Here is a 72,089-nt window from a genome sequence, read left to right as displayed (position 1 = left end):
TGGCTTGCTTCCGAGAGGGCAGTGGGCTGGATTTTAGCCCAAGGGCAAAAGTCTCAGCTGCCAAGCTCTGTTTGCACAGGTCAAAGGAAAGTGGCTCATCTGGCCCTAGGCATTGAATCTAGTTCTTTAATGAGGCCACTTACAATAGCCCCACAGCCCATCAGCCTATTGTTGACTGAGTGTGAGCTCCCATCTGGGGCCCCCTTAGGAAAACACATGCTCATTTCTTGTGCCCTGGCCTGAAGTTTTCCATACACTTTCTCTCAGTCCATCCATCTGCTTTCTGTCTTTCAGAAATTTCTCAAAACTTCTCATCTGCTGATGACACTATTTCTTGTTTCCTATTCCTGTTATTATCTCATTCTCTTTAAAGACTTTTTCTGTCATTTTCATGGGAATATGGGAGGTAGTAAAGATAAATGCATGTGCATCATCCACCATTTTGTGTGTGTGTGTGTATTAAAACGTGTTTGAAAAGCAAATGCAGTAGCACATTCAGTTAATCCTTTGGGGGAAGATGGAGTCCCATAAATTAACAGATGAATTAATCTCTGAATTCCTTAGTTTATTCAAATGTTTTGCCCAGTTTATGCTTATTGAAAAATGTAATGCTGAACAATGTGCCAGAAATTACAGTTATAAAGTCTGAAAGTTAAACAAAAAAATTAAAGTGATATTTTAGAATTATTTCACAAAATTAGTTTTACCCCAAAAGGAATATTTGGTCATTGTTGCTTTTCCAGTCCCCTTACCTTTGGACTTAGACTTGAGTACCCCAACTCCATAGTAAATTTGTGGGACTACTTGCCAAGGTATTGTTTTAGGCACAATTTGGTAAGGATTGCTGTTCAACTCATATCCTCTAGCCTATCAATATCATTTGGATTCTCCTGATTCAGATTTCTTTCCTTAGAAATTTCTTAAGTGTTTAAGGACATAGTGTTAAGACTAAGAAAATCAAAAAACTTTTTATTATAAAAAGCAGAAACCAAACTCTGAAAAGAGCAATATGCTTAACAGTAATAAATCTGTCAAATCTGGGCTCTACCAGGTACTAACCCTGCACCCTGGGCAAATGATTTAAAGTTTCTAAGCCTCACTTTTCTGAACTAGAAAATGACCATAATAAAAAGTATTTACCTCATAGGCTACCTCATATGTTTTGAGAATTAAGATAATGTACATAGATCCCTTAAACAGTTCCTGACTCATTAGATGTTAGCAAACATTATTAACATTCACAAATAATTCAAGTCTATATTACAGAACAGTTCTGGAATAAACATCCAACTTCTTCTTGTTAAGATATTGGTAAAATATAGGAAAATACTTCTTACTTCCTCATTCCATATATAGGCATTTTTGGCAATAAAATATATATAACATTTACCATTTCATCCATTTTTGAGTGTACAGTTCAGTGGCTTTAAGTATATTCACATTATTGTGTAACCATCAACACCATCCACCTCCAGAACTCTTTTTGTCTGGAAAAATTGAAACTCTGTACCCATTAAACAATAATTCCCCATTTCTCCCTCCACCCCAGTCCCTAGCAAACATCATTCTACATTCTGTCCCTATGAATTTGACTACTCTAGATGCCTTGGATAAGTGGAATCATACCATATCTGTCCTTCTGTGACTGGCTTATTTCACTTAGTATAATGTCCTCAAGTTTCAATGTAGCATGTGTTAGAACTTCATTCCCGTTAAAGACTGAATAGTATTCCACTGTATGTATATACATTTTGTTTATCTGTTCGTCTGTTGTTGGACACAGGTTGCTTTCACTTTTTGGCTATTGTGAGTAATGCTGCTATGAACATGGGTGTACAACTATCTGTTCAAATCCCTGCTGTCATTCCTTATGGTTGTATACCCAGAAATGGAAGTGCTGGGTCATATGGCACCTGACCTTTTTATTCTCACTCTTCTCCTTTGGTGTCCCATGCCAGTTTGCATTCCTGTATTTGAGGGATTTATAAATCACACACCAGATTTGTTTTCTGCTTCACAGATAAATATGCTGATGCATCTTTTCAAAGAGTGGAGATGGGGTCCTTTTCCCGAGCCAGCACAGAGTCCACCTGCACTGTCCCACTGCAATGACTCACCTGGCAGATCTACTCACCATCCCACAGGCTTCTCTGGGACCAGGAGTCATGCTGTGGCCCTGTTTATTTGAGATGGGAGAACGCTTTCTGCTAGCCATCAGAAATAGCTCTACAAGGACTACCCCTCACTACTCCAGGAATAAGGAATTGGTTAGGAAGCTTTTTACCTTCCCCTGAAAACTCACTGCAATTTAACAGTGCTACAAATGGTCTTTGAATACCTGAAATGCGCCAGATGTGTGCTAGGCAACAGGGGTGCAAATATTTGTGAGGCTTGGCCTCCCAGTTTAGTGGGGAGCTTATAGGTATCCTTGCCACATCCCCTCAGAATTGATTATAACTAGAATGTCTCACTCACAATTAAGAAATTAAAGAGCTCAGTGATATTGGAAATGTTTGGATGCCAGAGGACACTTAAGCCCATCAGGCTTGGAGGATAAACAAGGTTTTTAAAAATACCATATTCATTGTAGAAAATTTGGAAAGGCTCAAAGAGAAAAACAAATTCTCCTGTTAATTGTTCTACTACCCAGAGATAATCACCATCAACATTTTGAGGAATATCTTCCCAGTCGGTTTTACATTTCCACAAATTTGTAACATGCTTTTAAACTTATTATTATTATTTTGCATAACAATACTCAGGCACATTTCCAGACCATGCATTTCATCAATATATACTTAAACATTTTAAGAAATTTTTCTTATGAAAAGGGAAAATAAGAAATCCAAACACTACTGTTGAACTGATCCTCAAGGCTAGACAGATAGACAGTATAAAAAAAATGCAGTTGCTGCCACCTAAAGGAAAAATGCTAAAAATACAGAAATGACATTTTAAGATGATGTTTGATGTATTAAGCTGAGATATTAAGGAGGGCTAATTATGTTGTTCCTGTTTTTTTTCTTCCTTTTGCCAGTTTGGTTTTTCCCTCCCTTTAAAAAATTATTCATTTGAATAGGTAACACATTTACTAGCATAAATTTTTAAATAACAAAATGGTGTATAGTGAAAAGCAGGTCCTATCCCTGCTTGTCTGATCAAAGTTCCCCTCCACGGAAGCAGTTGATCCTAGCAGTTCTTTGTGTATCTTTCCAGAAATTGTAGATACACAAGATTCAGTGTTTGTGCATGTGAATATATTGATACATATATTTATTTTCCCCCCAAAGTGGTAGTGTATTAGACCCACTTCTCCCCACTGGTTCTGTTTTGTTTTCACCGTCTGGTTGTTCATGTCATCGTTTATTGTTTGGCTTTTTTTAAAGCTTGCACTGTACTTCATTTAACCACGATCTGTTTAACCAGCCTCCAACTGACAGATACTTAAGTTGTCTCTGTTTTGCTATTTCTTTTTCAGTGATGTGGTGAACTTCTTTATACATAAATCTTTGTACATGTGTCAAAAATATGTACAGATTAGAATCCTAGAAAGGAAATTGTTGAGGCTTTTGACTTCTTACCCAACTCTAACTCTCCCTGCTTTCCTCCCTCCTCTTTTCCCAAAACAATTATATTGAAATGTCTAGTTAGGTCAGAAGTCAGTGTTTATATAATTATGACTATCAAATATTATTCACCACTGAACCAGATAGTATATCATCATCATATCTTCTTCTTGTATAACCTTGTTTTTCCTGCCATTCATAATTGCTAACCCCCTTACTCCTGGCTAAATTGCTTAGTTTTCTACGTATCATCACTTTTTTCCCCCAGATGATCTAACAGACTTGGCAAACTCTTAGTAATAATTTTTCCCCCAATTCTCAAACGCATTAAATAATCTATCAGTTCCATTTTGTCCTTAAATGACTCCCCTTCACACTTGCACAGCCCTCTGTTCTAGGGATGGTTGCTTGCCAGGTGTGATAAACATCCATCATCCTAGGACTTCCCCTTTGCCACTCTCCTGGGCGCATCCTCTGTTTTTTTTTTTTGTTTGTTTGTTTGTTTTTTTTTTTTTTTTTTTTGCGGTACGCGGGCCTCTCACTGTTGTGGCCTCTCCCATTGTGGAGCACAGGCTCTGGATGCGCAGGCTCAGCGGCCATGGCTCACTGGCCCAGCCACTCCGCGGCATGTGGGATCTTCCCGGACCGGGGCACGAACCCGTGTCCCCTGCATCGGCAGGCGGACTCTCAACCACTGCGCCACCAGGGAAGCCCCTCATCCTCTGTTTTTTTTTTTTGTTTGTTTGTTCGTTTTTCTGGAGTCCGTGTCTTCCGCGGTCTTGTTCACTCCACATTGTGTTGAATTACGCTCTTTGGTAACTTCCTCCTAAATGATGTGTTGTGGGCAAATTATTCAAAACTTGCATGTCTGAAAATGTCTTTATTTTCCCCTTACATTTGGTGGTAGTTTGTCTGGATAGAAACTTTTCAGTTATAAGCGATTTTATCTCAGAATTTTGAGGGTGTTGCCTTATTGTCTTCTAGTTTTTTTTTTTGTTTGTTTGTTTGTTTTTTTGCGGTACGCGGACCTCTCACTGTTGTGGCCTCTCCCATTGCGGAGCACAGGCTCCGGACGCGCAGGCTCAGTGGCCATGGCTCACGGGCCTAGCCGCTCCGCGGCATGTGGGATCTTCCCGGACCGGGGCACGAACCCGTGTCCCCTGAATCGTCAGGCAGACTCTCAACCACTGCGCCACCAGGGAAGCCTTGTCTTCAAGTATCTTGTATTGCTGTTTTAAAATCTTATGCCAGTCAGATTGCTGATCTTTCGTACATGAAGTGACTAGGTTTTTTTCATTTGGGAAGCTTTTAGAATCTTCTCTTTATTCCCAGTGTTCTGAAATTTTAGGATAATGTGGCAGACGTTGCTATTGGGCCATCAAAAAGCATGCCTTCCTTCTCGGCACAGAAGGGTGGTGGGAAGCCCAGGCAGCCCTGCGTGGCATCTCCCAGCCCCCCGGCTTCTAGGAAGAACCTTGAGACCAGTTCTCTCCAACAGAAGGAATGTGAGTGGTAGTGATGTGGTGGTGAGATTAGGGGAATGGACTGAGGTTGGGGAGGCCAGAAACAGGGATGCACCTCACTCTTGGCTGACCAGTATCAAGCAGGGGGTGGGGCAAGCGACCCAAAGTCGCATCATTACTGCCAGTCTTCTCCAGTTTCAGCCCCACGCCCTGCTCCCGCCCCTGTGGGGTGCTTGGTGACCCTGAGCTGACAGCTCTGGGAGAAATGACTCCCGGCTTGTTCACCGCCCTTTCTCCTAACTCTTAGGGTTGAAGTTTTCTCTACTCTGATAGGTAATTTGCCTCTCATTCATTTTTCCATCTTCAAAAAATTTATGGAAATTCTTTTCTGCTGCTCTCTTTATCTTCATGAGTTGTATCATTTTCCCTCCCTTAACTGTTATTTTGGTGGAGTTTGGATGGATCCAGAAGTGTATTCATTTTCTAGGGATGCTATGCAAATTACCACTAAACTCGTGACTTAAAACAACAGAAATTTATTCTCTCACATTTCTGGAGGCCAGAAATTTGAAATCAGTTTCACCGGACTGAAATCAAGGCGTTGGCAGGGCCACATTCTTCCTGGAGGCTCCAGGGGAAAATCTGTTCCTAGTCCTTCCAGCTTTTGGTGGCTGCTAGCATTCCTCGGCTTGTTGGCTGCATCACCTCAGTCTCTGCCACTGGGATCACATTGCCTTCTCTAATGTGTGTGTCACACCTGTCTCTTCTCTCTCCTATAAAGATGCCTGTTGTTGCATTTAGGGCCCACTCAGATAATCCAGGATAATCTCCCTATTTCAAGGGCTTTAGCTTAATCATATCGTAACATCTTTGTCATTTAAAGTAACATTCATAGGTTCTGGGGATTAGGACATGGACATATCTTTGGGAGTCGTTATTTATCCTACTACAGGGGGAAAAGATAAAGCATATGGTCAGTCCACTGCATGTAATGCGGATCCTTTCTATGCTTTCTTTTAGTACCTTTAGATTTTCTTTTATACATTTACATCTTTGATCCAGTTGGAATTTGTTTCAGAATGGAGCTTCCCTGTTATCCCAAACACTAATTATTAAATATTTTTTCTTTCCCCCTTAGAGAGGAAACAAATGTGAGTAGCTCTTAAGAGAAAAAAAAATAAAACACTCACATTTATTTTTCTGTATTAAAAACAAAAGTATTTTTTAAAAAGTAAAAAAAAAAAAAAAAAAGATATAGTTTTGGAGAAATTACAGTTCTCCTTTGGATTGTGAAGACTGTGAGTGACATGCCCGTCTGTGCATGGAGAACAGAAAGCCCCATCTCCTGTATCACTCATCTGATGGGAACACCCCAGCCTCAAGCAGCAGGATACAGTATCATAGGCATTAGCATTACTCCTATAGACAAACAACAGTGGGAGAATGGTGTGGGGTAGGAAATGATACCCTTAGCTTCCTTCTGGCTTCCCAGCCTCACAAGGAACAATAACAATACCCTTTGAGGCCTGCAAGCCTGTCCCTGGAAAACATGTAGTGGGTGGTAAGAAGACAAAGTAAACCAGGTCCCTAGTCAGACTTCCCAGGAACCACAGGCTTGGCCGCTCCCCAACCTGAACCTGAACAAGTGCAAAATGTTCACATTTTCATCCCATTTCTGACACATCCTGGGGCAAAAAGCCAATTGCCTCCATAGGGGTTTTTGTGTAGGCTCTGAATAAGGATTTTTTTTATCTCTGCCTTCTTTTAACTTATTTAAGGAAAGTTTAGAGTATGCCAGGAATAACTGTTTTCTTTTAAAACACTGTAATTTAGTTCCTTTCTGGACTTTGTATGTATGAGTCTCATTTTGCAACAGTGCCAGGAGATGCAAATAGAAGAATATTATTTCTGAAAACTTGAGATTTTAAGCTGGGTCTTTTATTTCTATTTGTTAGTTTTAGTCTTAATTGTGACATTCATATTATTAAAAGAATAACAGATTCAAATCACATTTTTGTTCCAAGTACTAATGCAACAAGTTGCTTCTCAATTTCACACTTTTTCTTTTATATGTGGGTCATATGAAAGAAATAAGGAGGTTGCCCTCCCCATCAGGGCAAGGCTCCTCTCTCTCTCACTCACACATACACACATATTTCTGGGATCCCAGATCTTTCTCTATAGGTGATACAGATATTTGTGCATTCTAATTTTTTTTTTCATACCTTCTTAGTATCCCTCTTTGTCTAAGTTTGACTATTTTTTACATGTCCTACACCCGATCTTCCTTCTTGTAATAGTACAGCAACTCAGTCTAATTCTGTATCTTTGTTTTGAGTGTGCCCAGAGTGAAGAAGGGATGTGGTGAGTTGAAAGGAAGCATGAGCTACAGACAAAGAAAGAAGAGGGAGGTACGGTGAGAAGAGATAGTGGCCCTTAAAGAAGATCTTGGATCTTCTCCTTTGAAATTTGAACCCAATATCAGAAAGCACATTTGATTTTGAAATGTATGGAATGTATGGGATGCCTAGCACATGAGCAAATAATAAAAGTTAGGGCCACAGCCACTTTTCTTGCATCTCCTATTTTTTTCCTTAGCTCTTTGTGAAAACCTTGGCATAATGCACTATTGTTTAGTTTACAAACTATTTATTTATTTATGAAAGTTGCTAAGGTGAGAGCAGAGGTTTTAGACTCAGAAAGACTTAGTTATAATTCTCAGCTTTGCTATGTGCCCTTGGTCAAATTATGAACCTATTAAAGCTTTAGCTTTTTCATAGTGAATGTTTATCTCATGAGAGATAAAGGAGAAAATGTATGTAAAAACCTTAGTATAGTGCTTGGCACTTGAACCAGTCCCGAGTATCAGTTAATTCATTCAACAAATATTTATAGAAGGTTTCCTGTGTGCTGGACTGTCTGCTGGATGCTAAGGATGCTGTGGGAAATGGAACAGATGAGGGCCCTGCCCTCATGGAGCTTATATTCTAACAGAAGAGGCAGAACATAAACACGCAAACAAATAAATGAAATAATTACTGGTGTGTGACTGGGAACAGCAGAGAGGACCTGTGTTAGCTGAGGAAGTCACAGAAGGCTTCACCATAGCCTGAAGGATGAGAATGAACCAGTGGACCCAAGAGTTGTTTAAGGCAGAGGAAACTGAATCACTGGTTAGAGATTGGGTTCTACTTGCTGTCAGAGGCCATCAGGGCAAGGTTCCTCCTTGCTTTCTTATGGCCTTTGTCCTGCTATAACCCTGGACACTGAGAATAGGCTCAGACTGTGCCTGTGACTTTCCTTCCTCATTGATCTTCTTATCCAACTGAAATTCAGTAGCCAATCATTATAATCACCTCCTTGAATATACCCTAACCTCCCTTTTCCATCTCATGGTACTTTACTCCCTTGGCCCACCCCAACCTTGTTAAATCCAGGTATCAACCCTATGCCCTTGTCTGCACCCATTGAGTGTAGCAGAAGAACAGCATGCAGCTTCATTGACTGGTCTCACTTTACACCCTGGAGGCCCTTATGCAGCCCAGCAATCTTATGAGATTTCCCTGGTTCTTCTCTCCCCTGCTCTCCTCACAGGTTGATGAAGAGAGAGGATGGGGCATTATGATCCCTGCCCTCCCCCACCAGCTGGATAAGAGCGGGACAGGCCTATGATTCCAAGCTCATTTAGCCCCAGGTCCCCTTCCTGACACTCTTTCTTCACCGACACCATGTCATCTCACTCCCCAAAGCACAGCTCCCCTCTCTTCAGAAATGTATTCTTATTCAGTCACACCCACAAAATCTGTTCAAAGAATCAAGGGGGCAGGTGACTCTTGGGGGTTGACAGGAGCTTACAGCAAAGGAGACAGGGTCATTTTTTTACTAATTGCGCCGTTAATCTTGGACTAATGATCAATTTCTGCCTCTGAGGTTTGCTGTCAGGAAGATCTATGGGAGACCATCTTAAAAGTGGTAGAGTACTAAGTGCATCCACGAACTATAATCCAATATTTGTAATTCAATAGATTTTATTAGCAGCACAATGTTCAAATTTTGAATAAACTTTACGTATCTGGTTATTAATCAGTCACTAATGGGAATCACAAATCTTCTTTTACACTTTTTTTCTTTCTTTCCTTCTAGTACACATGTGTTTATCATAAAACCACAGCCCTATGGCTTTAATTTTATTACAAGGACTAGCCCTATAATTTTAATATAAGTACTAATTTTTTATTTCTAATCCAAAGAGTGTCACAAATCCACCTCCATCCCATCTCGGTTCCTAAAGTTCAAAGTTTTGCACACTTACAAAAACAAACCCTTGGTGTTCAAATTAAAATCAGATTTGTTTTCTTTCTACTGCACCTTGCTTTTCCCTGCTATATACTCTATGAGTTCATTGAGTTCATTTCAGGCTCCTTCCCCTCCCCCCACACCAACCGACTGAAGAGAGCCCTGGCTGGATGCCTAATGGGCTCTTACGGGCTGGAATCCACAGTAGGTTCCCAATTCCAATCTCCCTGTGAGATATCACAATCTGCCAAAAATTGCGTCCTTTCTACTCTGGCTCCATCTATTGGATGAAAATGACCAATGCTGCCTAAATTTCCCCAATATGGCTTTGTTTGCAGTCTTCAAATTAAGCAGAACTCTACTACATCTTCCCTTAACATTAAACTTAAATGTGACTCTGTGAAGCTCTGTTCCTGGACAGAAGGAGTTTAAATGGTTTTTGATCGTAGCTCCTGGACACATTTTCTTCTTTGGAGGAAAGTTCCAGTGTTCCTTAAGAGTAAATACTTACTTTGGTTAGTGGGAGCTTAGGGAGGCTGGAAACTTCCACTCATTTTCAGTGATCCTCTGTTACTATTTTCAATATGCAAAGGTTCCCTTTCTGGGATATCTTCTGCTGATAATTGCTACCTCTATTAGAATCACAGGAACTGACCTGGGACTTGAGTTCTAAGTGAACACATTGCTTATATAGCTTTCCAGTCCCTTTGCCTTCCTTATCTCAGGGAAATCTGGTCCACCATGTTATCTGTGTATTTCTAACCTTGGAATTGCATTTCTGGCGGTTTCACTTTACTTCTACTCTCAAGGCCAAGGATAAATATCTTTAGTTCATTAATTCTTTCAGCTAATATTTATTGACTGCCTACTATGAAAAAACATTGATTTATTTAAATAAGAGTATTTAATATACTCGTTGGGAGTATATTAAAACTGCTACTCTCTTGGTTGGGAGAAAAAGGAACACTTCTACACTACCAGTGGGAATGCAAATTGGTACACCCACCAACTATGGAGAACAGTATGCAGGTTCCTTTAAAAACTAAAAATAGAGCTACCATATGATCCTGCAATCCCACTCCTGGGCATATATCCAGAGAAAACCATAATTCAAAAAGATACATGCACCCCTATGTTCATAGCACTATTTACAATAGCCAGGACATGGAAGCAATCTAAATGTCCATCAGCAGATGAATAGATAAAGATGTCGTATATATATGAATATTACTCAGCCATGAAATAGAATGAAATAATGACATTTGCAGCAACATGGATGGACCTAGAGATTATCACACTAAGTGAAGTAAGCCAGACAGAGAAAGACAAATATCATATGATATCGCTTATATGTGGAATCTAAAAAGTGATACAAAATGAACTTATTTCCAAAACAGAAAGAGACTCACAGACATAGAAAACAAATTTATGGTTACCAAAGGGGAAAGAGGGGTGGGGGAAGGGATAAATTAGGAGGTTGGGATCAACATATACACATACCACATATATAATAGATAACCAAAATGGACCTGCTATATAGCACAAGGAACTAGCCTCAATATTTCATAATAACCTATAAGAGAAATGAATCTGAAAAGGAATATATATATATATATATATATATATATATATATATATATATATATCACTGTGCAGTACACCTGAAACTAACATGATATTGTAAATTAACTATACTTCAATTAAAAAATTAAATTAAATTAAAAAAATTAAGTTGCTACCCTCCTGAAGAGTATATTCTACGAGATGGGGAAGGGTGGATATGGAGACCGACAGTAAATAAGCAAGTAAACATAAAGAATGTGAGATAGCAAATAAGTGCTGTACAAAACAGTAAAACAAGGGAGAGGAGATAAGGAGTGCAGGGTGGTGGGCCGTTGCTATTCTGTGATTTTCAAAGACCTCACTAAAAATGTAATATTTGAAAAGGTACCTAAAGAAAGTGAGTGAGTGAGGCATGTAGTTATCTGCGGGAAAACATTTTAGGCAGAAGGAACAGCAAGTGAAAGGCCCTGAGGTAGAAGGCCTGAGTGGCTGGAACAGAACAGGTGAGGGGTAGGAAATGAGATCAGGAGGGAGCAGACCAGGTGGGGTCTTATAAGCCACTGTAAGGCTCTTACTTCTGCACTCAATGAAATGGGAATCCATTTGAGTATTTTGAGCAGAGGAATGACATGATCCGACTTAAATTTTTAATAGAACGTGTGTTGAGAAGAAACTACAGGGATAGCAAATGTATAAGGAGAGATACAATAGGGGGATATTACAATAATCCAGGCAAGAAAGGATGGTGGTTTGCTACCAGGGTGGTAGAAGCTGAAGCATAAGAAGTGGGCTAATTTTAAAACGTCCTAAGGACAGAGCTGACAGGATTTGCTGATGGATTGATTGGATGAGGGATGAAGGGGTAAGGCCTCAAGGATGACAACAAGGTATTTAGCCTGAGAAAAGCAGAGGACAGAGTTTCCATTAGTTGAGACAGAGAAGACTAGGAAGAGGAAATTTTTCTCATGGAGATGATTCAGAAGTCAGTAATGTGATTTAGCATATGTTAATTTGAGAGGCCTTTTAGACATTCAAGTAGAGATGCCAAGTAAGTAATTAGAAAATCAGATTTGGAATCCAGACAAGAGGCCTGAGCTGGAGGTATACATTTAAGCTTCTGTGTGTGTGTGTGTGTGTGTGTGTGTGTGTGTGTGTGTGTACTTATTTATTTATTTATTTTGCTCACGCAGCTTGCAGTATCTTAGTTCCCTGACCAAGGGCTGAACTGGGGCCCTGGCAGTGAGAGCACCAAGTCCTAACCACTGGACCACCAGGGAATTCCTTATAGATATACTTTTAATGTCAGGAGCCTGCATGAGATCGCCCAGCAGAAAGAGGACAAATAGAAGGTTTGAAGACTGATCTCAGGGGTACTCCAACATTTAGGGTTGGGGACATGAGGACAAACCAGCAAGGGAGGCTGAGAGGGAGCAGAACCAAGAAATATGTCCTTAACATCCACATGTACATCAATGAAGTTGAACACTCCCTTACACCTTCCACAAAAATAAACTCAAAATGGTTTAAAGACCTAAATATAAGACATGACACCATAAAACTCCTAGAAAAGAACATAGGTAAAACATTCTCTGACATAAACTGTAGCAATGTTTTCTTAGGTCAGTCTCCCAAGGTAAGAGAAATAAAAGCAAAAATAAACAAATGGGACTTAAAAGCTTTTGCTCAGCAAAGGAAATCATCAACAAAATGAAAAGAAAACCTATGGAATGGGACAAAATATTTGTAAACAATGTGACTGACAAGGGCTTAATTTCCAAAAATACAAACAGCTCATACAGCTCAATATCAAAAAAGCAAACAACTCAACCAAAAAAATGGGCAGAAGACCTAAATAGACATTTCTCCAAAGGAGAAATACAGATGGCCAATAGGTACATGAAAAGTTGCTCAACATCACTAATTATCAGAGAAATGCAAATCAAAACTTCAATGAGGCAGCACCTCACACTGGTCAGAATGGCCATCATCAAAAAGTCTACAAATGGGGCTTCCCTGGTGGCGCAGTGGTTGAGTCCGTCTGCCAATGCAGGGGACATGGGTTCGTGCCCCGGTCCGGGAAGATCCCACATGCCGCAGAGCGGCTGGGCCCGTGAGCTATGTCCACTGAGCTTGCGCGTCTGGAGCCTGTGCTCCGCAATGGGAGAAGCCACAACAGTGAGAGGCCCGCATACCACAAAAAAAAAAAAAAAAAAAAAAAGTCTACAAATAATAAATGCTGGAGAGGGTGTGGAGAAAAAGGAATCCTCCTACACTGTTGGTGGGAATGTAAATTGGTGCAGCCACTATGGAGAACAATATGGAGGTTCCTTAAAAAACTAAAAATAGAGTTGCCATATGATCCAGCAATCCCACTCCTGGTCATGCATCTGGAGAAAACTCTAATTCAAAACATACCCCAGTGTGCATAGCAGCACTATTTACAACAGCCAAGACGTGGAAGCAACGTAAGTGTCCATCAACATATGAATGGATAAAGAAGATGTGATATATATATATATATATATATATATATACATATAAAATGGAATACTACTCATATATATAATGGAATACTACTCAGCCATAAAAAAGAATGAAATAATGCCATTTGCATTATTTCCACATGAATGGACCTAGAGATTATCATACTAAGTGAAGTAAGCCAAAGACAAATATATGATATCACATTATGTGGAATCTAAAAAAAAATGATACAAATGAACTTATTTACAAAACAGAAACAGACTCACAGACATAGAAAGCAAATGTATGGTTACCAAAGGGGAAAGCGGGTGGGGGGAGGAACAAAGTAGCAGTTTGGGATAACAGATACACACTACTATATATAAAATAAATAACAACAAGGTCCTACTGTATAGCACAGGGAACCATATTCAATACCTTGTAATAACGTATAATGGCAAAGAATCTGAAAAAGAATATAAACATATATATATAACTGAATCACTTTGCTGTACACCAGAAACTAACACAACATTGTAAATCAACTACTATACTTCAGTTTAAAAAAATGTGTCCTTGGGACTTCCCTGGTGGTCCAGTGGTTAAGACCCCATGCTTCCACTGCAGGGGGTGTAGGTTCGATCCCTGGTCAGGGAACTAAGATCCTGTATGCTCCCGTGTGGCATGGCAAAAAAAAAATAATAATAAAAATAAAAAAAATTAAAAATGAGTCCTTAAAGATGAGGGGAGGAAGCATTTGTAGAGGGAAAAAGTAATTAACATGACAAATGCTGCTGGTAGATCGGAGAGGACTGAAAATTGACCATGATATTTACCACGAGGAAGTCATTGATTACCTTGATTCAGGCAATCTCAGTGAAGTGATGAAGTGGAAGTCTGACTTTAATGGTTTAAATAGAGAACGGGAGAAGAGAAAAGGAACACAGAATACACATAACTCTTTTAAGGAGTTTTTCTGTAAAAGGGAACAGAGAAATATAACAGTAGATGGAGGGAGATGTGTTTTTAAACCAACTCCATGGAGGCATATTTTATATACAATATAATATAAAATAAAATGCTTACATCTTAAGTATACTCTTCTATGAGTTTTGGCAAATATACACAAACTAGTTATCTCCACTACAATGAACATATAGGATATTTGCATCACCTCAGAAAGTTCCTTCACACTTCCTGCTGTCAGCACTTCCTCATCCTCAAACCCAGGCAACCACTGATCAGATTTTTATCACCATTGATTTTGCGCCGGTTCTAGACTTAATATCCTGGGATCATACAATATGCAATCTTTTGTGTTTGGCTTCTTTCTCCCTGTTGTTGTGTTTATCAGCAGATCATTCCTTTTTTTATTGCTGACTTGTATTCTATTGATGGACATAACACGATTCGGTTATCTATTTACTTGCTGATGGGATACTGGAGTTGTTTATAAATTATATAAAAATATATACTTATAATGTATATATGAGTATAGTATATACAGAAGCAAAAAAAATTATAACTATGTGTGGTGATGGATGTTAACTAGACTTATTGTGGTGATCATTTTGCAATACATACAAATATAGAATCATTGTTATACACTTGGATGTTAATTTCTTCACATTTTTATAATAAAAAGACATTTTATTGAATTCTTCACATGTGTAGAAATTGTAAACATTTATATATAATATGTATACTTTTATAAAAATAATATATATCATTTATATTTTTATAATTCATTGTATCATTTATACATAAATAATTTTTACATAATTGTATTTATATATATTATATATTTAATCTTGTCTGGATTAAATCGGCTTTTTTATGTGAGAAAAACCTTTTCTAATCACCAATTAGATGTCAAGGAATATAATGTTAGCATACACAAAATAATTAATATTTATTTATAATCTGTTAGATCCTATGATGACAACAAAATAAAATCTGATTGCATACAAGAGATTTTTTCCTTTGCTCCCATCCAAATACATCAGGTTGTTATCTTTTCTTTTTTCTACAAAGGCTTATATTGACTGAGCAAGCCAAAGTAGAAAAACTGCTGTAATGAGTTAGAGGAAAATGAAGTGCATTGAATCTAAGGATTATATAGGGATGGTAAGAGTATGAGAATTTTTTTTTTTTTTTTTTTCCGGTACGCGGGCCTCTCACTGTTGTGGCCTCTCCCGTTGCGGAGCACAGGCTCCAGACGCGCAGGCTCCGGACGCGCAGGCTCAGCGGCCACGGCCCACAGGCCCAGCCGCTCCACGGCCTGTGGGATCCTCCCGGACCGGGGCACGAAACCATGTCCCCTGCATCGGCAGGCGGACTCCCAACCACTGCGCCACCAGCGAAGCCCAAGTATGAGAATTTTAAGTGAGAAAAACTAGATTGAGTTCTTGACCCACCACTTCTTAACTATGTGTCCTTGGACAAGATACTCAACCATTCTCCCAAATCCCAGTTTCTCATCTGTAAAATAAAAGCAATAAGAGAAGTAACATTCAGGGAGCTCATGTTAGGTGCCAAGCTAGCGCTTCATGTGCATTACTCCGTTTACTCTTCACATCAACCTTTCAGGTGGGTACTGTTATATTCTCAATCTGCAAATGAGGAAACTGAGGCTTGAGAAGTTAAATAATTTGTCCAAGATCTCACAGTGAGTAAGCGATGAGGCAGAGATTCAAAGTTTGATTCCAGAGCCCACAATCTTAACTATTACACTATACTACCTTAGCATAATAATATAATGTGATAATCAAACTAGTTAATGTATGTTAAAATGCTTAAGTTACTTGGCACGTGTTATTTTCACCTCATTAGAGGGGGTATCATTAATCAATAGAGAGCATCAAGATATAAAGAAATGAGCACTGAGATTGTTAATCAGGGGCCCTGGGATTGTCCATAAATCAGAGCAGTGGTTGTGGCAACGCCGCTTAATACTTCCAGCCTCAGTTTGATTAATCTGTAAAAATGATTAGGTAACATTTAGCTCTTTCTAGCTAGAAAATTATGTCGCTTTGTCATTTTATGACTTTCTGGACCTAGCTTTCTCTCACCTGATGGTTCTAAGTTTTCTTCTCAGAGACTTTGTTGCATTTTCCTCCCTTGTTCCCACCTCCTGAATGCCTTGAGTTCATATACAAGATTTTCAAAACATATAACATGCTTAGAAATATTTGTGAATAATGGAATAACAAATCCTTTTTTCCTTTGGAAAGTTTTGCTTATTTTGTTTTATTTTGAGAAGGTAATGCATTTTCACTGTCCAAGTCAAAACCCTATCACAAGTCATACACTGAGGAGTTTTGCTCCCCACCCTGACCCTGTCTACCCTTTTTCCCCGCCTCCATTTCTTACTTTCTGATTCATCCTTCCAGTGATTATCTATCTATGCAAGTTCAAGCAATATGTGTATAAATATTCCTATTTTCTCCCCCTTCTTACACAAAAAATGATACATTATATTCAGTGTTCCACACTTTGCCTTTTTCTCTTAATAATGTACCTTGGAAGTTACCTTACATCAGTACACACAAAGAGCTTCCTTTACTTTATTAATTTTTTTAGCTGTGTATTATTCAATTGTGGGACAATCCCATCGTTTATTTAGCTAATCTCCTAATGAAGGACACTTGAAGGGCATTTCTAATATTTTGCTATTACAGACTATGCTGCAAATGAATAAAACTGTACACATATCATTTCATATTATACACAGCTGTATCTGTAGGACAAATTCCCAGAAGTGGAATTCCTGGATTTAAGAGTAAATGAATTTGTAACTTTTATAAATATTATCATATTGTCCTGCATAGAAATCAGACCATTTTACACACCAGCTAGGAATATATCAGAGTGCCTACTTCCCCACAGATTTGCCAACATCGTGCTGTCAAACATTGGATTTTTAACTAATCTGACAGGGAAAATGGTATGCAGAGTGAGTTTAATTTGCATGAAGATGTAGCTTTTAAAAAAGAGTTGGAACCGCGGTTGGGTGGGGGTGGTGTTGTGATTGGGTGATTAGGATTGACATGTATACACTGATGTGTATAAAATTGATGACTGATAAGAACCTGCAGTATAAACAAACAAACAAACAAACAAAACAACTAATACTAAACTTTCTTTGGGTTATTTGTATGGAAATATGTTAATATAAATGTTTCAGATATTACATGAAATTTCTAAAAATCTTATATGTTCTGGTATAATGTCATAATTCTAGTTATTACTTTAAAATGTATATCTCAGAAATAACTAAATTTCCTTGTCAATTGCATTATTATGAACTTTCAAAAAATCTTTAACCGTGGTCATTTTTAAGTCTTTTGTCATTTACAGACAGTTCTGGGTGTACTCTGATGCTTTTGAAAATATATTCCTACAAAAGGGTTTCATCTTCAAGGAATTCATGGAAAAGAAACAAGTACAGGTTTCTGGTAACTGACTATACTGCTGAACTGAATGAATAAGCATTTTCAGAACTCTAATGGAAAATTGATGAACTCATAAAAGTGCTAACAAAAGATCAAGTTGAAAAAAAAATTAATTACATGGGACTGAGTGAACTGATGAGGATGATTATAATTTTTGTGACTTTCTGTTTGAATAAAAAAAGATAAGTACTAGGGATGTAATGTACAACATGATAAATATAATTAACAGTGCTGTATGTTATATATGAAACTTAAGAGAGTAAACCCTAAGAGTTCTTATCACAAAAAAAAAAAAAAAAAGAGTTGGGAAGTTGAAATGCTGGTCAAAATTCAAGGTAAATTTTGGTAGAAAGGGATTCTTCAAAGCAGACCTTAAGTCTGAAGCTTTGCAGCAGACTAATACGTAAAACTGACTTTGGAACAAAACAAAAATAGTTTTCAGTAACTCAAAGATTTATGTCAAGGAAGTTCACGGAAATTTGGCAACTGCTCTGTAGTTACTCAATCTTAATCTAGAAAGATCAAATGCTGCATTCCTGCAGACTGGCCTTGAGCTCTCCCGCAGCCCTGTTAACTGAATTTTATTTATTGTTGGGTTCTAGTATGGCCTGCATATTAGTAACTCCAAATTAATAACTGCATATTAATAAACTCCTAAGGCAAAATAATACACATATAATGTCTTGAACAGATATCATAGAGCAAAAACGGCACAAATGATGAAAAATAGAACCGGAGGAAATCCCTTTGCAATCCCAGCAGAAGCATTTCTTTCAGAATCAAAGAAACAGAAATGTGTAGATTCTGTTCTACTTTTCCCCTTGACTCCAAGGGAGGAAAGGAATAAATCCATTTTGGGGGGTAGAATGTAATGTAAAATATGTAGTGTTTCTGCTATGTTTGTATGTTATAGAAACTACTGTACTGAAGGCCATCTAGTATCATTTCTTTTGGTAACACTTCACACCTCATTTAATTTAAATACAAACTATGTCTCATCTTATTCATCAAAATAAAATGGTAATAATGCTGATAGCCACCTCATAGGGTTTTTGGTGAAGATTTAAATAGTCTAACACATAAAGTGAGTGCTTGGCACAGAGTTAAGCATTCAGTAAATGTTAGCTGTTATCATATTTACTTTTTGTTAGTAAGAAATTTCACGTGACCGTAGAATCTTTGGACATGGTATCCATGGAAGGCACAATATGCATTGCTTTTATATATTTAGGAAAGTCTTGAAAACTTAATGCACAGTGGTCAAAATCGACCCGGAAAGTGAGAGTGATGATGGAAAGTGTCCTGAAATGGTTAGTGTTAATGCTAAACTTGTTTGATTTTTAAACTCAAGTGTGAGAGGCAAAATAATGGCCCACAAAATGTCCATGCCCTAATACTTGGAACCCATGAAAATGTTCACTTATATGTCAAAAGAGTTTTTGCAGATGTTATTTTGGGTAGGACCCTTGAAAATGATTATCCTATATCATCCAGATGGGCCCAAACTAATCATGAGTCCTTAAAAGAGAGAACCTGCTGCGGTCAGAGGGAGAGATACGAAGATGGAAAAAAGGTCAGAGAGAAGTGATGTGAGATCTCACGCAGCAGACCAGCTGTTGTTGGCTCTAAAAAATAGAAGTGAGCTAATGGAACACAGGAGGCCCCTAAAACTGGGAAAGGCAAGGAAGCAGACTCTCTCCCTGAGCATCCAGAAAGGAACAAGTCCCTGCCCACATCTTGATTTTAGCCCAGTGAGTCCCAGTTTGGATCCATCCTATAGAACTGTGAGATAGTCAATTTGTTACAGCAGCAAAAGAGAACTAATAAACTGTCTACTGAAAAAACTGCACAACATGAGAGCTGTGAGTTTCAGTTTTATTTGGGGACATACTGAGGACTATAGCCCAGGAGACACCTCTCAAATAGCTCTGAGGAGCTGCTCCAGAGAGGCTGGGGGTGGGGAGGTCAGTAGATAGATATGGGGTTTTGGAGAAGAGGTATGTGTATCAAGCACACATCTTGGTAGAAGGTTACTGTTAGTATGAGGAATAGGTCTCTCAGTTAATGATTTTAGTGCTTTTCTAAGTATGGGAAGATGCAAGAATCTGGTTTCATGAAATTTTCTCCTAAAAATATCTAACTATCTGAGGGCCTGTTCTGCCAGTTTTCCCAGAGCACAGAAGGCCTCATTGCTGATCTTCACCCTGAATTCTTTCCAGGGTGTGCGGCAGGTCAGTGAGTACAGTGGCCAATGACTCGATTCTTGTAGAAATGGGTGGTCAGTGACATTCCTTAGTTGGCAAAACCAAGGTAGCAATCTTTTGCAAGGACATAGAACTTAGGTCCATTTATTACATGTTTTGTACTAAAAATTTTAAATGAAACATGCCATGAATAAGCAAACAGGACAAAAACTATACATTCTGCTGGCTTGAGCTGTAGATGAATTAGGTACACAATATGCCAGTTTGCTGTTCTACAACATTTGAGATGGCTTAGCCCAGGCCTGAGGCTGAAGACTTTTGAGGTATTGGCAATAAAGTCGAATCACTGGTATTTCAGGGCAATGCTGAATCCATCTCTGTTGGGACATTCAGACATACATTTATAAATGCACTGGGTGGTTTTATCATGCTTGGTGAAATTACATCTTTTGGAAACTCTTTTGGCAAGAAATAGTTTGGCCCACATTTCAGAAATTTAAAATATGGCATACCCTGCATTTCTAAACTTGTAGAATTGAAGGACTTTCAGATCATTTTGTGTGACAAAACTTAATGAAAATAAATTAACATTGTGCAGTTCACCTTTTACAATAGCAATAGTGTGAATGAAGACTACTGATGTTTGTTACTGACTCGCAGTGCAATATGGTCTTGAAAAAACAATATGCCAACATTGAAATATCAGAATTTTATAAATATCTCCAGGGTAGTTAACTTACATATAAATCCATTAGGAAAGTTTCTGTCTATCTTCTGATGTACTTACACTGTAGAACAAAAATATGTAAAAGACACATTCTAACATTTCAACTATATTGTGTTCTCTATGATATCATTTTTTGAAACTTATTGACACTTTATTACCTAGTACATTGTCATGTTTATAAGTATTCTCTCTGAACTTATTAGAAAATTGGATTACTTAAGTACAGGTTACTACATGTCTGAAATTTATTATATTCTTTTTTTTTTTTTTTTTGCGGTACGCGGGCTGCTCACTGTTGTGGTCTCTCCCGTTGCGGAGCACAGACTCCGGATGTGCAGGCCCAGCGGCCATGGCTCACAGGCGCAGCCGCTCCGCGGCATGTGGGATCTTCCCGGACCAGGGCACGAACCCGTGTCCCCTGCATCGGCAGGCGGACTCTCAACCACTGCGTCACCAGGGAAGCCCCTGAAATTTATTATATTCTTAATGATAGTTTGATCTATTAGTTACTGAAAGAGGTATGTTAAAAAGAGTCTCCAATATGATTGCATATTTGTCCATTTCCATGAAATTCTATTTTATAAATAATATGTATGTATACATATATATATCACATATACATAGGCTATGTTACATTTGGAGTCACAAGATATTGCGGGTTAATTTAAATGTTTAGCATTAGATAGTGGTCCCATTTATATTTTATAATGCAATTTTCCCCTGAAAGTCCATTTAATCAAATAGCAATACAGCAAATTAACTTTCTTTGAATTCTTTTTACCTAGTATTTGTTTTTCTATTCTTTTGTCTTCAACCTTTTTGTTTTCATGATTTTGATGAGTCTCTTCTAAATGTGGTAGAGTCAGAATTTTTGCTTCCTAAATGAAAGTCTGCCTTTTATATTGGTGTATTTAATCCTTTTGATATATTGGAATTTATTTTCAAGATTTCATTTTACTCTTTTAAAACATGTGCCTTTTAAATGCTTTCCCCCTCCTTTTATTCATTCTTTTGGAGCTTAAATGATGTACTTGTCAGGATAGAGGCCAAACTGCAAGAATAACAAAAAGACTTTAAAATAAGTACCTTAAAGAGCATAAATGTTGACTTCTCTCTCATGGAGCATTTCAGAAGTGGGCCAGGATGGGGGTAGGGGTGGGGAGGTGCTGCCACATCAACATAGGTAGGCAACTCTACTACCTGAGGTCCTTCAGGTACTCAGGCTGGTAGATTGGTTCTGCCATTCTGCTATCTTTAATGCTTAATTTCCATTTATTTTTGCATCTCATGTGATCACTCTGGTTGTTGCCATTTTCCAGCCTGTGGAAAAGGAAAATAGAGAAGGCTTCCTTATAAAAAGTTTATCTGTTTTCACACATCACTTCCACTTGCAAACAACTAGCAAAAACTGTAATAGGGACACACCTAGCTGAAAATGAAGCTGAGAAATGTGGCCTCTGGCTGGTAAGTCATGTGCTCAGCTAACATTCAGGGTACTCTGTTCCTAAAAGGAACAAAGGGAAAAAGGATCCTGCCAATAACACTTTGGCTCATTACTCCTTTCCTGCTTTATATGATATATTCATCCAGTAATAGAAATAGTTCTATCTTGCTTTTATTTTTATCCTCTGATGAGATCATAGTTACTGTTGCAATCAAGGGTTATTTAGATTTACCCATACGGTTGCTAATTTTTTTGCTTATCATTTCTCCTTGCCCCTTAGTCCTTCCTTTTGGGTTCAATTTTACTATTCTTGAAGAACATTGTGCTGTCTATTGCTGCATAACAAATTGCTCTAATATGTAATGGACTGAAACACCTATTATCTCACAGTTTCTGGATGTCAGAACCTGGTGCGGCTTTGCTGTGACCTCTGCTTCAGGGTCTCTCCCAGGCTGCAATCAACGTGTCAATGGGGGATGTGGTCATCTGAAGGCTCAACTGAGGAAGTATCTGTTTCCACCTCACTCAAGTGTTTGTTGACAGGATTCAGTTCTTCGAGGGTGGGCAATTGGACTAAGGTCTTGGTTCCTTGCTGGCTGTTTGACAGAGGCCACTCTCTGTTCTTTGCCCTGTGAGTCTCTCCAACGTGGCAGCTTCTTCATCATGTCATGTAAGCATGAGGACAATAGAGGAAGAAAGCCAGCAAGACAGAAGTCACAGTCTTTTATATACTACTGGAAGTGACATCCCATCACTTTTGCTGTATTTATTTGTTAGAAGCAAATCACTCAGTCCAGCCCACGCTTAAGAGGAGGGGCTTATACATAGGCATGAATCCCAACAGGTGGGGATCACTGGGAGCCACGTCAGAAGCTGCCTGCTACAAACATCCTCTTTATAAGTTCTTTTAGTAAGAGTCTGAGGGCAATAGCTCTATTAATTGTTGTTGACTTAAAAATGTCTTTATTTCAGCCTCATCTATTTCTTCTGGGACTTCAAATAGAAGTGTGTTAGACCCCTTGATATTGTAACACAGGCCAATGCTGCCATGTTCTTTTTTTTCCTCCCCCAGTCTTTTTTATCTTTGGATGTCATTTTGGAAGTTTATATTGCTGTGTTTTCAGGCTCACTGATCTGTGCTTGTGCAATGTTATTGATTTCTAACCTTTGTACATTTAGACATTTCAAAACGCACTTCCAAATGGCTCACAATCAAAGGATAAACAGAGTAGAAATTTGAAAGTATTTAAACTAAACAATAAAGAAAGTATTTTGTTTCAAACTCTGTATGCAGCCAAACATAGAACTTAGGAAATTTTAAATAGAGGACTTTAATTACTTCTTTAAAAAACAAAATTGAAAATTAGTGAGATTGTATCTAGATCAAGAAGTTGGAAAAAGAACAAACAAGTAAATCTAAGGAACTTAGAATGAAGGAAATTATAAATATAAATGAATAAATAAAATTAGAAAACAAAGATACAGGTGAGATCAATGTCCAAAGTTCTTATTTGAAAAGCCTAATAAAATCAACTTTTGGCAGAATTATTCAAAGAATATAGGGAGATGACCCAGAAAATAATACATGAAATATAAAAAATAGTATACCTATAGATATATCAGAGTTTTTTTTTTAAAGATAAGTAAATAATAGGAAAATTTTATGCTAATAAGTATTGCAAATTAGGTAAAATACACCATTTGCTAGAAATTTATAACTTTCTAAACCAGCTTTTGAATAAATAGAAAACATGAATAAACCTGTAAGTATGACAGATAAATAAAGGGAAGCAATCAAGCATTTATTCCGCTTTTCCTATACAGGCTCTATTTCAGGATATCTGAATAGAAGATGAGGGCAAGTCTGTCTTTGCGGAAGTAGCCTAGGTAATCAATGAAGAAGGATTGGTAGAATTAGAACACCAGCATTTTGCATGCCCAAGTGAACTGTTCATCAGGAGTGGCTAAGATCACAAAAAGAGACAACCAACTATTAACATTTGAGGGGCATGTTTAAAAGTTTAGAAGTACTTAAAAAGTAAATTTAACAAAGAAATGGGACCTAAAACTGAGCAAGCCACTTGGTTCAAATTCTTATTTGCATATAATGATTTAATTGTAACCAATGACAGAGGGACTTAATGATTTAATTATAAGCAATGACAGAGGGATTTATAGTGTTTTAAGGTTCACAAAAGTTGTGTTATGTCAGAGAATGGTTCTTGCAAGGGCTGAACTGAGTCCTGGAAGCTGGCTACACTTTAGCCAGGTGCAGGCAGAGGAGTACATAACATAATGCAGGGGAGAAAGGCATGAGGCAGGACGGATGGGGGGTGGAAAGAGCTTGAGGGACATCGTGGGTCCAGCTGAGCAGTTTGTTTTATTTTACTAATAAATGGTCATTTCAATGGTGATGGAATATCACATAATGATGATAGAATGTCATTCAAGGATTTCATCCAGAAAGTGAAAATAAAGGAAACCTTATTTGAAATGGATTTGGGAAGCCCTGAAGGGGGAGCTCTCACACACCACCATTCATTGCCCTTTGCAGACTCCATCAGGAAGGAGCATACCTTTCACTACCTAACAGGAAGTAGCTTACTTTACACACCTCAGCAGGAGAAAAGATGATTTTTCTCCTTGCCCAGCCAATGGGAAACCACTACACTCAGCCAATGAAAAGCTGCCACCACCCTGAATTCTCATTGGCCTCCAATGAACTTTTGTTCAAAACAGTCCCTCCCAACTTCCTCCTCTCCTCTATAAAAGCAAGCCCCTTTTCTCTATTCTCTGACCTTGCCTGTATTTTGCCATAGCTTGCATGTCCTGAGTTGCAATTTCTCTGCTATTCCTGAATAAACTCATTTTGCTGGTTGAATAAATGGCTATTTTATTTATTTATTTTTTTGTGGTAGGGCCTCTCACTGTTGTGGCCTCTCCCGTTGTGGAGCACAGGCTCCAGACGCGCAGGCTCAGCGGCCATGGCTCACGGGCCCAGCTGCTCCGCGGCATGTGGAATCCTCCCAGACCGGGGCACAAACCCTTGTCCCCTGCATTGGCAGGCGGACTCTCAACCACTGCGCCACCAGGGAAGCCCTGCCTATTTTATTTTTAAGGCTGACAAAAGTAACTTGATCATACCAATATTTTAATAGGATTGGCCTACTGGCAGTATGAAGCATACTTTAGAGCAAGATAAGATTGCAGGAAGGAAGGTCAATTAAAACAAAGATAGCAATTTATTTAAATATCAGTGACTTAATTTAAGTTAGAAAACCCACCAATATCATCAGCCATATTAATAAATCACCTGGGAGTGGAATGAGTAATTTCTTAGAGTGAACTATATGGATATATATATATATATATATATATATATAATTAAATATAATAAAGATAATAAAATGGTCATTTCTTGTGCTTATGTCCTGGACTTGGGACCAGGAAGACCTAGATTTAAATTTTGGATTCACAATTTAATAGCAGTATAATTCTAAGAAAGTCACAATCACTGTGCACCTCAGTAGGTTCATCTTTAAAATAAGATGGCAGGGATTGTTTTGTTCACTGCTGTGTCTCCAGCACTAGCATAGTGATTTAAACACTGCTAATGTCAATAAATATTTACTGATTAAAGGCATGTTTACTCTAGAGTTGCTGTGCTAATGAAATGAGATAAAAATTGTGAAAGTTTCTAGAACAAATAACTCTAAAATTTATATGGAATCACAAAAGTCCCAGAATTGTCAAAGCAATCCTGAGGAAAAAAGAACAAAACTGGAGGCATAACCCTTCCAGACCTCACACTACACTACAAAGCTACAGTAATCAAAACATCATGGTATTGGCTCAAAACAGACATATAGATCAATGGAAGAGAATAGCGACCAGGAAATAAACCCACACACCTTTGGTCAATTAATCTATGACAAAGGAAGCAAGAATATACAATGGAGAAAAGACAATCTTTTCAAAAAGTGGTGTTGGGAAAGCAGGACAGCTACATGTAAATTAATGAAATTAGAACACTTCGTCACACCATACACAAAAATAAACTCAAAATGGATTAAAGACCTAAACATAAGGCCAGACACTATCAAACTCTTAGAGGAAAACATAGAAAGGACACTCTATGACATAAATCACAGCAAGATCCTTTTTGACCCACCTCCTAGAGAAATGGAAATAAAAACAAAAATAAACAAATGGGACCTAATGAAACTTAAAAGCTTTTTCACAGCAAAGGAAACCATAAACAAGACCAAAAGACAACCCTCAGAGTGGGAGAAAATATTTGCAAATGAAGCAACTGACAAAGGATTAATCTCCAAAATTTACAAGCAGCTCATGCAGCTCAATATTAAAAAAACAAACAACCCAATCCAAAAATGGGCAGAAGACCTAAATAGACATTTCTCCAAAGAAGATATATAGATTGCCAACAAACACATGAAAGAATACTCAACATCATTAATCATAAGAGAAATGCAAATCAAAACTACAATGAGATATCATCTCCCACCGGTCAGAATGGCCATCATCAAAAAAATCTACAAACAATAAATGCTGGAGAGGGTGTGGACGAAAGGGAACCCTCCTACACTGTTGGTGGGAATGTAAATTGGTGCAGCCACTATGGAAAACAGTATGGAGGTTCCTTAAAAAACTAAAAATAGAGCTACCATATGACCCAGCAATCTGCTCCTGAGTATAATCCAGAAAAAATGAAAACTCGAATTCAAAAATATACATGTACCCCAATGTTCATAGCAGCACTATTTACAATAGCCAAGACACGGTAACAACCGAAGTGCCCATCAACAGACAACTGGTTTAAGAAGATGTGGTTATCATATATACAATAGAATATTACTCAACCATAAAAAAGAATGAAATATTGCCATCTGTGGCAACATGGATGGACCTAGAGATTATTATACTTAGTGAAATAAGTCAGACAAAGACAAGTATTACATGATATCACTTATATGTGGAATTTAAAAAGTAATACCAATGAATCTATATACAAAACAGAAACAGACTCACAGACATAGAAAACAAACTTATGGTTACCAAAGGGGAAAGGGAGGGTGGGAGGGATAAATTAGGGGTATGGGATTAAGAGATACAAACTACTATACATAAAATAGATAAGCAAAAAGGATTTACTGTGTAGCAAAAGGAACTATATTCAATATCTTGTAATAACATATAATGGAAAATAATCTGAAAAAATATGTATAACTGAATCACTTTGCTGTATACCTGAAACAATCACAATTTTGTAAATCAAATACACTTTAATTTTAAAAAATTGTGAAAGTTCCTAATACAGTTCTTAACAAAGATACTATTAAATGGCTGCTTTGTGCCAGGAACTATGCCAGCTGCTGGGGATATGAAGATGAATAAGACAGCCTTCCTACTCTTGGGAGCTTCAGTCTAAAGAAGCTACACAAAGTATTTGTGATGGAGCACAAGGTACTGCGAAGCTCAGAGTAGGTCCTCTATAAACACTGAACCTAAATTTTATAACACTTTACAGTTTACAAAGCACTTTCATGAACATTATCCTATTTGAAACAATGGGTACCATAAATTTTACAAGAATAAACAAAGGTCTTAGGTATTCAGCAGAGAGAAGGATGATCTTTTGTGATGAGTAAGCATGACTTCATGGGAAAGATGGAATTTTAGTTGAGTTTCAGAATATAGATGGATTTTGACAGGAGTGAAAGATGGAAGGGTGGGAGTTTCATAAGACAGAGAAATACGCAAGCAAAAGCTTGTCCTCGGTAATTCCGTATCACTTTTTTATCTGTGTTCACAAATCATATGTTTATAAATTCCCTCCGGAATACTGCCAAATCTTGATATCTGTAATTTTTGGAATCTACCCTTACTGGCCTTTGAAAATCTGGAAAACCTTTTTTTATTCATCTTTAATTTTCATGCACATGATTCATGAATTCTGATGATTACTAATGGAAATTACATGACAGTATTCATTTATTCACAAACACTTATTGAAACCTTGATAAGCTCAAGGCCTTGTCCCTGGCAGTGTGGGGCCTACTATGATGAACTATGTATACAAGCAACTACCCCACAAAGCAGAGAGCTGTAAGTGCCCTAACGGAGCTGAAGCTGGATTTACACTAGGAGGGCTGAGAGGAGAGGGATCATCTGCAGCGGGTTTTTTGGTTTGTTTGTTTTTTTCCAGTTATCCTCCTACAAACCATTCATCTGACTTTGGAGATTTGACCTTATATAAAAAAAGATTAACTGTTCTTTTACAACCTCCTCTTCCGGATTACTTGCAGGGTTTGTTGTGACCGGTTCAACTCAAACGTCTTTCTCTTCACCAGAAGACTGAGGCAGTTTAGAAGCCCAATGACTGCCGACTCTCTGCCCTCAGGTTCAGTACTCACTATACATTGTCTTGAGGGACTTTACTCAGGCCTGTACTTTCTTGTTCTGAATATTCTTTTATTGTGTGTAGCATATTTGCAATATCCACCAGACTTTAGCCTTTGAAGGGTAGCCTTAGGCAGGAAGGCCCGGGAAAAGTTATGGCTCTTTGTGACGCACTATCCCATCCTGCCTGTCAGTTTTTCTAACCCTCAGGATGGCCCTGAAGGATGGAACATCTTATCCACGTAAAACTGTTATGGAGATTCTGACCCTCTAAAAGAATAATTTATCCAAGGTCTCAGAGCTCAAAAGTGGTAGACCTTGGATTTGAACATCGTTATTTCTGACCTCAAAGCTCATGCTTTTCCCACCACAACCTATTAACCGCGATAAAGTGTATTTTAAAATTCATCTTCCTGGTTTTTAAAAATTCTTAAAAAAAATCTCAGTTCACCAGTTTCCTGTTCAGGCTCATGGATTTCAGGTGCTCAACGAGCATCTATTTGCCATTCAAAGCCTAGGATCATTATCTGCCTTCTTCGGTATCCTCGTTTATTCATTACCGTGATCATTTATAACTTTATAGTCATAGTTATTCTCCTGGGTGTCTGCCTATTGGCTTTCTGAAATTTCCCACTGTCCTTGTTGACAATGGCTATAATTCCCTTTTATCATAATTTTGAACTCCAAGTTGACAATCTCCCTTTTTTTTTTTTTTCTTAATGGGCAGGAGGAGGAGGGAAGCGCAGGACAAAAGAAAGTGGTTTAGTTAACTGGGGATTGTTTTACTGTATCTTTCCGTCAGACGTTCAGCTATCTTAAATTTTATTGTTCCTGCTTGGCAACTCCAGAAGCTAACAAAGCAGCAAGATCGATACAAAACCTGGTCAGTAGGTAGAACAACAGGGCGCGTAGCCCCGCCTCTATAACCACGCCCGGGAGGCGGGGCCGCTCTCGCGGCCCTCGTGACTTATAAGTCACCCGGAAGGCACGCCGCGCCTTGGCGGTGCACAGTGTAGGCCCTCGCCGGGACCCCGGGCGTCAGGCAGGCGCAGCATCAGCCCGCCCCCAGTGTTGGAGCCTCCCTCTCGTGGCCGCTGCCGTGCGGCCTGCGTCGCCTCCCGTAGTTATCCGACCGGCTATGGCCGCTCGTCTCCTGCGTGTTGGCTCCGCCGCCCTCGGCGACACAGCCGGCCGGTGGCTGCTCCTCGCCGGACCCCGCGCGGGAGCCGGCGGCCTCCGGGGGAGCCGGGGGCAGGGCGGGAGCCTGGGCGGCGGCGCAGCTGCGGCGACGCGGACGCTGAGCGTGTCGGCGCGCGCACGGAGCAGGTGAGGCGCGGGGGGCGCGTGGGCGTTCGGTCACTGGCAGAACGGCCGCACTTCTTCCGCCCGCTTTCCGGTTCCGTCGGCTTCTCCCGGCGACGGCGTGCGGGCCACACGACCGGCCCCGCCCGCCTCTTGCTCCGCCTTCTCCGTGTCCCCGGTTGGTCGCTCGGTGTGGTCGCGGCCTCCTTTCCTTACCGCTGCCAAGTTGCCATTCAGATCCACTGACGCCTGGCGGGGAATGGGGGCCCGGGACCCCCGATCTTCTTGTCCCAGTGCCCTCAGGAAAACCGGGCACTTTGCTGCCGCTGGTTCTCCGAGCGGTTTGGCGAGGATCTAACCTTTGTTATGCTCGAAACCGTGGTGACCTTCGTAAGATGCGCCCCGTTCGTGTCCTGGCCTGCAGTTTCTTACCGTGCCTTCCTCCTGCTAGGTCAGGACGATCTGTCTCCAAGTCCGTGTCCATTTAGGATCCACCCGCTCTGTCCCCGAGCTTCCCTCTTTGCTCTCTTCTGGTTGCTGTCGGGGTAAAAGCCCCTGCGTTGGGCTGGCAAGGCAGGGTTTTAAACTGGGCTTTGACACTTATTGTCCAGTTTGTCTAACGTCAGTGGAGGATAACAATCGTGTCGGCCTCACAGGATTATTTGAAGGACAAATGAGAGCATACAGGTAATGTAGGGAGTCTTGTGTCTGGCCCATAGCGAGGACTCAGTAGATCCCACCTGTTAGCATCAGCTGCCTCCTAGGCTCACAGCGTTGTGTTTTGTATTAAGTACCGAAAGAGGTGAGAGACAATTTGCGCAAAATATGTTGCAGTCTTATATTCTTGGGCAGATTCGTTTCTGAAAGACAGAATCCCCGTAGATATAATAGAAAATTTCCTCATAATTTCAGAGTATAGCACTGTGTTGGCGCCTTATTTAATGCAGGTCTCGGAACAGCTCTTTGACTCCCTGCTGTTGTGTAGCAGCAAGAAGGAGCTGCAGGGAGAAGGGGTTGGATTTGTATTCCTCTCTAGTTTCTTCTTCATGAGGTTCCTGAGAATAGGGTGGAGGAGTTACTCATCGTTTCCCCTGTAATCCCATAATATAGTGGGTGCTCAATATATTGTTGTTGCATGAACTGCGAGGGAGATAAGGGGGAAGGCAAGCAGGGGGTATTTGTCCCTGTTTCCGTTACAGTTTCCTGTCTTTGACCTTCCTCTGCCTGGATGCCTTGTTTTCTGCATTGTATGCTTTCTTGAAAATTTGTGTATAAATTGAGACATATATTGAACATATTTGTGTAACTAGTATTTAAAGGAACGATTGCTTTTGTAAATGGGAATTATATCCCCCAAACTTACTGTTTGAATTGGTACATCAAGTTGTCTTAAAGGGAAGCACATCTGTCTGTTCTCTTATAAACCTGCTTTCCCCCTCATTGGCACGGTTTCCATTGGTGGCCTGTGCTTCCTATTACAGACTTTGGAGCTACAACTAGGTTACAATAAGGTTTTCTGACTCTTATTATCTAAGACTTATGCTATCCAATATGGTCACTACTAACCACATGTAGTCATTTAAGTTTAAGATAATTAAAGTTAAATAAAATTAAAGAATCATTTTCCCAGTTCCATTGGCCACATTTCAAGTACTGGATAAACACATGTGGCTAGTAGCTACTATCTGGGACATCACAGCTATAGAACATCTCTGTTATTGCACAAAGTTTGGACAGAACAGTCTAGAAGCTGTAGTTCTGACTTTGAAGTTTAACATTTAGATAAGCTTTCAGTAATTGAGAGTCGAAAAACTCTTTTTACTGCAAAATACCCTGACATAGTACTTTATATTTTGTAGTGATTTAGGTTGCAAAGGGCTTTCACATGTATTATTTCCCTTGACTCTTAAGAAAATCCTCTGAGATAAGTGAGGTAGATAAACGAGAATAAAAATTTATATTAAGTAGCATGCAAAACTAGGACTAGAACTCACATAGTTTTTGTTTGTTTTTTGAGCACCATTAGTGTTGATAATTCTTTAGCCCATAGGGTCATTTGGAAGAGTTAAGGTGGCTATGGAAGTGGGGAGCCCTAGACGGGGCCCTTTTCTTGGACCAACTACCCCAGGCTACCCCACATAGTGAAAGGGTGGGCATCAACAGCTATAACTCCTCTCCCTATTAGAAGTCTGTTAAGAGCTTTACCACGGCAGCGCCTGGAGAGCTTTGTCAAAATATCTGCTGTGGTTGAGCAGAATAAATGGCGGTGCATAAAGGGTAAACAAGTGAAGAAAATAGTTGTTTGTGGTGCTGGCTAACTCATTGATGATGATAGAGGATTTAGAAGGATCCTAATTATTTCCCAGTGCATGAAATCTTATCCTTTTTGGGAACAGCTAGAAGCTTTTTGCTAGTTCTTAGAATTGGGGAAGAAAACTGTACAAACCCCACAAATACCACTTGTTAATAGTGAATGGATAAAGTTACCTGTATAAAGTGCATGTGTATAATGCTTTAAGGAACAAAATATTTCCACAAACTTTCTCTCCTTTAATCCTCTCAGCAGCTTGGTGAAGTCACTGTTATTGCCATTTTACCCATGGTCACCTAATGAGTATACGTATGTCAGAACCAGGGCTAGAATCTATGTCTTCTGACTCTTACATCTTATATTCCATACTTTCTCAGCTGCAAAATTACTTTTTCTCTCTCTTTTCTGCTTCCTCTCCTGTTCTTTGATAAACCTGTTATTACTCTTACTCTGCAGTTTTTTTTCTGGGGCTGTACACTTTTTCAATATGTAGCAGCAGTTCAGGCTCCTTAACAACAAAAGGACCGGGGCTTTAAATAAAAGTTATCAACCAGTGTTTGTTGAGCTCTACAGTATGTTAGGAATTTTGCATATGTTGTCAAAACTATGAGATAAATGTTACCCTGATTTTACAGAAGAGGAGTCTGATGTCAGAGTTGCAATTCCTTGGCTGTAGCTCATCTCTAGTGTGCTGCATAAGAGCAGCAGTGCCCAAACCTGCGGCCTTCAGTAGTGTGTATAAATGATGGAATTCTTTCTGCTGCATTTCTTGTACCTTAGGCTACCAGGCATTTTTTGATGTCAAGTCTCTAGGCTTCTGCAGGGCTCAGACCCACATTTCCATCAGGCTTCTGGACATTTGCATCTGTTTATTATTAAATCAAACAGGTCTAAAGTTGAACTCATTTCCAATCTTCCCCAAAGCTCCTTCTCCTCCTAAGTTAACCTTAAGTTAAACTGTACTCCCTCATTGTCGGAGCTAGAAATTTCAACATTATTTCTTCCCTCTCCAAAACCTTTTAATTCTGCCTCCTGAATATTTCTCAAATTAGTGTCTCCTACGTCCTTGCTTTGTTTATGCCCTTTCAATAACCTCCAGTGTGGTCTCCCTGCCTCCAGAGTATCTTCATTCCTAGTCATTTTTCTTCGAAAAAATAGCAGTTGCCTAGTTGAAAATCACGAATGTTTGGGAATACTTGCTTTAAAGAATTTTTTGCTACGAAAAGAAGTCGGAGAGCACATGCCCATTTAAGGGACATTCTCTCTCTCTTTCTCTCTCTCTCTCTCTCTCTCACACACACACACACACACACACTTCTGATCAAAATTTTTAATTACTAGGATCCTCATTTTTCAGCATTAAGTTATTAAGGACGAATTATCTGATAAGGCCTCAGCTGCCTTGTTTGGGAAATGAGATGATGGACTTGGTAATTTGCAAGATATTTATAGCTCTGAAATTATGTAATTCTAGGTTTTATTTACACTAAACGTTTTCTTTGATGGACTATTACCATCTATTGGCAGTAGTGAAAATTAAAACTAATTCGTTTAATCTGAAGTACATCTTTTCAAATTGTGAGGTAAAAATTTAAATGACCAGTAGCGGAGGATAAGTATCTAGTTGATAATATGATTTCTTTTTTTTTGTTTTTTTGCTCTACGCGGGCCTCTCACTGCTGTGGCCTCTCCCGTTGCGTAGCACAGGCTCCGGACGCGCAGGCTCAGTGGCCATGGCTCACGGGCCCAGCCGCTCCGCGGCATGTGGGATCTTCCCGGACCGGGGCACGAACCTGTGTCCCCTGCATCGGCAGGCGGACTCGCAACCACTGCGCCACCAGGGAAGCCCAATAATAATATGATTTCTTTTCCCAAAGTTTGGACTGATGTTTGTGAGAAGGGTAAGAAATTTAAGTTAGTTAGCTAACTGATAACTAGCTGATAGATCCTATAGTAATGAAACATGTAAGGAGGTATTATATTTATTTTCCCACATATTCAAGCAAAGAAAACCTTTTTTCTAGTCCCTTTGTGTTTCGAGTACACTATATGGACCAAAATGAGATGTTCAAATACTCAGAAAACTATCAAACTGCTGGCTCTCAGTGACTGTACTTATGAGACACTTGCATAACAATTGCCTTATCAATAGCAGAATGATTTGTTTTTAAAGCTCTCCACAACCGTCAGCTAGTCTTTTAGGGACACATTCATAGAGACATTGTTTTTCAGAGAGCTATCTAAGAGCAAAGCAAACTTCACGAGTGATAATGATTGCTAAGCATTTCATGTAACTGTGACCTGACAGTGACCACTGGGGAGACACATACTACAGGTGGCTTTGATAGTGACGTACTTGCTATTTAAGGTGGCAGAGCTTCCCTCCTGGTAGGTGGGCAGATAGATAATGCCTGTGATTTGTGGTGTCTCCTTCCCAAATAAACTTGGGAAAGAAAAGAAAATACTGTAAAGGAGGATATTTGCACGCACACAGACACACACATAACCTATTTTTTTGGCGTTACAGGTTCTTAGAACAATTTTTTTAAGGTATCTTTTGAAATTACTAAAAATAATAAAGGACTGCTTCCTTTTCCAGCTCAGAAGATAAAATAACAGTCCACTTTATAAACCGTGACGGTGAAACATTAACAAGCAAAGGAAAAGTTGGTGACACTCTACTAGATGTTGTGGTTGAAAATAATCTTGATATTGATGGTTTTGGTGAGTATGGAACATTCTTTAAAATTTATAAGTGAAACTATTGAATAGGTTTCAGCTTTGTTTTTTCGAAGAATTTTAACTAGAGTATGCTAAGTGAAATATTAAAATTCAGGATGTATTAGTATTATATTCTCACCTATAAAGAATAAGTGACACCGTGTTTCTCTTCTTTGAACATTTAATTAGCTATATGCCCCAAAGTCTGTTGCTTCATTACCTTACTGATTACGTGTGCAATGCAAAGCTGGGAGTAGGAAGTGGAATTGAAAGATACCAGGTTGAGATAATAAATGTCATATCCCGTGGGTAGTTAAATCATTTTAAGTTAGTCTTTTTTTAAGCTTTTTATTTTGAAATAATCTTAGACTTATAGAAAAGTTGCAAAAATAGTACAGAGTTTCTGTATAATCTTCACTCAGCTTCCCCTGCTGTGAACAATTTATATAACCATAATACCACAGTCAAAACACCGAAATTAACATTGGTTCAATAATTAAAAAACTACAGATTTATAGAATTTTGCTAGCTTTTCCACTGATGTCTCTGTTTTGGGATTCAATCCAGGATCCCACATTGCATTTAGTTATCGTATCTCCTTAGTCTCCTTCAGTCTGACATTTCCTCAGTCTTATTTTTCATGACCTTGATACTTTTGAAAAGTACTGGTAAGTATTTTGTAAAATGTTTCTCAATTTGGGTTTGATGGGTGTTTTCTTTTTCTTTTAATTTAAATTTTAAAAAAATATTTTATTTATTTATTTATGTATGTCTGTGCCATGTGGCTTATGGGATCTTAGTTCCCGACAGGGATTGAACCTGGGCCTTTGGCAGTGAAAGCATCGAGTCCTAACCACTGGACTGCCAGGGAATTCCCAGACTGGTGTTTTCTTAATTACATTGAACTTATGCATTCTTTTTATTTTAAGTGAGTTTTATTTTACTTACTACTTTCATATTTTATTTTATTTTATTTTGAGATATAATTGACATGTTAGTTCCAGGTATACAACATAATGGTTTGATATTTGTATACACTGTGAAGTGATCACCTGAACAGTAAGTCTAGTTAGCATTCATCACCATACGTAGTCTTGAACGTCAACTCAACTTCCTAGAAAGGGTAATTAATCTACCTCTTACTAGAGAAGGAAGTGTTTTGTTTAGAAAGTTTTCATTTCTAGGCTTTTGACCATATTCCTTAACCACTCACACAAAGCCCATGTCCTGGAAGCTGCCATCTTAGAGCTCAGGGATACCCTGTATATCACTTGTCAGTTTTGCTCGAGCATCCTCGCTATCTAGAACGGTGGTTCTTTAAGAGGGTTCCATCAGTGTCACTTGGGAAATGCACATTCTCAGGCCCCACTCCAGATCTACTGATTCAGAAAGTCTGGGGTGTGGCCCAGAAATGTGTGTTTTAACAAGCCCTCCATGTGATTTAGTTGCATGTTAAAGTTTGAGAACCATTGGTCTGCAGTCAGGTCCAAGGAGCATATCTGATTATTCTTCTTTCAAGGCACTGTTCACATTGCACTTTTAAGAACACTTTTCAGATCAGAATTATTTCTCCTCCTCCATTTTCCCATGATATATTAAATATACTTCTCTATGTTAATGTTCATCTCAGTTTTCCTTTTTAGAGGGAATATCCCTTTCCTTTATTAGAGTTTGTGCTTTTGGAAGACTGTTATCACTCAGGTAACCAGAGTTGGCAGTCAATAATATTTGCTGAATTTCTGAATCTAATGTCAGTTTCAGGGATAACTGTAACAACTACCATTTGAGTGCATACTACATCCCAGCATATGTTATCTATTATTGTAACAACTCTAAGAGGTAGATTTTTTTTAACTTCCACTTTATAGATGAAGAAACTAAAGTTCAGAGAAATTAATGTTCCCTGGGTCATACAGGTAGCAAGTGAGAAGGCTAAGGTTCAAACCTAAGTCTCTCTAACTCCTAAACCTCTGCTTTTTCCTTTATGCCTTTTTCTCTAAGAAGCATCTTTCCTTTGTGAACACTTGTTACAGAAATTAGGTGATGAAATAGTTGATATAATTCTAGTTTTAAGGAATTTTTTACTCTAATTCAGTGGTTCTAGGCTAGGACTGAGTTTCAGAATTCTGCAGAACTTTAAAAAATGTTACATCCTTGATGGTAAGGGAGAAAGGGAAGTTGTGCAGGTATCCTTTTAAAAAGCTCCACATGGTTCAGATCCATACCATGGTTAAGAGCAACTAATTTATGGAAAAAAACCCATTGATAATTTATATATATATTCTATAAAATTTATATATAATTGATCTCCCTCATGAGTTCCTGTTCAGCAACACTTTTGACTAAGCTGAGTTTCTCTGAATTATTCTCTCACAAATGAAAAGTAGTACATTGCACAGTAATTGAGAATAGACTCTGGAATCAGACAAACTGTGGTTCATAAACCAACATTGTCACTTACTAGCCATGAGACCTGGAGCAAGCTACTTTATGTCGGTATGCCTCAGTTTGCTCTTCTGTAAAATAGGATTGTAATAGTTCTAACCTCATAGGGTTGTTAAAGATTAAATAGGGTATTGGAAGTGAAGTGCTTAGCATAGTGGCTACGTTGGTAAGAACAGTAGGATTTGTGGCATTTTAACTTGCCCTATTCGCCTTCTCCTTTCCCCAGTTCAACAGTAGCTTTAAAAACCAGCAGCCTTGTGGCCACTGGAGGGGCAAACTGGTTTGAGTTCCTCAGAAGATCCCATCTCCAGAACGTTGTCACTTGTCTTGCAGCTTCTCAGAAAAGCTCTGTTCCAGGGAGTTGTTATTTGACCTGCCTCAGAGATTGCTCTGTGGGGAGTCTCTGTCCCTAGGACTTCCATCTAAAATAATTACCTGCAGTTGTTGAACACTGTGCTGCCTGAGGCTGTGATGCCACTTGGAGCAAAGAGCCTGGCCAAAAATCTAAAAGGAAGATCTGGGGAGCGAGATGTCTGTAGTGGGCTTTGAAATGCTTCAGGGATCTAGAAGGCCACGCACAAATGCAGGACTGTGTTTGTGCCCAGGAAAGACCCGACAGGGCCCCAGTCTCTCATCTCTGGCTGACTTTGAGGTCCCATGCAGGTGAAGGCCAAGACAGACATGTAGACTGCTTGAACACTAAAGGTGTGCCTAATCACGCACAGAGCTCCTCAGCAAAGGGTAGAAGCCATATTGGTTCAGAAAACTGAAGGAAACCTCCATCCAGTCATGTAGCTAACCAGTAAGCTCACTGAGTGGAGACATTGGTGGTCACATGCTACAGGGAATACAGACCTCAGAGTTAGTCTGGGAAAGTCACTAGAGAAACAAATAGCAACAACAAAAACCAAAAAGCCAGCCACAACAACAAACCCAGGGGAGACAGTGGTGATCTGACTTCCAGAGTTACCATATTATATTACTTAGAATGTCCACTTGGCAATAAAAAAATTCAAGACACCCAAAGAAACAGGAAAGTATGGTCCATACTCAGACAAAAAAAACAAAAAAACAAAACAGTCAATAGAGACTGTCCCCAAGGAGACCCAGGTATTAGACTTACTAGGCAAAGATGTTAAATCAGCTGTTATAAAAGTTCAGAGAGCTTAAGGAAAGTATGTGGAGATATTCTTGGGCCTTTGCACATCTGTGTGTGTGGACCCTGTTACCACTCTGTATAAGGGTATGTAAAAGAAATAGTGAACTTTGTTCCTGCCCTTGAGAAAGCTGATCTCTTGTGCTCTGGGAAGGCTAATGTGGAGGCTGTGAACCAGTAAATCTCTTTCTATAAATTTCTCCACAGATTCCATCTCAGCTTTAGGAAAGGACATGTATACTAGGCTGTTTACTGCAAAGATGTTTGTAACAGCGAAAGATTTGAAAGAAGCAAATGCCCATCAATAGAGGACTGATATATATAGTCCTACAAGGGGATACTATATGGCTGTGTTTAAAAAAGAAAAAAAATCTCTGAAAGGAGTCTTAAAAACAAATATCAGTGATTACCTGTTGATAGGAGGGAGGCAGAGGGGAGACTTTAAGTGCCATGGTGTATTTAATCCATCTCTTTCTTTGGACATTTAGGTGGCTTCCAGTTTTCAACTATTGTAAATAACCTTAAGGTGAATGTCCCCAGAAATACCTTTCTGTGTTTATGTTCTATAATTTTCTTGCATTGAATTCCTGGGGATGGAATTACTTAGTAAACTTTGTTTTATAAATTGTTTGCTCAAACTGTTTGCCGTTTTTCAGATGAGGTATTGCTTATTTTCAGCTGTTAGGAAAGGCTCTTTAAATGTGCAAAAAAAAAAAAAAAGAAAATTAATTTTAAACATTTATTTGAAAGGCTTTTAACTTCTATTTTATATGAAGCTACATTCAGTAGCTACATAAAGTATTTTACATTACTTTATTTATAGTAGATAATTTTCATAAGTTGCTTTCCATTGCTTTGAAACAAAAGTGTAAGTATTTTGACCTTAATACTTGAAAGTATCTTTAAAATTTTTTTTTTTTTAGATGTTGGGGGTAGGAGTTTATTAATTACTTAATTTATTTTTGCTGTGTTGGGTCTTCGTTTCTGTGCGAGGGCTTTCTCTAGTTGTGGCAAGCGGGGGCCACTCTTCATCACGGTGCGCGGGTGTCTCACTATTGTAGCCTCTCTTGCTGCGGAGCACAGGCTCCAGACGTGCAGGCTCAGTAGTTGTGGCTCATGGGCCTAGTTGCTCCGCAGCATGTGGGATCCTCTCAGATCAGGGCTTGAACCCGTGTTCTCTGCATTAGCAGGCAGATTCTCAACGACTGCGCCACCAGGGAAGCCCTAAAATTTTTAAAAAGTATTTTTCTTTAATTTTTAAAAGGTATATATTGTAGTACACTGTTTTTCAAACTGCAGGTTGCAACCATTTGTGGGTCATATAATCAACTTAATAGCTTTCAACTAGAATTTAAAGTAATTAAAAAGAACATGTAAAAACACACTGTCTTTTGTATTATTCCATGAAATGCTTGTTTAGTTATTTTACAAAGTATATGTATACTAGGTTGTGATGTAAAATAGAACTCAAAATTAAAACATTCTTTTTGGAAGCCATTGGTTAGAATGATTGAGAATGGAGTCTTCCTGCCTGGATATGTTCCCCAGCTCTGTCACTTTGCCAGCTTTGTGATCTTGGGTTAGGTCTCTAACCCCTTCATACCTTGTCTCCTTAAGGGTAAAATGGGAATAATGTTAGTATCTACCTCGTAAGGTTGCTGTAAAGATCCAATGAGTTTATCTAAGCAAGGCTAAATGGATGTTAGCTATTTTTGTTAACATAGTTATTACTACAGGCTCATTGTTCATTATAACAAATTTAAGAAGTACATTAAAAAAATCAGAACTTCCTATAGTTTTTATTTTTCTTTTGGGGGGAGAGATTTTTTTTTCTTGAATTTTTGAATTTATTTTATTTATCTTTTTATACAGCAGATTCTTATTAGTTATCCATTTTATACATAATAGTGTATATATGTCAATCCCAATCTCCCAATTCATCACACCACCACACCCAACCCCCGCCGCTTTCCCCCTTTGGTGTTCATACGTTTGTTCTCTACATCTGTGTCTCAATTTCTGCCCTGCAAACCGGTTCATCTGTACCATTTTTCTGCGTTCTACGTATATGCGCTAATATGCGATATTTTTCTCTTTTTGACTTCACTCTGTATGACAGTCTCTAGATTCATCCACGTCTCTACAAATGACCCAATTTCCTTCCTTTTTATGGCTGAGTAATATTCCATTGTATATATGTAACACATCTTTTTTATCCATTCGTCTCTCGATAGGCATTTAGGTTGCTTCCGTGACCTGGCTATTGTAAATAGTGCTTCAGTGAACATTGGGGTGCATGTGTCTTTTTGAATTATGGTTTTCTCTGTGTATATGCCCAGTAGTGGGATTGCTGGGTCATATGGTAATTCTATTTTTAGTTTTTCGAGGGACCTCCATACTGTTCTCCATAGTGGCTGTATCAATTTACATTCCCACCAACAGTGCAAGAGGACTACCTTTCTACACACCCTCTCCAGCATTTGTTGTTTGTAGATTTTCTGAAGATGCCCATTCTAACTGGTGTGAGGCGATACCTCATTGTAGTTTTGATTTGCATTTCTCTAATAATTAGTGATGTTGAGCAGCTATTCATGTGCTTCTTGGCCATCTGTATGTCTTCTTTGGAGAAATGTCTGTTTAGGTCTTCTGCCCATTTTTTGATTGGGTTGTTTGTTTTTTTAATGTTGGGCTGCCAGAGCTGTTTATATATTTTGGAGATTAATCCTTTGTCCATTGAAACGTTTGCAAATATTTTCTCTCATTCGGAGGGTTATCTTTTCGTCTTGTTTGTAGTTTCCTTTGCTTTGCAAAACTTTTACGTTTCATTAGGTCCCATTTGTTTATTTTTGTTTTAATTTCCATTACTCTAGGAGGTGGATCAAAAAAGATCTTGCTGTAATTTATGTCAAAGAGAGTTCTTCCTATGTTTTCCTCTAAGAGTTTTATAGTGTCCAGTGTTACATTCAGGTCTCTAATCCATTTTGAGTTTATTTTTGTGTATGGTGTTAGGGAGTGTTCTAATTTCATTCTTTTACATGTAACTGTCCAGTTTTCCCAGCACCACTTTTTTTCTTTTTTTTTTTTTGCGATACGTGGGCCTCTCACTGTTGTGGCCTCTCCCATTGTGGAGCACAGGCTCCGGTCACACAGGCTCAGCGGCCATGGCTCACGGGCCCAGCCACTCTGCAGCATGTGGGAGATCCCGGACCGGGGCATGAACCCGTGTCCCCTGCATCGGCAGGCGGACTCTCAACCACTGCGCCACCAGGGAAGCCCCCAGCACCACTTATTGAAGAGACTGTCTTTTCTCCATTGTATATCCTTGCCTCCTTTGTCATACATTAATTGACCATAGGTGCGTGGGTTTATCTCTGGGCTTTCTATCCTGTTCCTTTGATCTATATTTCTGTTTTTGTGCCAGTACCATATTGTCTTGATTACTGTAGCTTTGTAGTATAGTCTGAAGTCAGGGAGTCTGATTCCTCCAGCTCCGTTTTTTTCCCTTAAGACTGCTTTGGCTGCTTGGGTCTTTTGTCTCTCCATACAGATTTTAAGGTTTTTTGTTCTACTTCTGTAAAAAATGCCATTGGTAATTTGGTAGGGATTGCATTGAATCTGTAGATTGCTTTGGGTAGTGTAGTCATTTTCACAGTATTGATTTTTCCAATCCAAGAACATGATATATCTCTCCATCTGTTTGGTATCATCTTTAATTTCTTTCATCAGTGTCTTATAGTTTTCTGCATACAGGTCTTTTGTCTCCCTAGGTAGGTTTATTCCTAGGTATTTTATTCTTTTTGTTGCAGTGGTAAATGGGAGTGTCTCCTTAATTTCTCTTTCAGATTTTTCATCATTAGTGTATAGAAATGCAAGAGATTTCTGTGCATTAATTTTGTATCCTGCAACTTTACCAAATTCATTGATTAGCTCTAGTAGTTTTCTGGTGGCATCTTTAAGATTCTCTGTATAGTATCATGTCATCTGCAAACAGTGACAGTTTTACTCTTCTTTTCCAATTTGTATTCCTTTTATTTCTTTTTCTTCTCTGATTGCCATGGCTAGGACTTCCAAAACTGTGTTGAATAATAGTGGTGAGAGTGGATATCCTTGTCTTGTTCCTGATCTTAGAGGAGATGCTTTCAGTTTTTCACCACTGAGATTGATGTTTGCTGTGGGTTTGTCATATATGGCCTTTATTATTTTGAGGTAGGTTCCCTCTATGCCCACTTTCTGGAGAGTTTTTATCATAAATGGGTGTTGAATTTTCTCTAAAGCTTTTTCTGCATCTATTGAGATGATCATACGGTTTTTCTTCTTCAGTTTGTTAATGTGTATCACATTGATTGATTTGCGTATATTGAAGAATCCTTGCATTCCTGGGATAAATCCCACTTGATCATGGTGTATGATCCTTTTAATGTGTTGTTGGATTCGGTTTGCTACTATTTTGAGGATTTTTGCATCTATATTCATCAGTGATATTGGTCTGTAATTTTCTTTTTTTGTAGTATCTTTGCCTGGTTTTGGGATCAGGGGGATGGTGGCCTCATAGGATGAGTTTGGGAGTGTTCCTTCCTCTGCAGTTTTTTGGAAGAGTTTGAGAAGGATGGGTGTTAGCTCTTCTCTAAATGTTTGATAGAATTCACCTGTGAAGCCATCTGGCCCTGGGCTTTTGTTTGTTGGAAGATTTTTAATCACAGTTTCTATTTCATTCCTTGTGATTGGTCTGTTCATATTTTCTATTTCTTCCTGGTTCAGTCATGGAAGGATATACCTTTCTAAGAATTTGTCCGTTTTATTGGCATAGAGTTGCTTGTAGTAGTCTCTTAGGATGCTTTGTATTTCTGCGGTGTCTGTTGTAACTTCTCCTTTTTCATTTCTAATTTTATTGATTTGAATCCTCTCCCTCTTTTTTTGATGAGTCTGGCTAATGGTTTATCCAATTTTATCTTCTCAAAGAATCAGCTTTTAGTTTTATTGATCTTTGCTATTGTTTTCTTTGTTTCTATTTCATTTATTTCTGCTCTGATCTTTATGATTTCTTTCCTTCTGCTAACTTTGGGTGTTGTTTGTTCTTCTTTCTCTAGTTCCTTTAGGTGTAACGTTAGATTGTTTATTTGAGATTTTTCTTGTTTCTTGAGGTAGGCTTCTATTGCTATAAACTTCCCTCTTAGAACTGCTTTTGCTGCATCCCATAAGTTTTGGATTGTCATGTTTTCATTGTCATTTGTCTCTAGGTGTTTTTTTCATTTCCTCTTTGATTTCTTCAGTGATCTCTTGGTTATGTAGTAACGTATTTTTTAGCCTCCATGTGTTTGTGTTTTTTACATTTTTTTCCCTTTAATTCATTTCTAATCTCATAGCGTTGTGGTCCTAAAAGGTGCTTGATATGATTTCAATTTCCTTAAATTTACTGAGGCTTGATTTGTGACCCAAGATGTGATCTATCCTGGAGAATGTTTCGTGCGCACTTGAGAAGAAAGTGTGATCTGCTGTTTTTGGATGGAACGTACTATAAATATCAAATCTCTCTGGTCTATTGTATCATTTAAAGCTTGTGTTTCCTTATTAATTTTCTGTTTGGATGATTTGTCCTTTGGTGTAAGTGAGGTGTTAAAGTCCCCCACTATTATTGTGTTACTGTCGATTTCCTCTTTTATAGCTGTTAGCAGTTGCCTTATGTATTGAGGTGCTCCTATGTTGGGTGCATATATATTTATAATTGTTATATCTTCTTCTTGGATTGATCCCTTGATCATTATGTAGCGTGCTTCCTTGTCTCTTGTAACGTTCTTTATTTGAAAGTCTATTTTATGTGATATGAGTATTGCTACTCCAGCTTTCTTTTGATTTCCATTTGCATGGAATATCTTTCTCCATCCCCTCACTTTCAGTCTGTATGTGTCCCTAAGTCTGAAGTGGGTCTCTTGTAGACAGCATATATATGGGTTTTGTTTCTGTATCCATTCAATGAGCCTGTGTCTTTTGGTTGGAGCATTTAATCAATTCACGTTTAAGGTAGTTAGTGATATGTATGTTCGTATTACCATTTTCGTAATTGTTTTGGGTTTGTTTTTGTAGGTCCTTTTCTTCTCTTGTGTTTCCCACTTAGAGAAGTTCCCTTAGCATATGTTGTAGAGCTGGTTTGGTGGTGCTGAATTCTCTTAGCTTTTGCTTGTCTGTAAAGCTTTTGATTTCTCCATCAAATCTGAATGAGATCCTTACCAGGTAGATTAATTTCAGTAGTAGGTTCTTCCCTTTCATCACTTTAAGTATATCATGCCACTCCCTTCTGGCTTGTAGAGTTTCTGCTGAGAAAGCAGCTGTTAACCTCATGGGAGTTCCCTTGTATGTTATTTGTCATTTTCCCTTGCTGCTTTCAATAATTTTTCATTGTCTTTAATTTTTGCCAATTTGATTACTGTGTGTCTCAGCATGTTTCTCCTTGCATTTATCCTGTATGGGACTCTCTGTACTTTCTAGACCTGGATGGCTATTTCCTTTCCCATGTTAGGGAAGTTTTTGACTATAATCTCTTCAGATATTTTCTGGGGTCCGTTCTCTCTCTCTTCTCCTTCTGGACCCCTATAATGCAAATGTTGTTGCGTTTAATGTTGTCCCAGAGGTCTCTTAGGCTGTCTTCATTTCTTTTCATTCTTTTTTCTTTATTCTGTTCTGCAGCAGTGAATTCCACCATTCTGTCTTCCAGGTCACTTATCTGCTCTTCTGCCTCAGTTAGTCTGCTATTGATTCCTTGTAGTGTAGTTATTATTATTTTTTTTGAGGTTTGCAGGCCTCTCACTGTTGTGGCCTCTCCCATTGTGGAGCACAGGCTCTGGATGCGCAGGCTCCGCGGCTGTGGCTCATGGGCCCAGCCACTCCATGGCATGTGGGATCTTCCCAGACTGGGGCACGTACCCGTGTCCCCTGCATCGGCAGGCAGACTCTCAACCACTGCACCACCAGGGAACCCCCAAGTGTAGTTGTCATTTCAGTTATTGTATTGTTCATCTCTGTTTGTTTGTTCTTTAATTCTTCTAGGTCTTTGTTTAACATTTCTTGCATCTTCTCGATCTTTGCCTCCATTCTTTTTCCGAGTTCCTGGATCATCTTCACTCTCATTATTCTGAATTCTTTTTCTGGAAGGTTGCCTATCTCCACTTCATTTAGTTGTTTTTCTGGGGTTTTATCTTGTTCCTTCATCTGGTACATAGCCCTCTGCCTTTTCATGTTGTCTATCTTTCTGTGAATGTGGTTTTTGTTGCACAGGCTGCAGGACTGTAGTTCTTCTTGCTTCTCCCTATAGTCTTATCACACAGAGATAACCACTAACAGAATCTTTTTCCTCTGATGCCCTAGAAATACAGAAAATTTAATGCCAATACAGTCTTCAGTAGTTTGATATAAATTCTGCACTCATTTATACACTTAGAAGAGAAACTGTGAAGATCAAGGATCCTAATGTGTCCAGAAATTTTGGCATGTAAATACACATTTGAGATAAGCTAAACTAGGTTCACAAAAGATAGAGTGAAGACTCAGCCACTTTCTAGAACAAAGATGACAGAAATGCAATCAAGAAGTCTGAAATATTATGTTTATAAAGGAGAGGTTGCGATAACAACATTATAGGGGCAACTGTTTAATTCATTTCTAAAGTTGAATACAGGACACCCTTTACATATTACCTTTGTTATAGTCGTGCTCATAGGTGAACACCATATGCAGATGAGGGTGGCCAAGTACAGAGTGTCTGTACAGTTTCTCCCTGGATGATCTTATCCCTTCTGTGACCTTAAATCCCATCCAGATGCTCATAGACTCTTTTTTTGTGTGTGTGTAAAATTTACTTTATTTATTTATTTAATATCTTTATTGGCATATAATTGCTTTATAATGGTGTGTTAGTTTCTGCTTTATAACAAAGTTAATCAGTTATACATATGTCCCCATATCTCTTCCCTCTTGCATCTCCCTCCCTCCCACCCTCCCTATCCCACCCCCCTAGGTGGTCACAAAGCACCGAGCTGATATCCCTGTGCTATGCAGCTGCTTCCCACTAGCTAGCTATTTTACGTTTAGTAGTGTATATATGTCCATGCCACTCTCTCACTTTGTCCCAGCTTACCCTTCCCCCTCCGCATATCCTCAAGTCCATTCTATAGTAGGTCTGCATCTTTATTCCCATCTTGCCCCTAGGTTCTTCATGACCATTTTTTTTTTAAGATTCCATATATATGTGTTAGCATACGGTATTTGTTTTTCTCTTTCTGACTTCACTCTGTATGATAGTCTCTAGGTCCATCCACCTCACTACACATACTTCAGTTTCGTTCCTTTTTATGGCTGAGTAATATTCCATTGTATATATGTGCCACATCTTCTTTATTCATTCATCTGTTGATGGACACTTAGGTTGCTTCCATGTCCTGGCTATTGTAAATAGAGCTGCAATGAACATTTTGGTACATGAGTCTTTTTGAATTATGGTTTTCTCAGGGTATATGCCCAGCAGTGGGATTGCTTGGTCGTTTGGTAGTTCTATTTTTAGTTTTTTGAGGAACGTCCATACTGTTCTCCATAGTGGCTGTATCAATTTACATTTCTGCCAGCAGTGCAAGAAGGTTCCCTTTTCTCCACATCCAGTCAGAATGGTGGCCATTCTGACTGGTGTGCAGATGCTCATAGACTCTTAAGTTTACATTGTTAGCTCACACCATTCCTGTGAGCCCTGGACTTATAGATTCAACTTCCTACTTTATGTCTTTTCTTGGAAATTACACAGGCATTTGAACAAGTCAACATATTTAAACAGATTTTGATTCTTTTCCCCCACACTGAAACTTACCTTTCTGAGAATCTTTTCTGCCAGTAGTGAGCATCACTCAGGTGCTCCAGCCTGAAACTGGAGAGCGTCTTTTATTCTTCCTTCTTCCCTATCCTCTACCTTCAGTCCATCAGCAGCTCCTGTCAGATGTGCTCCATGTATGTCTCCAGTGTGTCCTGTGTTCACCATCCCTGCAGTCACTACTTGGGGCTGGCTAGTTACTATGTTCCAGGAGTTGCACTACTCTGCTTCTGCTCTTGAGCCCAGCAGCTAGGGTGATTCATCGTAATGCACATCAGACAGGTTTCTTGATTTAAATCCATGAATAACTTTTCATTTAGGATAAAATCCACATTCCTTACCCTAGCCTAAATGGTTCTGCATTAACTGGCCCCATCCGCCTTTCTTCCTCTCCCCCATTTCTCATTGTTCTTTCTCTCACTTTGGCCCCACTGGCCTTTTATCAAGAGCTGAACTCACCCAGAATTTCTAGCTTGGAGACTTTGTACACGCTTTGCATTTTTTTCTACCTGGGACACTTCCCTCTCACTCCACCCTGAATATCCTGTATGTGTTTGCTTTTTATCCATCTGGTTTCAGTTTATCTTATATTATAATACTTCCTTAGTGGGGCTTTGCCCAACTACCCAGTCCAAAATGTTCTTTCATTACCCTGAACCTGTTATTCTCCATCACAGCATCCTGTTCAGTTTTTTCATGGCATTTATCACAACCTGTTAATTATATGTTTGTTTACCTGTACATTTTTCTCCTAAGAGACTATGATGAAGGATAAAATCATCCTTGTTTTATTTATATATGAAGTGAAGTAATGAATGGACAAGTGAGTAAAAAGGGACAATTGTAAATTTTGGAAGCAATACATTTATGAACATTCCTATCCAGCTTTTAAATTAATGTAGATTTTTTGAATCTTTAAGTTTTCAGAGTGTATTATAGTATTCTGTCACTAGGGGGCAGTTACACCTCTCTGATCAAATTTACCTAGTTTATTATCTCAGACTTTGTTTTTTTCTTAAATATTACGTATTTCCTTCATGTGTCTGGAGGGAAATTATTCAAATTGGGTGACCCTGATAATGATCATATAAATCTCTATTTATTTGTATCATGTTTATTGACTCCTTATTAACATACTATATTTCTAGCTCTGGTGGATCAAGGTTTACTCTAGAAAATTAGGTTTTATAGTTTTATATAGTTTCATATTTTTAATATATAATATTTCCACATAGCTATCCCCTGGAGTTTTGTTTGGGAAAGGGGTTAGGCAGTCTATCTTGTCAGCATCATTACAGATCTCCAAATTATCTTAGTATGGTTACACACACACGAAACAATCTTTTCCTGGTGGAAAACTCTCAAATTACATGAAAGGAGAAATAGTCTGCAGATAGCTAATTTTCTCTGGGAATTAGTTTTATGGCAGGAATTTCTAAGCTTTTGTGCAAAACCTTAGTATCAGTCTTTTTTTTTAAAAAAACCTCAGTTCAGAGTTTTATTCATCATCAACCTTGAAATTAGCCAGTAACCATGCCTTACTTATTCTTTTTTTTTTTTTTTCTGTACGTGGGCCTCTCACTGCTGTGGCCTCTCCCGTTGCGGAGCACAGGCTCCGGACACACACAGGCTCCGCGGCCATGGCTCGCGGGCCCAGCCGCTCCGCGGCATGTGGGATCTTCCGGGATCGGGGCACGAACCCGTGTCCCCTGCATCGGCAGGCGGACTCTCAACCACTGCGCCACCAGGGAAGCCCGCCTTACTTATTCTTAATGTAATTTTTAAATTATGCAAATTTGAAATTGTACAGGTTAACAGTATTAAGGTTCTTACTCTAGTAAAATCAGAAATACTGTGAAAACCAAACCTTTTATCAAGAATCCCATAATTTCAAGCTGGCAGGCTGTGCGAATTATAAATTTTATATTTGCTTCTATGCCTTTTACAATTGTAAACAAATACCTGTCAGCCTTTGTCAGTATCACGTGAACTGTGCTGTTTCCAGACATCCGATGTCTGTGTGATTTTTGTTGACTGTAGTGCTGATATTTTAAACTGTGGTTATAATTTAATATCATTTTAAAGCCTATAACAGTTTCAGCCAAGCATTCATAAAGCGTTAATGCCGAAAAATGCATCTGAAAGCGAGTTATTTTGGGACAGAAGTTAAATGTGACAGAATGCAATGAAGAAAGCCAAAAACCTATCATGATTTGTATTACTGTTAATTTAGGAGACAGAACTGAATCATTAGCCAGAATGCCAACAATATTAAAGCAGCACTAAACTGTACATACCTTTAAGTTCATGACAGTTGATGTGTAACCAAGCAAGGATGATGGATAAAATGCTGGCATTAGGGGCTAATACGGCTGTAATGTGTCCCTAAGTCAGTTCAGATTATCGTCTGTTGTAAGCCATGGAGTATCTTTGATTATTTGAAAAGTGGACATAGTAATGTAAAAAGTTTCACTTCAAATGTTTGTTCTAAGTATATTTTGCAACAAAAATATGATATGAGGATTATAGATTTACAAACTATAAGAACCCACTCCCTACTTTACATTTTGTTTCATTGAGAATATAATTCGAATTATGGGACTTCAACAATTTCAAATCTTTGAGAATGTATTCCTCATAAAATGTGATCACTTTATGTTTAATATATGTGTATGTATCTCTGTATTTACATATGTATATACACACACATATGTAGACATTTCCCCTATTAATTTACTCTTACATAACCAACCACTTACAAAGACACTAAAAGCTGACAGCTGTCAGTACTGCTTTGGGGCTGTATATAAGCATACGTCACATAACTTTCGCACTTTCAGTCCCCAACTCTCCACATGTATTATTATATCAGTGTACCCATATTTTGATCAGCTTTCAGTTTTAGATTGAAGGTTCTATAGTTGTTGCTTTTGTATCCTTTTTCCTTTGATAGGTTGCCTCCCACTGTGTGCTTTGTAGAGTTGTTCCCTGTGTATGTGATAAGCATAAAAAACAACAAACACTTCCCATTTTAGGGATAGGTTTTGTCTACCAAATCCATTTTCAGGTCAACTAGTTGGCATTTGGAATTTGTTTTCCTATGGAAATACTGTTATACACGGTGGCTAAATTTTTCGGGCCAACCCACAGAACCTGTTTCTTCACAACTAACTTAATCACCATTTATAGCCTGGTTTCTTTGAGAAAATGCATTGCAACTTCTAACTTCTAATACCAGATCAAGAACTCCTTAACTCCTTGGGCCCACCTACTGCACACACAAAATGCACACACCCCACATACACTATGGGGACACTCCACTTTGCAGTCTGGCATTGGGAATATATATACTGCTGATTTTCAATGCAGATAATTTCATGTTAGATAGGAACCTGGGAATTCTGTGATGCTGAAAAGGAGTTAGAAGATGAGGCCCAACAGGAACGTTGTGCACTTTGTTCTTGCCTATAGCCTTTGGGTTGTGGCTCTAGTGGAGTTGGGAGCAGCAGGGACGTTCAATAAGGATGTGAACTCTGTTCAAATGGGATATAGAATTGGTGGCAGCTCCCGTGTTTTAACTGAAAACAAGTGGGCAGTGCCAGATCAGCTGTGGTGCAAAATCAGATGCTGATAAAGGATATCTATGAAAAGCCTACAGCTAACGTTATGCTTAAAGCTGAAGAATGAAATGCCTTTCTCCTAAGATTAGGAACAAGGCAGGAATGTCTGTTCTCACCGCCCTACTAACATCATGCTGGAAGTCTTTGTGTAATGAAGCAAAAAAAGAAAAAAGAGGACTTCCCTGGTGGCACAGTGGTTAAGTATCCTCCTGCCAATGCAGGGGACACGGGTTCGATCCCAGGTCCAGGAAGATCCCACGTGCTGTGGAGCAACTAAGCCTGTGCGCCACAACTACTGAGCCTGTACTCTAGAGCCCGTGAGCCACAACTAGTGAGCCCGTGTGCCACAACTGCTGAAGTCCACGTGCCCTAGAGCCTGCGTGCCACAACTACTGAGCCCACTGCAACTGCTGAAGTCCGTGCACTCTAGGGCCCGTGTACCACAGCTACTGAGCCCGTGTGCTACAACTACTGAAGCCCACACACCTAGAGCCCGTGCTCCACAACAAGAGAAGCCACTGCAATGAGAAGCCTGTGTGCCTCAATGAAGAGTAGCCCCTGCTCGCCTCAACTAGAGAAAGCCCACGCGCAGCAACGAAAACCCAATGCAGCCAAAAATAAATAAAATTTTAAAAAATAAGTAAAATAAAATAAAAACAAAATAATGAAAAAAAATTAAAAGGCATACAGGTTGAAAAGAAATAAAACTGTCTTGTTTTTAGATGATGATTTACATAGAAAATCACAAGGAATCTATTAAAAAAAACTTAGAACTAAGTGAGTTTAGCAAGGTCCTAGGATACAAGGTCAACACACAAAAATCAATTGTATTTCTGTGTACCAGCAATGAACAGTTGGAAACCAAAAAAATTTTTTGAAAGAACATTTACAAAAAAACCATTTACAATAGCTCCTCAAAATAAAATTTTGAGGTTTAAATCTAATAAAATATGTATATAGCATCAGTATCCTGAAAGTTATAGAACTCTGATGAAAGAGTGCAAAGACCTAAGTAGTGGAGAGACATACTGTATTCATGGATTGGAAGACAACATAGTAAAGATGTCAGTTTTTATTGATATATAGATTTAATACATTTCCCATTAAAAAGCAGGATTTTTTCTAGATACAGACAAGCTGATTCTAAACTTTTTACAGAAAAACAAATGAACTAGAATAGCCAGACAATTTTAGAAGAGAAAGATAAAGCTGGAAGACATATGTATAGTACAGATCTTAAAACTTGATGCTACAGTAATCAAGACAGTGTAATATTAGCAAAAACATGTAGATGAGTGAAATGGAATTAAGAGTTCAGTGGTAGACCCATTAAAATATATCTAGTTATTTTTTTTTGGAAAGGCTTTACTGAGATATAATTCACATGCCATACAGTTTACTCATTGAAAGTATACGTTTTTTTAATATATTCAGAGAGTTGTGCAACCATCACCATGGTTTTGTTTTATTTTCTAGCTTTATTGAGATATAATTGACAGCTAACATTGTGTAAGTCTAAGGTGTACAACGTGATGGTTTGATACACATCTCAGTTGCAAAATGATTACCACAATAGGGTTAACCTCACATCATTCCTTTTTTGTGTGTGTGTGGTTAAAACACTTAAGATTACTCTCACCAAATTTCAAATGTATAATACAGTATTATATCTGTAGTCACCATGTTTTACAGTAGATCCTCAGACCCTATTCATCTTATAGCTGAAAGTTTACACCCTTTGACCATCCTCCCCATTTCCTTTAGCCCCCACCGCTACTCTCTGTTTCTACGAGTTTGACTTTTTTAGATTCCACATATATCATATAAGTGATGTCATACACTGTTTGTCTATGTCTGTCTTATTTATTTCACTTAGCATAATCCCCTCAAGGTCTATTTATGTTTCACAAATGTCAGGATTTTCTTCTATTTTATTGCTGAATAGCATTCCATTGTGTGTGTATCTGTATACACACACACACACACACACACCACGTCTTATTCATCCATGGCCATACACTTGGGTTGTCTCCATATCTTGGCTATTGTGAATAATGCTGCAGTGAACATGGGAGTGCAGATATTTCTTTGACGTAGTTATTTCATTTCCTTTAAATGCATGCCTAGAAATCAGATTGCTAGGTCATATGGTAGTTCTATTTTTAATTTTTTGAGGAACCTCCATATTGTATTACATTGTGGCTATACTCTTCAGATCTTCTGCCCATTTTTAAATTGGGATGTTTGGTTTTTTTGATGTTGATTTGTATAAGCGGTTTATATATTTTGGAGATTAACCCCTTATTGGTCGTATCATTTGAAGATATTTTCTCCCATTCAGTAGATTGTCTTTTCATTTTGTCAGTGGTTTTCTTTGCTATATGCAAAAAGCTTTTAAGTTTAATTAGGTCCCATTTGTTTATTTTTGCTTTTATTTCCTTTGCTTTATGAGACAGATTTAAAAAGTATTGCTGTGGTGTCAAAGAGTGTTCTGTTTTCTTCTGGGAGTTTTATGGTTTCAGGTCTTACAGTTAGGTCTCTAATCCATTTTGAGTTTATTTTTGTATATGGTGTTAGAGAATGTTCTAATTTCACTCTTTTACATGTAGTATCCAGTTTTCCCAGCACCATTTACTGAAGAGACTGTCTTTTCTCCATTGTATATTCTTGTCTTCTTTGTCATAGATTAATTGACCATAGGTGTGTGGGTTTGTTTCTGGGCTCTCTATTCTGTTCCATTAATCTATGTGTCTGTTTTTATGCCAGTACCATACTGTTTTGGTTACTGTAGCTTTGTAATATAGTCTGAGTCAGGGAGATCGATACTTCCAGTTCTGTTCTTCTTTCTCAAGTTATTTTGACTCTTTGGGATCTTTTGTGTTTCCATACAAATTAAAACAATTTTTGGTCTAGTTTTGTGAAAAATGCCGCTGGTAATTTGATAGGGTTTGCATTGAGTCTGTAGATTGCCTTGGGTAGTATGGTCATTTTAACAATATTAATTCTTCGAACCGATGAACACGGTGTATGTTTCCATGTGTTTGTGTTGTCTTTAATTTCTTTGATCAGTGTCTTATAGTTTTTTGAGTACAGGTCTTTTACCTCCTTAGGTACATTTACTCCTAGGTATTTTATTCTTTTTGATGCGATTGTAAATGGAATTGTTTTTCTTAATTTGTCTTTTTGGTTCCTTGTTACTGTATAGAAGTGCAGGCTGTGACTCCAAAGGCACAGCAACACGGGAGTTTCTTTTGGATGATGAACCTATTTTGTATCCTGGTTATGGTAGTGGGTACACAAACTTATACATGTGTTAAGATTCATAGACCTGTATACCAAAAAGGCAAAAGTCAGATGCTTATTGATTGCGGAGCTCCCTCTAATTAGCAGACCAGGAAACAAATAAATTGGCAGAAATACCCATCATGAAATCATGAGATGAAAAAAAACCAAACAAAAACAGAGTAACTTTTTCTTAAAGTTTTCTTCTCACAGTTTTAGGCTCACTTTTAAAATCTTTTTTCCTCCTAATACCTTTTCCGAGACATGTTTTCACTGTTCTCTAAATTTTTTTTCTTTTTTATAGAACATATAGTTTAAATCTAAAAAAAAAAAAAACCTCCAAAAAACTGCTCAGATTGTCTTATTATTTTGGAGTTTTGCAGGATTGACTATTTCTTCTTATAAGTACTGTCCACAGGGTTTGTAAATCTTTGCTCCACATTTTTTTCTGTAGTGATACTTGTACCACTGTATGACCATATGTGTCTCTGGTTCAGTGGTAGCCATCTTATGCATGCTGAGTTGATTTCATTCTGAGTTTTAAAGTTTCTATTATATTTGAGTTTCTTCCTAGTACAAAGAATAAGAAAAGCATACCTGTTGACAACTTGTGATAGAAAAAGTTTGAAAGGAACTGTAAAATAAGGAGGAATCCTGAGCATGGTGCGTTTACCTAAAGACTAAATATGGGACTAGAATGTATAATGGGAACTTGAGTGTAGGAACCAAAAGTTGATCTTCTGTATATATTCAACATTTGTCAAAATTCTTACTAGAATACTCTCTTCAGCTCTGAACTTGGCAACTTAAGCAAGATGTGGAAATAATTGGCAAGGTTCCTGAGAGGAGCAATGAAAACTATTAGAGAATGAAAATAAAGCCTTTAAGAGAAGGTTAAAAGAATTGAGGTTTCCTAGGGAAGAAAGTGAAGCGCTGGAACACGGATGGTAACTCTTCATTTTGACTGACCAGGTGGCAAAAAAAAGGAATGTCCTAAATTTTCTGGAGGGATTTATTAGCATGTGAACTTTACTCTGCATTCCGAGATGATTGAGACCATATTGTATGCACTCGCTTCTTCCCTGGGCTTTTCTCATGTCACACTTTCTGGTTCTCTCTCTAGCATTTGACACATTTGTATTTTGACTCCTTTTCTTGGAGGGGGCGGGTCTCTCCTTGACTCTCTCAGTTTCTTATCTTTCTTTTCCTCTTTTTCCCCCTCCTCCTTGGTGAAATCTCATGACTTTTGCTTCTGTCTTGTTCATGTCAAATCCATCCTTTACACACAGGCACCAGCAAGATCTATCCAAAATAAACATACCATGTTTCCTACTCAGAATCCTTTAGAAGCTTCCCGTAGCTTCAACAGCAACCACTGTCCTCCAGGGTCTGGATCCAGGAGAGGGGCAGTGAAGTGACAGGTGCTCATAACTCCTGGCCAGAAACATCTCTTGTGTCAACCCACCCACTACGAGCATGCTAGTTTACCCACCGTGTCAGGAAACAGGGAGTGCGCTTATAGGACAGTTCAAGCTCCTTAGGAGAGCATGAGAGACCTCCATGCTTGGTCCCCTGTCTGCCTCTATAGCCCCTAGCACCACATCCCACCCTGGACTGTGAGTTTTGTTTTTCTTGCATCTTCTGTTACACATGGCTTGCAGTTCTCAGGATTTGTCTTTTTTTAATAATAAAAATATGAAGGGAAGTTATAAGCTTTTTAAATTAGGAGAGTTGTTTGGTATATTTTATAAGGAGGTTTTATGTACTTTTTAAGACAAAAGATGCTGGATTTCCTGAATTTTGTCCCATAGTATCTTCAGAGCGATTTGCCATTTTAGTTTTGAGTTTGTCTGGATTGGGTATTGATGAGATAAAAACAGAAAACAAAGTTAGTACATATTTATTGAATACTAGGGAACAAATCCATTAAGAAGTGTAATTGTTCTTTGTGGATTCATAAAATGTTAGAGAGAACAGGCCCTTAGATATCATCTGCTTCAGTCTCTCATGGTACAGATGAGAAGAAAACCGAGGCCCTTGAGAGCCTTGCCCAGGACACAGCAGACAGTATGGCAGATTCATCTAGAGCCCACATGGCCTCAGGGTTGTACTACACCAGTTCTCCTTTTACTGCAGGGGTTTCCTCCCTCCTTCCTTCCCTCCCTCCCTCCCTCCCTCCTTCCCTCTCTTTCTTTCTTCCTACCTACCTACCTATCTGTATTTTTTTAAGCAGAGGAAACTTACTTCTTTTTAAGTAAAATATATCCATTTACCTTTTTCTGTGAAATGCCTCAAATTTATACAAAAATAGAAAAGGAAAGTGCTTGTTCAGATAACCAATTGGTGTGGGTATATATTTGTGTATTACATAAATGTACTGAATATATGTATATATGTGTTTATATATTTAATATTCACATAAGATGAATTAGATTATTGAGTGGCAGGAATTCATAGTTGATTCATTTAACTTCTTGGGTTTAATTCTTACTCTTATGTTTAAAAAAGTTGAATGACTCTTAAGTTTTCTTATAACTTCCAAATCATAATAATTACCAACACTTGAATAGTTCTTATTCTCTACCAGTCAGTTGTGGTTGGAAGTACATATGTTAAGTACACACTCATATGTAATTCTTGCAACTATTATGTGAGGTTGGTACAGTTACTATTGAGGAAATTAAGGCAGGAGGGTGTAGTGGCCCAAGGTGATGCCATTAGTAAAATGTGGAGCTGGGATTGCAGCCAGGGAATCTGGCTCCACAGTCCATGCTTATGACCCCTGTACATCACTGTATGGTGTTTCTGTGCTTTATCTTGTTACTGCTTTGAATGAGCTTTAATAAAAATGAATGTTTAAGGAAGCCTCTCTCTTCTTTCTTGATGTTTTAAAAAATAAAATATGAGTAACAAATGTTTAACTTATAAAAGAACAACTCTTGTTAAAATGATAAATTCGTTCCGAGGAAAATTAAGAAGTTCACTAATTATTGATAGTAGTTCTATTAATATTTTATATAGTGTTTATGGACCAAAAGAATCTAAATCAAACTGAAGTTACTCCTAGGACTCTATAATCTTTACAGTTGTATTGTGGCTTTAAAAATATTATTCAGAAACAAACCAGAATAACTTTTTTAGGTAGAATTTAATGAGAACATGATTCTGGATGATTCTGTTTTGTCAGGTCCTCTTCTGGATGCTGTATTTTAAGAAAAGCCCAACCAGACTGAGGGAAGGGATTTAGAACTATGTCATTACATAAGAAAAATTTGGAGGGCCTGGGTACGCTCAGCCTGGAGAAGAAAGAACATTCTCAAATATATGAACAGCTATTGTTTAGAAGGATTCACTAACTAAACTCATAGAAACAGAGAACAGAAAAGTGGTTGCCAGGGGCTTGGGGGAGGTTGGGAAATAGGGAGGTGAATAGGTAAAAGGATATAAAATTTCATCTCTGAGATGATTAAGGACTGAGGATCTAATGTAAATCATGGTGACTGCAGTGATAACGCTGTATTGCTGAGAGAGTAGAACTTACATGTTCTCACTAAAAATAGTAAATATATGAGGTTACAGATGTGTTAACTAAATGCGAGGAGTCCTTTCACAGTGTATACGTATATCAAATCATCACGATGTATGCTTTAAATATCTTACAATTTTATTTGTCAGTTATACCTCGGTAGAGCCCGAGAGAAAAAAAGGATTTGACTTCATGGGATAGAATTGGAGCAGTAGGTGGAAAGTTACAGAGTGACAGACTTTTAGCTCAGTAGAAGCCGAGTGTGAAATTGGCTGGCTTCATCAGTGAGGATTTCTTTGTCAGGAAGTTTTTAAGCAAAAGCTGGGTAACCCCTGGGAAAAGGATGTTGCAGAGCAGATTCATAGTTTAGTTGGACTAGATGACTTTTTAGTTCCCTTTTCACAGTCCCTGGCATATTAATATGCACTCAATAAATAACTGTTAAATTAGTGCCTTTTCAAAACATGGAACGGGAGAAATATTCTTCTCTCTTTATTTTAAACCAGTGTGACTCTTTTTTTTTTAATGTACGAAGAACTCTTTTTAAATTAATTAATTAATTAATTTTTGGCTGCGTTGCATCTTAGTTGCTGCACGTGGGCTTTCTCTAGTTGCATCGAGCTGGGGCTACTCTTCATTGCAGTGTGCGGGCTTCTCATTGCGGTGGCTTCTCGTTGCAGAGCACTGGCTCTAGGTGCGCGGGCTTCAGTAGTTGTGGCACATGGGCTCAGTAGTTGTGGCTCGCGGGCTCTAGAGCTCAGGCTTAGTAGTTGTGGCACACAGACTTAGTTGCTCCACAGCATGTGGGATCTTCCCGGACCAGGGGTCGAACCCGTGTCCCCTGCATTGGCAGGCGGATTCTTAACCACTGTGCCACCAGGGAAGTCCCAAACCAATGTGACTCTTAAAGTGACTTATTTGATTCCGTCCTGATTATAAGGAGAGATTGAGAGGGAAAAATATTTAACTTTAGATGTCAGTTTGGTTACTTTCTGGTTCCTCTTATATACTGTGAGGCTTTATAAATTGTGTTGCGCTCTCCAGGAAAAGGTAAGGAACTTGCATAGCTGTTATATAAATCATACTATATAAGTTTAAAATGCATACATTTTTGTATGTATGCATATCTGAGTTTATTAACTTGTAAGCTCTTTGGTATTAGGATTTGTATTTTTATGTTTCCTCTCCCAGCATCTAGTTCATACCTTTTAAAAATAATATTTGAAAGTGATTTCAAACTCTGTGTGTGTGTGTGTGTGTGTGTGTGTGTGTGTGTTGGGTTTGGGGGAGTTGTCCCTAATTCTCATTATTATTCAGAAATACAGTCCTATCACTGATGTATGCTAATGCTGATTTTTAAATTTAGAAATTATTTAATTTAATTAATTCAAGTCAATTTTGAGTTGTGTTGAATGTAGAGGGGAGCATATTCAATGTTTGTTGCTTTTGTAGGTGCATGTGAGGGAACCTTGGCTTGCTCCACCTGTCACCTCATCTTTGAACAGCACATATTTGAGAAATTAGAAGCAATCAGTGATGAGGAGAATGACATGCTTGATCTGGCATATGGACTAACAGATAGGTAAGATTTTTGGACCACTTCCATTGTAATAATAATCTAGGAGGATAAAAGTTTTATTAGTTCATTTCTGTCTCTGACCAGAGACATATAATATGCATGCATGTAATAGGGTTCTCCCATGTAGATAGATAACAAGTCACAGACTTTGAATATTAAATATGTGACATTTCTCTTATGTATTCTACAGTTTAACCCTTATGAAACTTTTAACAAAAGTAAAAAAAAAAATTAATTGGAAGTATTAGAAGCATAAGTTCTAGATCCTACTAAATCTTCTTTCATCTATTTTTATTCCAGGAATTAATATTTATCACAATTTAATGAGTTGGGATTAAATTTAATGCTTTTTATGGTATTCTCAGATTTGATAATTGAAAGAAATTATAATGGAAAATTTTACCTACTTGAGAGAATACAATTTTTTAAAAAATTTAATATATAATAGTAATTATGTTAAAATGAATACTTCTGTTTCTAACTGTACATTAAATTAAATTAATCAGAGTTTATTCTTGTTTTTAATAAGTAGAATTACTCTTAAAAGTGGTAAGATTTATAGTAGCAAGAGATATCAAGTGATACTTTATTTTTTTTTTAATTATCTAGTCTTTTGGTTTGAGTTAGGGAAGATAGGTAGTTAATTTACTGTTTCAAGAGACAAGATAACAAGAGTTTATTTAATTAAGGTTGGCTTTGGTGTTTAACTGTAATTTGGTGGCCCTAATGAAAAATAGTTTAAAAAAATAAGGAATAATAGTAATAATCATAGCTTTATTTCATGTGTATCATGTAACCACAATTTTATTAGATCCTTAAGATAAACCCTCTTATCTAATAATTCTCAAAAAGTTTTTAGGTCATTGGTATTTGTTGTGGCTGCCATATGCCTGTCTCCCCTCACATCTTCAGGTGCCACATTCTCTATCAACACGTCCTTTTTTTTCCTAAAGGATAACACACAGAATACACTCAATGTTGTGTTAATTTGGTTCTGAAAATTGTTTCTTTCAATGTGAGGGGTAAATCATAGATAACTGCTTGCCCTTTTATTCAGGTGAAATTTGTAGGCGCATGTAACAGATAATATTCTGAATGAAAAGAAAAAAAAAATGAGAGGAAATGGAGAGCTACATTTAGGAGAGATACATGAGTGTGAGAAGATACAAGAGACCTATTGTAAATGTAAACTAGCCAAGAACTTTGATGATAAAATTCAGAAGTTTTAGAACAAGATAATGGAAAGCAAGAAATAGCTTTTATGGCATTTTATAGCTGATATTCTTAAGTACACAGAATTTTAGTAGAAATGCTTTGTGGGGAAAGAGTATAATGCTTTTCACAGGTAGGATTTAGAAAACACTGACATATTTGGAATGAAAATAATTTTGTTCAAAGATAGAAACTGCATGTAAACTTCTATTTCTAGGGTACCATCTACTTCCAAACAAAGAAACAAGGAAACTCAGTCTTTAGTTCTTAGGTTTATTTATTTATTTATTTATTTATTTATTTACTTACTTACTTATTTGGCTGCACCAGGTCTTAGTTGAGGCACGTGGGATCTTCATTGCCATGTGCGGGATCTTCATTGCAGCATGTGGGATCTTTAGTTGCAGCCTGTGGGATCTTTAGTTGTGGCTTGCAAATTCTTAGTTGTGGCATCCATGTGGGATCTAGTTCCCTGACCAGGGATCAAACCCGGGCCCTCTGCATTGGGAGCGTGGAGTCTTAACCACTTGACCACCAGGGCAGTCCCATAGGTTTATTTTTAAAATTAAGTGCTATGTAAATGTCTATAATTTTTAAGATAAAACAGCATCATTTTAATGTTTATTTTAGGGTGTACTTAACCTTGATTAGTGATGGATTGTTGATACACGGGCTCATATGGCACTTATTGTACTGGTTACATGTCTCCTTTTCCCCATTAGAGCAGAGGCCATGTCTTATTTCATCATTGTGTCTCCATTGCCTGATTCACAAAAGGCGTCACCAGCTGTTTTTGGAATTAGTGGTTGGTAGAGAGATTCAGGAATTATCTGTGAATCTATTTTTGATGGTTGTCATTGCTCCCTGCTACCAATTTCCATGGATAATCTACACAGAGGCCTCAGTTTCCATATTTGTAAAATGAGGATAATAATAGTACCTACCTCATAGGGTTTTTGTGTCATGTCAACTAATAAATGTATGTGAAACTCATTGAACAGTGTCTGGTGAAGAAAGCATTCATTAAATGGTTGTTGTTGGCATTCTGACTATAATAATATTAATTCAAATGCCAGAAACTTACTATAATGCCTACAAACTTAACAAAGATTACTTCTAACCTTCAGAGTTAGGCAGTATTATCACCATTATATAGAACAAAGCTTAGTTCTTGTGGATTTGCTCAAGGCCACACAGCTAAAGAATGACAGAGCCCTGGTTTGAATCAGTTACGTTAGACCCCAAAACCCTTGGTTTTTTACTATTTGAAGCTTCTTCTCTGCATTGAAAACCAAACTTTAGAAGTAAAGTTAACGTAACACCTAGTATATTTCCACTGTCAGGTGTATATGGAGAAAATGTCTTCAAGGTTTGCACAAGTGTGAGATTTTGTAGGATTAATAGTGAAATCAAGGAAGACTTGCTGTCCATCTCCTTCTGTAGAGGTGTAAGACACTTTCTACACTGGTAGACCCTAGAGCCAGAGACCTTCCAGGAGGAAGTAGGGGAGTGAGAACAGCCACAGTGCCACTGCCTTATCTTCTAGGGTTATAGAACCAGCGAGGGCCTTTGGTGCCACCCCTCCCTATGTTCCCCCACACAGTTCTTGTTCTTCTGTTACTACACTTACTTTATTCTGCCCTGTGTCACTGGTAGCTCTTTCTGTCCTGTTCCCCTTACTAAAAGTTCCTTGAAGGCTAGCATTACCCTACTCATCTTTGTATGGACACCAAGAGTAACCAACAGTCTCTCTAGGGCTCACCACAGTCCTAATGAATTTGTCTAAATTGGCTTGCCTTATTTTTTCTCTTGCAGACAGAGCTTAATGCATAATTGAGTATTGTCAAGGCTGTTTCTATTCAACAAATAGGAATTATTGGTAAAAGGGTTTTTTTTTTTATCAGCAATCAATATTTCCCATGGCAGTAGTACTTACTTCTTACTCAGAAACCTCCCAGTGGTCCCTCATTGCTCACCAGTAAAAACCTGAACCCCTTCACTGGTGTTCAGAGCTGTCCATGGCTTGGCCACCTTTCTAGCCCATTACTCCCTTGTCCTCGTCTGGCCTGCACAGCAGCCAGGCCAAAAACCCATATTGCCTCAAACATGCCTTGAATCCCTATTAGCTTTGCCTCAAATGCCTTTCTCCTCTTAAGTTCTAGCCAGCCTTCAAAGCCCATTAGAAACACCATCTCCCCCGTCAGAAGTCAGTGCTTTCTCCTCAGCCCTTTCAGCTTTCTCTCTCTGTGGCATTTGTCACAGTCTCACCTGTTAATTATCTGCAAATGTGTCTCAGCTCTTCTATTTGATTGAAAGTTCACGCCTTAATACTGATATTAGCAACTAATCCTCATGGCAGTCCTGTGAGGAACCCACTTATTATCCATCTTTAGGATGAGGTTGGGAAACTAATATTTGGCATGGTTAAGAAAGTTGCTGGTGAACACGTCATGTTCAGTGCTGGATTCTGGACCACTGCTCTGTTTGGCTCTAACCCCTGCATCCCTGGCACCCAGCATGTAAGAGGTGTTCAGTAAGGATCGAAGTGAGTTGCTGTTCTTTTGCAAACCCACTGACATTTAGTTCTGTGCCTTTTGATGCTCAGCAGGTGCTTGACGAATGTGTTGACAAAACCAAGACCTACATACCACATTCCATCAAATTAAAGGCAGTTTGATTATAAGACTAATATAGTATTTATTTTTATGTGCCGTTAAGAAGGAAAAAGCTCTGCTGATTAAAATGTGGTGTAAAAATGATCTTATCCCTTAACGTTTTATGCATATTGAAAGAGCTATTTATACTTAGATTTAGAGCTATTTAGACAGATTTGTACATCACTGTTTTAAAAGGAAAATGTAAATAAAATTGGTCATAATACTGAAAAAAATAAAAGAAAATGGAATTACAGTTATTCTTCCAATGACAAATATTTACTTTCCTAATATCAATTTATGCTGGGTCTCTGTATTGTTAATTTTTGTTTTGTAATCTTTTGGGACTTATTTTGAATGGTAATGAAATTCAACACATAGTATTAACATACTTCCCATAACTCAATTGAAGGGACACCTCTGTGACTGCCACCTCACAGTGTAGCTGTGATTATAAGATGGCATTGATTTTAAGATGCATTTGGTTTCAGAGATGTTAAAATTGTGGGAAAAATATGCATCTGATAATTGATGATTTACGTCTATGTGTTTATTGCAAATTTCTTGTTTTAAAGGCTTTAAAAAGTGTAGCTTTCTTTCATAGACTGTATGTTTTTAATTATCTGGGAATTGATTAGTCATTCTCTTGGCATTGCTAAAACCTCAGTTCTCTTCTCCACTGCTGCGCCTTCTCATCATTTCATTGCTTGTCAGTCCTGTCACCAAAAAGCAGTAGTTCCAGTGAAACAATTAGTAGAAAGATTAAAATGAAGCTTTGGCGTATCACACTTTTTGTTTTTCATATTTACATTCTGTTATCCTCTAGTTGAAAGGGTTGGATGTATCTTTTTCTACTTAATGGAAATTTAAAAGGTAAATAAATCCCTATGCTTTGGGTAAGAAAAGGTCCTGGTAACTGCATTGCTTTGTGAATAATATATACTTAATACTAAATCATACCTCCCCCCTTTTTTATACAGATCGCGGTTGGGCTGCCAAATCTGTTTGACAAAGGCTATGGACAATATGACTGTTCGAGTACCTGATGCTGTGTCTGATGCCAGAGAGTCCATTGATATGGGCATGAACTCCTCTAAGCTAGAATAAATAGGAATATTTTCACAACATTTTACCTATTTTTATAATTATTTCTTAATGTAATTAAATGAGAACATGGATGAATGCATTTATTATGACTAGATTTATTTCTTTAATTCACCTTGTAACTGCTGAATTTTGTAGTTCTGAAAGAATGCCATCTTTATTTTGATTAAATTATAAAAACAAATCAAATATTAGAAAGTAGTTAATATAATAAAACCTTATATATTTTACCTGTGTTTGATTAGCAACATTAGCAAAATGTTTTCACATAAATCTTATGCCTACTTACCTATAAAATAGGTTAAAAAAAGGTATCATTATCTCTGTTAGACGTGGTGGAGGCAGAGATGTAAAATGGCTTGTCTGGGTCCATACAACAAATTAGAAGGTCAGTACTAGAACTGTATCTTGTTATTACAAGTTATGTGTTGAGATAGAAAGTGGAGAAATTGGGAGTATCATATTTATAGCTGTAGTTAAATGTGAATGTGTATGGATGTGTATTTAATTGCTCAGTAAGATGATTAATTCCAAAGATAGTTATGACCTTATAAATCATTATTTCAGAATTTTGCTTCAGTGAAAAGTGTACGTCTGAGCACAGGTAATGGAGCGCTGTCAAAGATGTTTGGTGTCAGTTCTGACTGAACTGGAGAAATAAACTAAAAATTACATGTCTTTATTTTTTTATCCTAATCAGAATGGCCTGTCTTTGTAATCTTTTAAAAATAATGCCTGTGACAGAATGGACATCTTATGGATTAGGTTTTCTCTGTCCTGAGCTGCAGAAGGAAGCGAGTGGGCTGCCATCCCCTCGGCGAGGACAGAGCCTCACAGTGTGCACTGAGCACGATGAGCACGGTCCTGGGGGGGGGGGGTGGGTGGGCTCGAGCACCTCAGATCACTGTCTGTGCATGGCAGACCTTTGTACTTTATCTTTACTGTGAATACACTGGTAAATGATAATAAAGGGGTACAAAGTATGCTCTTGGAAGTATAATAAAACATTAGTTTGGACTAATGGTGGGGAAGGGCAGAAAAAACTAGTTAAAAGTGAATTATAAAGTTGAGTTAGCTTCAGGTACATCTGTGCACTTTGAGCATTTGTACAAATATTTGTCAAGTATGGTGTTGGACCTACAACGTTGTGTTATGTCCATTGGGGTACAGAGATGAACACGATCAGGAATGCCCTCAGGGAGCTCACCTTTTATTAGGAAAAGGTAAAATATATGTATGCACAAATCATTTGCTTCAACTAAACTGACCAATTTGCCAAATAGAATACTTTTAAACTAATTAACATGTATAAAGTGATTAAGGAAGAACTCAGGGCTTCTAATGTTCATTTGACACTTGATAACCATCGAGTGCCTTCTTTGTGGAGAGTGTTCCACTTTTAGAGTACTTCAAAACAATCTGACCTCTTAGCTTCCATATTCTCCTCGTATTCTTGCATAGATTCCCTAAATTCTCCTTTCCAGAGCACTTTAATGATGACATCCAGCTTAAGACTCTAAACTTTAGTCTAATTGTTTCAGATTTCAAATTAAGAGAGCTTCTTATTAATGAAGTTTAATTGTATTACTTAAATAAAACCTACTAAACTTATTAAGTGGAGCATATATCCTATAATTGTTTTGTATAAAAGTTATTTTTTCAGTTTGAAAAAAAATCCATGTTTGATATGTGTGCGTTCTAGGTAACAGTATTCAGTTATCTATTGCTGCAATTTTATTGTCTCAGTTTCTATGGGTCAGGAATTCAGAGAGTGCAGAGCAGGGGTGGCTCATCTCTGCTTCACGATGTCTGTGGCCTAAGCTAGAGAACTTCAAGGGCAGGTGCTGGAATCATCTGAAGGCTTATGATTCCCTCATGTGACCAGCAAGTTGATGCTGATATCAGCTGGGGGTCTAGCAGGGGCTGTTGACTGAAACACCCGTGTATGGCCCCTGCACATGGCCTGGGCTTCCTCACAACATGGTGGCTGGCTTCTGAGAGCCAGTGCCCTAAGAGAGCATATAAGCATTGCTAGGCAGAAGCTGACTGTCACACAGTATCACTTCTGCCCGTTTTTTTCATTAGAAGTGAGGCATCAAGTCTGACCCATCATTTGAATTGAGGGGTGTCAAAGAATTTGCAGACATGTTTTAAAGCCGTCACAGTAACTTATTTTCAGATTAATTTACTGGCACATCATTGCCTGTGAAAATGGGCCTTTTACTAACAGTGTTCTAAACTTTTGAAGAGGGGTTAGATTTTACTCTTGTATTGTGTTTCAGAAGATTCTTGTGTCTTCTTTGTTATGACCGTTCATTTGTTTTATTCTCTGACTCCTTGCAGTTTTCTTCTTGACAGTTGATTTAATCAGAGGGAAGAGTGGTGGGTTTCCTTTCAGTGCTGTATAATTTTAGTTTACATTTCTCTGTCATTTTATCATCAAGAAAGGCATCTTTCTATGGTATAGTACTCCATATAATTGTTGGTTATGTGCTAATACTTAATGTTATATTTGGTTTTCACAGATAAAACCAGCCTGTAATTATATAAGTAATTCAGAATTGCTGAATTTGTTTTTCTTTTTAAGTGAACCATTCTAAAAATTTCCAAAACCTTTTGCTTAACTTTCAGTGTGAAAATACTGTCTAATTTTTGTTTTAAATGACTGCTTTCCTATTTTTTAAATAACTATTTAAGTATCATATGGTGATCCATGTGATTTTTATAATGGTCATTCAGCAATAGAATAATTACGTTTCACTTGGAAAAATGTTTTCTAAGGGAAATTTAGATTCAGTATGTTTTCCCATCTTTTCTTTTTCTTCCTTTTTACCACTCTTTTAATTGCTTTTCCTTTTTTTAAACTACTTGAAATTTTGTGGTAAAACACATTTTGGGATCAGAATTTCTTAAATGGCTTTCTTATGTATAGGATAGTATCACTCTAAATGAAAAGACAAATAATTGTACTACATTTCTAAAAATAGCCTGTGAAACTTTATTCTAGGTGTAAACCATTCAGAGATGTTCAAACATTACACATAAACTTTGTTTCCTATTGGAGAAACATTTAAGAATAGAAGTATGATCTTGGTTAAGCAACAACCGGATTCCTTTAATATGTCAACACATCACATGATATCAAGTTATTTTTATCAGATTTTCTTCTGTTTAAAAGTTTCTAGAAGCTGAAAAATTAGAAAACCAGCTGGCGGGAGGAAGGCATGATCACTTGCAGACAGAAATAAATGTGGCTATAACAACAGAAATAGGAAGTTAGAAGATAATTTAAGTCTACCAGAAGCAACTTAAGAGAGAAGTTGGTGGGAAAGATCTTTACAGTGAGAGGCATTACCTCTCCAAAAACTGTTAGTAATAACCTAATCAATGTCTTATTCCTCTTTCCTTTTGACTCCCATTTGCTTATCTTATTATCTGGATGTATTATTTGTCATTTAATTTTTAGACTTGATTTGGTAATAATTTATAAAATTAAGCAGAGCCATTGTGCCTTTCTGGCTTCCTTTGTCTGCTAGTCATTTCTGAAGCCATTAACACTCAGTTTGATTTACTCCAGTGGGTTTCACTGCTCCCTCATCTTTCCCAGTCCTCTATCTCAGACTGTCCTTTTTAGTATTTGTTACATGTGACACTTCCTACATTTTTGTCCTGATAGGTTAAGCTTTTTAAGAGTAAGGACTGGGTTGTGTTCAACTTTGTAACTGCATTTTCTTTTGTGGTATTTAGCCCACAGTAGGTATATAATACATAGTTGAATTAATCAAAACCTGGTCTTATGCTTCTAGCATTTTGCTCTTAGGCAGTCACCTGCTATTGATGAGATTACATGAGCTCAATATAGGACTTACACTGTGCCTGAATCTTAACTCTTAACAGGAGTCTGGATACATACGAGTGTTTTCTTGAGAGGTCAGGTAGTCTCCACTATATTTAAAAGGACGGTGTTCAACTTGCCATCTTTTTAATTTTTTTTTTATTGAAGTATAGTTCACGTACAATATAATGTAAGTTACAGGTGTACAATGTAGTGATTCACAATTTTAAAGCTTATAGTACATTTATAGTTATAAAATACTGGCTATATTCCCTATGTTGTACAATATATCCTTGTAGCCTATACATAATAGTTTGTACCGCTTAATCCACTACGCTTATCTGGCCTCTCCCCACTTCTCTCTCTCCACTGGTAACCACTAGTTTGTTCTCTGTATCTGTGAGTTTGTTTCTTTTTTGTTATATTCACTAGTTTGTTGTATTTTTTGGATTTCACATGTAAGTGATACCGTACAGTATTTGTCTGTCTGACTTCACTTAGCATGGTATCCTCCAAGTCTGTCCATGTTGTTGTTGTAAATGGCAAAATTTGACGTAAATCATTGCAAAATTTTTTGGATCCGTCTCCTAAAGCAAAAAAAATAAAAGCAAAAATAAACAAATGGGACCTAATTAAACTTAAAAGCTTTTGCATAGCAAAGGAAACCATTGACAAAATGAAAAGACACCCTACTGAATGGGAGAAAATATTTGCAAATGATATGACTGCTAAGGGGTTAATATCCAAAACATATGAACATCCTCTGCACATCAACGTCAAAAAAAAAAAACAATTAAAAAATGGGCAGAAGACACAAATAGCCATATTTCCAAAGAGGACTTGCATATGGCCAACAGACACACGAAAAGATGCTCAACATTGCTAATCAGGGAAATTCAAATCAAAACCACAATGAGATAACTTACACCTGTCAGAATGGCTATCAGCAAAAAGAACACAACAAATGTCAGCAAGGATGTGGAGAAAAGAGAACCCTTATACAGTGTTGGTGGTGCAGCCACTGTGAAAACAGTATGGAGGTTTCTCAAAAAAGTAAAAATAGAACTACCATATGATCCAGCAATCCCACTCCTGGGCATATAACCAGAAAAGATGAAAACTCTTAATTCAAAAAGATACATGTACCCCAGTGTTCATAGCAGCATTATTTATAATAGCCAAGGTATGGAAGCAACCTAAATGCCCATCAACAGATGAATGGGTAAGGAAGATGTAGTGTATATATACAATGGAATACTACTCAGCCATAAAAAGAATGAAAATTTGTCTTTTTTTTTAAACATCTTGGCTGAAACAGTTTTTGATGAGCAGAACGCAGGTCCATCTGCCGGGTCTTACATCTTGTAGGCCACTGGTTCCTGACGTCTGAGTGCTGAGGTCCTATAGGTGGTACACGGACTCCATCCCTTTGAATCATGTGACACTGTTAGGACCACGCCTGCAAATCACTGCTTCTTCATCTTGGAAGTGTCTGGCATCCTGTACTTCTGATAGCGCTCAGCAAGTTCTCATCGGCATTATGTTTCCTGTTGGTCCTGACGGGCATTCTTCACGGCTGGGGAAAAGGGGTAGGGAGTCACAGAATCTTACCAAACCAAGCAAGTCGAAGACATGTTGAAAAACACTCAGTAATTTTTTTTTTTTTTTTTTTTTTTTTGCGGTACACGGGCCTCTCACTGCTGTGGCCTCTCCCGTTGCGGAGCACAGGCTCCGGACGCACAGGCTCAGCGACCATGGCTTACGGGCCTAGCCGCCCTGCGGCATGTGGGATCTTCCCGGACCGGGGCACAAACCCGCGTCCCCTGCATCGGCAGGCGGACTCTCAACCACTGCGCCACCAGGGAAGCCCAGTAATTTTGTTTTAATGTTCTTTAGTAGAACCTTACTTTGTTTTGTAACAGAAGTCCAAAGCCTGAATGAGCCTTAGAGAGCAAAGTAAGCTCTCTTATGTAGTGCGGGAAAAGCACTACAAAAGTTATCGTTTGAAAACCTGGGTATGTTTTAAAAAATTATCTAAAATTTGGAAATAAAGCAAAAAAATTACTTCAGGTCTCTTCAAAGTTGTACTCAGAGGATTGCCTAACTGGGCCACCTAAGGATCATCTGATGTTCTGGGGCAGGGGAGTTGACAAACTATCCTGTGGGTCAAATCAAGCCCATCACCTGTTTTATGTAAATAATGGCTTATGGCAACATAGCCATTCTCATGCATTATTTATTGCCTATTGCTGCTTTGATGCTACAACAACAGAGTTGAGTAGTTGTGACAGGGACTAAATGGCCTATAACGCCTTAAGTATTTGTTTTCTGGCCATATACAGAAAAAGTTTGCTGACTTCTGCTCCAGAGGAGGTAACTTTAACTTGGTACTTACTATTGACTAGGACCCAGTCCCTCTGAAGTTAGATATTAAGTAACTTAGAGAAGCTTGATAAGTTGCAAAGGATTTGTTTGCTAAAAAAGGTAACTCCAAGAGTTATGGTTTTCTTGCCTTGTAAGGCATTATCCAGTTTTGTATCTATCTCTGCAGTCTTACTACAGCATTCTTTTTCTCTGTGCATGTGTGTGTGTGTGTATTTGTGTATCAGTTCCTCATGTCTTTGAAACAGCCTTGTCATTCTGCTGATCCCCTTGCTAATGAGTTAAATCTTTGACGTGATCACTATATAGTTGTATGAGAGTTCTTTATAATTTATAGAAAATTGTACAGTGACTGCTTGAGGCCTGGCTATGCCTCCTCATGAATGTTCCATCTTGAGATAGTCACTTAACCCTACTGAGTTTCTGGTTACATATCTGTTAAGTAGAGATGACGATACCCGTACTTCAGCCAAACTACTCTCTCTTCCGTATAGTAATATCCACTGGACAAAGTTTAGTAATTATTTAAATTCAAAAATGATGCGTGCAAACACCTTTGTCAACTGGAAAGCACTGTGTGGTTTTTGGTTGTTGCTTCTTGACAAAATTTAACCCTTAGGTATTAAAACATAGAATTCCTATTATGTATGAATTGCAAACTGAGACTTGATTATTTGACTTCTATATTCAGAATAGTTATTTTTAAAAAGCAGATGTATAAAGGGATTAATTTTAAACTTAACTACCCATCTGATAAATGCACTAAGTATGGAAGTGCTTTATTATATTTTATGTTAGAGACATATTCCATTGATAACCACATATATTGAATTCTCAAGAAGTAGTTATGAGTTGAAAATTTCTAGGCTGTAATAACTACAAAAGGAAGCAAATAAGAATACAGCTGTGTATGTGGTCTGGAAATAACTCTGCCTTTTTATTGATAGAAAAAGCAAGGAGCAACTTCCAATAAAAGTGAAGGAAGGGAAGGACGTGTTGTTGAAAGTGGAAGTATAAATTGTTTGGTTTTTTAAATGGTTCTGAAGAACCTAGGGGCAGGACAGGAATAAAGACCCAGCTGTAGAGAATGGACTTGAGGACATGGGAAGGGGGAAGGGTAAACTGGGACCAAGTGAGAGAGTGGCATGGACATATATACACTACCAAATGTAACATAGATAGCTAGTGGGAAGCAGCCGCATAGCACAGGGAGATCAGCTCCGTGCTTTGTGACCACCTAGAGGGATGGGATAGGGAAGGTGGGAGAGAGATGCAAGAGGGAGGGGATATGGGGATATATGTATACATATAGCTGATTCACTTTGTTATACAGCAGCAACTAACACAACATTGTAAAGCAATTATACTCCAATAAAGTTGTTAAAAAATTGTTTGGTTTTTAGAGCAACATCAATTCTTTCAAAACACATAGTTCCTCAGAATACTGAAATACAAATTGCTGTATGGAAACCTGTTTTAAAAGGGGTAACAGCACTACCGTGATCAGCTTAC

General features: G+C 38.1%; 1 protein-coding gene across 1 annotated transcript; it reads left to right on the top strand.

Moving 5' to 3' along the window:
- Positions 1-29,723: 29,723 nt before the first annotated feature.
- On the top strand, positions 29,724-64,442 carry FDX1 (ferredoxin 1). The gene is made up of 4 exons (XM_079707669.1): positions 29,724-29,926; positions 34,813-34,937; positions 59,264-59,393; positions 64,237-64,442. The coding sequence occupies exons 1-4, from the start codon at positions 29,739-29,741 to the stop codon at positions 64,361-64,363; spliced, it is 570 nt and encodes a 189-aa protein (XP_079563795.1). The 5' UTR covers positions 29,724-29,738; the 3' UTR covers positions 64,364-64,442.
- The last annotated feature ends 7,647 nt before the right edge of the window (positions 64,443-72,089 follow it).

This window comes from Hyperoodon ampullatus (assembly GCF_949752795.1).
Source record: "Hyperoodon ampullatus genome assembly, chromosome: 7".
In the NCBI taxonomy this organism is placed as follows: domain Eukaryota; kingdom Metazoa; phylum Chordata; class Mammalia; order Artiodactyla; family Ziphiidae; genus Hyperoodon; species Hyperoodon ampullatus.
This window is presented reverse-complemented; position numbering and strand designations above follow the sequence as displayed.

Bases quoted from the DNA above. Each gene is read 5' to 3' on its own strand.
- FDX1 (XM_079707669.1), top strand. From the start codon at position 29,739: ATGGCCGCTCGTCTCCTGCGTGTTGGCTCCGCCGCCCTCGGCGACACA. The intron at 29,927-34,812 runs GTGAGGCGCGGG...TTCCTTTTCCAG, and splicing joins TCGGCGCGCGCACGGAGCAG to CTCAGAAGATAAAATAACAG. The intron at 34,938-59,263 runs GTGAGTATGGAA...TTGCTTTTGTAG, and splicing joins TCTTGATATTGATGGTTTTG to GTGCATGTGAGGGAACCTTG.